A 72,089-nucleotide genomic window follows, 5' to 3' on the forward strand; every position below is an offset into this window, starting at 1 on the left:
GACTTATAATTAGGGTAAATTTCTTTTAGTCGTTAGCTTATATAACGGCAGGGCAACCATCAGTGAGATTCACACATTACCCCAATGTTGGGAGTCAACCCTGGCCTCCGGCGTGACGAGCTATCTCAGTACAACAGTAGGACTATAGTTGGTTATCACATACATTCTTAACAGTAAACAGAGAAACCAGATGCCGGAGATCAAAAGACATTAGGCATTCATTCAAACCATAGGAAGAGAAAACAGGGGAATATTTCAGACTATGCATGATTATTTATTTCAAACTTTATAAATTAAATTTATATGTTTCAGTTAAATATACAGTCATGTTTTTGGTCAGAAAGGACCGATGTTTCAAGACTGTCCTTCAACACGTGCATGAGCTACTAATAATTCCCTGGTAGAAGTACTTACACGTGACCAGCCCACAGTTGTATCCTTGCGCGGGCGGTGTAATATCGTCACACTTACACAGCGGCGAGTCAAACCAGCACAATCCAGTGTTCAAACAGGCTTGATTCGGTCGACGGCAATCAAACGTTGAGATAACTAGAAATCACAATAGGGATCATAAAGCCTGTTCAAGTTTGTGAATTATGAAAAATAAAACCTCAACGCCGGAGAATAACCAGTCTCGATTATCCGCGGAGCAGATTCCATTGTGTGTAAAAATAAAAAAATAAGAGGCTCAAATTGTATGAATGGATCACTGAAAATTAATGATAACACCAGGTGTCTTCGAAGGAAGGACTATTATTTCAAGCAAGCACTGCAAATGTCCAGCTGCATCACAATAACCTGTAAATAATCGAGTCTAGGCAAGACAAACTAGAAGGACATGTTTTGAGCAAATTAACATCTACGATGTATAACGATGACACAACCAGCTAGTTCAAATCACGCAATCGTCAAATAAACACCTATGTTTAATGTGATGGTGGCTAAATACACAATAGGCAAAGAAACCAGTTATATACAATCCTTATGAGCATAAGTAATGAAACCAATAATAGTTAAACCTATTGACTAAATACACAACAGGCAAAGAAGCCAGTTATATACAATCCTTATGAACATAAGGAAAAGATTAATTAATTGTGAGATAGTTACATGAATCAACTTCACAGAAGAAGCCTGTGTGAAATATCAAGAGCTAATTAAGCTCAAACCAAACCATTTTTGTCAATAGGGGTGTAGGTTGTTTCAAATAATCTGTGGTAGGCCAAATGGCAAAGGTCATTTCTGTTTCATTAGGCCATATGGGACGTAGGCCAAATGGGACGTAGGGCAATAGGGGATGCACCAAAAATGAAGCAACAAGATCTTAGTCCGATGTGTTTCGGCGACTGTGTTTTTAGCGATGAGATAACGTCAGTATTAGGTTGTCAAAAGCAATATCTAAGTGTATACAATCTTTAGGCCGGCAGTTGACTCTTACCACAAGCAGGGGGTCCTCGGGGCTTATTCTTGGACGTAATAACCACGAAGCTAAATTATGATGAAATAATTACTTAATAACAGTTCACAAGCTAAACTGTAGAAACAATATTTATCACGATACAGAGTGTTGGTGAATGATAAACAATGCATTTTGAAACCAATGCAATGCAGTGCAATCCAATGACAAGAATCAATAGTGAGTGAGTATGGTTTTACGCCGCATTTAGCAATATTCCAGCAATATCACGACGGGGAACACCAGAAATGGGCTTCACACATTGTACCCATGTCGGGAATCAAACCTTGGTCTTTGACGTGACGAGCGAACGCTTTAGCCAACAGGCTACCCGACCGCCCCCAAGAATCAATAAGTAATAAATAAGCAGGGCTAGTAAAAGATGAGACATAATAAGGACATATGAATCGGATTTTTTATAATAATTAAAAAGAAACCTTTTCATTGCACCATGCATCTTTTGTCTTGGTTATCAGTTTGTCTTAAAGTAAGAGAAAACTGCCTTTTTCCTATCTATTAGCCATACACAATCAGGTAATAAGTCTACAACTAGTTTGTGAAAGACAGAAAAGAGACTCGATTCATTCATCTGTAAATGTCCGATAGCATTCATAACGTTTCTAAGTTTTCAGTTATATTATTTTTTTACATTTTCAGCGGGGTACAAACGTTATGTCTTATTTCAACCTTTCTATCTTTGACAAAACCCCTTATAACATCATATATTTGTCATTTACATTATTCAACATAGATGCGAAAGTGTTTGAATATCTCATGCCTAAATACACAGGACAAATTAATTTGATTTTTATGGCAATTTTTGTCAAATATTACAAAAAATGGAATATGCGCCTTCAAAGTGTTTCAGTATATTATACTTTAATTCAAAAAAGAAAATACTTTAAATTTTACGACTGTATAACAGATCTGTATCAAAATCAATGTCAAGAGTTTTACAGTTGTTGCAACGGAATTGTACAATGGTATCCTTCATTATGTAAAAAGGTTTTGTTGCTTTATTTATCAAATGCCAGGAATGCATGATGTGCATGCATGTTTACTTAAACACTGTTCAATCCCAAGCAAGGGCTGAAGAAATTAAATCATAAAGGTTCTGCTTGCTTCAATGAACAGAAAATATGTCGGGGACTGCCCTCAACGGAAATACACCAAGCTTTATTTCATTCATATGTGTTCAAGATGATTTTTATAAGATTGAAGGTACAAGATCAGTTTTTCGTCATTCAATGCAACATTGTAAAACTGACGCCATTTTGCCCGTGTTGACCTGAATTGACAAACTGCTCACTCCAATGGCGAATGTTCACAGTTCAGGGTGTATGCATTCAGCAATGAAAGCAGTAGCTTTATATAGAAGACACTGTAAGGAGCTTACCTGGAGCCACTGTAGTCAGGAAGAGGAGCCACAGAGCCAACATTTCTGCAGAACAACTGTCATAGATCCAGATATTAGTGAAACACAAAACATACATGCATACAATGCTGTAAATATGAAGCGTATTTACTTTGTCCCTCTACAGTGAGGAAAGGCCTTGACTCCCTCATAAAAGAACCATCACCCTGTATGTTCAATCTTCCGTGTGGCCCCCTGCTGGTATTGTTTGAATGTGTTAGTTATTGCATACGGACAGTACTGCTTTGTTTAAAATGATTAATTCACTTTGTGTTGTATGGTTGAAATGTATGGACTCGAGTTCAAAATTCACCAAGATAAGACGGATGCTTAAAGCGTTCCAGGGTTTCTGCAAAGTAAACAGAGTGATTTTGAACATTGAATATTTATAATAATATAATGATACATGAAATATTAAAATATTTGTTTATGGTTATCACTGTTGTCCGAACACAATCGAGTATGCACAAGGCAAACCAATGACTGAAAGCATGAGAAATGAATCACGCTATCGGGCCACACTGACACGTATCAGCTTAATCACAGAGCCAGACAAACCGATCCATTGTAGTCGAGCAATGTGCTTTGCAACAATGACATCCCGTGAAGACCCGGGTTAGAATTGGTCTTCAGCGACCCATGCTTATCGTAAGAAGCGACTAACGGGAATCGCTCTTCAGGTTCGCTGACTTGGTTGTTGCATGTCATCGTATCCCAATTGCGTAGATCGATACTCATGATATCAATCCCTGGATTGTCTGGTCCAGACTCGATTACTTACGGACCGCCATCATACAGCTGGGATGTTACTGAGTGAGACGATAAACACAAACAAACAAATAAATACAAAATACAACAATATGTAGATTAATGTCGGCCAATATTACCACGCAATCGCATTTTCCTCACACATTAACCTGACTTAATGTGATTAAAATACTCCGGAACATTGTTTGTTTGTTTGTTGTTTAACGCCACACTCGGCTATATTACAGCTATATGATGTAAATAATCAAATCTGGACCAGACAATCCAGTAATTGACATCATGAGTATCGATCAACGCAATTGCGAAACGATGGCATGCATCAACCAAGTCAGCGAGCCTGACCACCCGATCCCCGCCTCTTACGACAAGCATAGTCGCCTTTTACGGCAAGCATTGGTTGCTGAAGACCTATTCTACCCCGGGTCTTCACGGTTCTCCGGAACATTGAATACGTTTACCTTGATTAGTTCTTCGTTATATGCATGTGAGAATCAGACTGTGTCCTTGATGAAGAAGGATCTCTCAGGAGATGAAGTTGACTACTGCTATATATACACGTTACACGCCCCGAAGATGGTATTAACTGACAATTGTTATCCTAACGAAATCATTCGTAAAAATGTCAATCATGTTATCACAATGTCATTGGTCTATCTAACTTTTCCTCACGTGGATTACTATGCATTCAGTAAAATCAGTCATGTGGTAAAAGAATGTGAAGATAACGATTGAAAACAGGCGAGTGGATTTTTATGACTTCAGAACGTCTTGTGCAAGGCATGTTTTACATAAAGGTTTGAGGAGAAGCGACGTGGCATGCACGTGAAAGCCAAGTTAAGCCTCACAGAACACAGAGGGCAACACTTAAAGTCGCTGTACATTAAGTCTTACCTGTAAATATTGTAAAAATGAATTTGAAAAAAAGTTAATATACGTTTTCTCTGAAGTCCTAGGTGCTTGTAAGTATGTTAATGTGTAATATTTTTTACATTGTATACTCTGAAGCAAACATATGCTCGATAATATACAAGTATTAATAACTAAAGTAAGTGAGTATGGTTTTACGCCGCTTTTAGCCAATACCAAGCAATTTCACGGCGGGGACTCCAGATATTGGCTTCACACTTAATTATTGAAAGTTACTAATATATTTGATCACATGAACAACATGGAGTTTTATTGATATAGAATGTGCACAACAAATATTTTTTCAAGCCTGTGCAGGGTCCACAGGAATCTACAGGGGTCATGGTGCTTATCCAGTTCAAAAAGCCAAGTCATTCTTCTATTAAGCTTTCCTTTTCAAACTGGTTTACGTTCCAGTTTAGAATTGGGTTAATGGATCGGTTGGTCAATTTCATTTGGTTGATTGCGTTTTATCATCCAAATACAGCGTGAATCGATGCTCACCATATCAACCACTGGATTGTCTGGTCCAGGCTACCGTCATTTAGCTGGGATATTGTTGAGTGCGATGTCACTCACCAACTAACAAATAAATAACATGTGTGGAAGGTTTTGTGTCAAGAACCAAAATGTATACTTGTAAATTGTTTTTTTTAATAAATTGATATATTCTAAATACCTAAAATCACAATTGCGCCAATCTTCATCCCAAGTGAAGAGGGGAGAAGGGGAGATATGAAAATATGATAGTATAAGGATATTATCACAACTACCTGTGCCTCAGGGTATATTGTGAGTGAGTTGGGTTTAACGCCGCCTGTGACAGTATTCCAGTTATACCGCAGCCTGTCAGCTTAATGTGGGAGGAAAGGCCGAAGTGATGCAGGTCTCAGACGTTCACCACTTCGGTGAAACCCAGGAGCACGGGTATGGTGCTGACAAACCTATAAACATAATCGGGGCGAACCGGGATTCAAACCCACAATCATCGGTTTCTGACGTGCCCAAGGGACGCGACACTGCACAGCGAATCGGGGCGCCTTTGACGACTGGGCCACCCGTGCACCCCTTAGAGTATATAAATGAGTATGTGATTCAATGCTAGAATTATAAAGAAAAGCAACATTTCAGTAATAATGTTATTTGTTTCAGGGGTGAATGGTTGTTATTTTAGAGGAGTAATATTACAATTGAATCATCAGATTGGTGAGAGAGTCAGAATCCAACAAACCAGTGACTGATAGCATGCGCAAAGGAGTTTCTTTGACATATACTAATAGATAAAAGTTAAGGGTCATCCGCTTTTTTCGTATTACTATAGTTAATCTGTCATGGCAGATTAAGTGGAGTAATAGTAATATGAAAGAATCAGGTGATCCTTAACCTTTGCGAGTAGTATACATGTACATTTAGCCAGGTCATACATTCTTACCATCCAATCCTCGTGCTCTTACGACTTGCTTTCAACAAAATCAGTCAGTGCGCAATTTTGTCATGATCACTGGATTTTCTGATCCATAACTTGATTGTCTGGTTTGTTTGAAGTCCGCGGTCGTGTGGCAGGAGTATTGCTGTGCGCGTTAGGCAACAAATAAACCAAGAATCTGTATGGCGCCAAACTCCATACCAGCTCGTGTACCCATGGCGCTTACATTATAACCCCAGTCAATGGATCACTGAGCACTCGATTTTCATTCTCAGCTCCCTGGGGAGTATACCATCTACCTTTTACGCCCAATCGAGTCTATTCGGCGTTGTTGTTACATTTTATTTTTGGTTCCTAGGGAACTGTGCAGACTCCAAGGAACAGTTGTTCTGTGAAATGTCAACGCTACAGCCCGCCGTCATACAGCTGGGATATTGCTGTGTGCGGCGTAAAACAACAAACCAACCAACCAACCTTTAACAGCTTTAATGAAAGACAACTCAGTCAAGCAGAGAAAGTCGGAACCACTTATAAAACGATAAAAAGGAACGTTAAACAACAATCAGTATTTCTGTATTTGATGATTATTGATAATGTTTGAAGATCCGGGGTAAAATAGGTCCAGCAACCCATGCCTACCGTAAAAGGCGACTATGCTTGTCGTAAAAGACGACAAACGGTATCGGGTGCTCAGACTCGCTGACTTGGTTGATGAATGTCATCGTATCCCAATTGCGTAGATTGACGCTGATGAAGTCAAACACTGGATTGGCTGGTCCAGATTATTTACAGACTACCATCATATAGCTAGAATATTAAACAACAAACAAACAAAACATCAAGGAATCAGTTTCCGATATAGTAGTACTTGCACCTGTTCCGAAACGTCGCATTGACATGAGAAAAACACTTGAAATCCATTTGTCTCTCCTGTGAAATATGAAAGGAATAACAGATGTCAGCCTATTTCTTGCTCAAACTTTATTACCTCCATCCTTTCATGTTGCAGCTGCAGAAGGGAGTTATGACTTCTTCTTGAGTTAAATGAACGCGACAAAACACTTTATATCACCTTTCACATGAATGTCAGATTTTAATTGACTGAGATATATTCTAATATCTCCAATGTACCCCGATAACGTGTAATGTACATTTCTTATGTTCCCTACAGTTGCCGAACTGTTGGTATTACATTTGCAACACACCAACCGCAATTTTGTATCTCGAATTTATGATGTAAGTCGCCATTTTTTCGGATATTTACGATATTTTCCGAATGAAATAGATCTAGGGGGAATAACTCTGAGTTTGTTTTCCGTCGCATGTTAATAAATGCCTAACTGTGGTATTCTTACCGATGCTAAACAAAACATGCATGCATAACACATGCCTGCAATGTTAGTAGGTGTGCGGGAATTTAGATTTGTTGTCCACCGGTCTGTCGGGTGACATGGGCGGATGTACGCTTCTGGATCAGGGAACATAGACAAAACTAGAGGGAAATCAACACATGTCCCCCATTGATACAGAGGGACAACTTATATTGTCCGATTCCGACAATTTCATGAACATGTGAGTGAGTCAGAGAATGATTGAGCATAATTTTACGCCGCTTTTTGCAATATTCAAGCAGTATCACGACACCAGAAATAGGCTTCACACATTGTACCCATGTGGGGAATCGAACCCGGGTCTTCGGCGTGGCCAGCGAACGCTTTAACCACTAGGCTAGCCTACCGCCCCATAGACAAAGTAAAGAAAGTAAATATGACGAGCAAAAAACTTAATATATGTGATGGTATTTACACAACTGAAATGTCATATTTTATACTCAGATATTACACAATCAAAATATATCAACTTTCCAGCTTTGGAATAAATATCTGGCATCCCCACATTAACGGAATACGAAGATCATAGAAACATATCAAAGCTTTGGAAAAACATCCCACGGCTGGAAGAAAATCCTACTGTTTTGGAAAAAAACATCCGCTGGAATTAATGAGCCTTGCTGGAGGGTCGGGTTTTCAACATATTTACACAAATGATTACTTGTTTACCTTTAGGGCATAACCATGATACCGCGCATTGAACGTGTTTGAAAACGTATGTAATAAATAGAAATAACCCACGTGACGCTGGCTCGGTTGTATTTTCACAAGATAAAACGTACGACTATAATTACTATTTTAAATTCTAACCCGGGGCACGGGTGGCCCAGTCGTCGAAGGCGCCGCGATTCGCTGTGCAGAGTTGCGTCCCTTAGGCTCGCCAGAAACCTATAATTGTGGGTTCGAATCCCGGGTCGCCCCGATTATGTTTCTAGGTTTGTCAGTAGCATACCCGTGCTCATGGGTTTCACCGAAGTGGTAAACGTCTGAGACCTGCATCACTTCAGGCTTTCCTCCCACATTAAGCTGACACGCCGCGATATAACTGGAATACTTTAAAAAAACAGCGTTAAACTCACTCTAATTCAGATTCTGATCAACCAAAGTATGTTCAAAACAAGAATGTATTTACTAACATTTCATATTACAAACTACATGTACAAGACATACAGGCATACATTTTCAATACCAATAACACAAAGTCGTTGGTTTATTTAATCTGTTCATCAGAGGATTAACTTACATTAAATCCAGGCTACCTAATTTAGCTTTCTGTTCTGAAACTAACGCAAACTAAGGGAGGTTACTCTAACCTAATGACCTGAATAGATATCACTGTGGAACATCGCGTCAGTGGCTCGCCTGAGGATGCCGAGTGATTCTAATTTAAGCTATAGATTCACAGTTAACTTACAGATAGGAGCGTGATGGAGGCGCTACATTGGGTAAATGCCAACTGAACTCGACACTGAAGACATCCAGAATTCTACACTGATAAACAAATAATTAACAAATAAACACGTGAAGCGAAAATGATATATAAATATGAAACGTCAACGCCAGAGAATAAACAATCTCGACTATCCCACGAAACAAATCCCTTTGGGCACAAAAGGCAAAATAGCGGTGAAAGGGATAATGAATGGATTAATGAAATTCAGTGAGGACAATAGGTCTTCGCGAAAAAAGTAAGCATGGCCTCTGCCCTACCGGTAGCAGCCGATTTGCATACAGTATATGTGTGTGTGTGTGTGTGTGTGTGTGTGTGTGTGTGTACTCCTGCCTTACAAAGACCCACGTTATAATATATAATTCTAACATAAAACCTAAAAATGAAAAAATAAAAACATAAATCTTATGTCAGTGCGAGCATAGGTTCAGGTTCGAATGTTACTGTTACGTTATAAGCGTTATACGTGACATTCTCACTTGCAGCTATCTACTGTAGTATACAAAGGCCTGAGACCAATATATATATTTCCATTGTCCATTTCGTATTTTCTTGAAATTTCAGGATACTAACGTGAAATTTAAACATACATGTACACTATATAAATGTATTCCGAGGTTGCTCATTATCTTGAAATTTCAACATATGTATCTTGAAATTTCAAGTTAGCATCTTGACATTTCACCTAAGCATCTTGAAATTTCAACTTAGTACCTTGAAATACTAAGTTGAAATTTCAAGATACTAAGTTGAACTTTCAAGTTATCAAGATGATTATTTTGAAATTTCAACTTAGTATGTATCTTGAAATTTCAACATAACATCTTAAAATTTCAATTTAGTATCTTGAAATTTCAAGAAGAAAAGAAAAGAAAATGGCCCTAAAAGGCTTCCGTAATTTCGAGTGACTTCAACATTTATTTTCGATAGAGGTAAAATTAATACCCAGAAGAATAATATAATTGTTTTGCTGAATTCCAATAAAACTCTCCCATGATTGACCTCTATTTCTGCTAGCTATTACTGCAGAAATTTTTTTAATTCTGCCAGTTATTTCTGCAGGAAAACATTTTCTGAACCAATTTTTGAGTTTAAGAAGAAGTGAACACACTTGGATACACATTATTTGGAAAACAAATTTTGTTGCTCGCTTCCTTCTGTGTTGGTCAACTTCGGACTGCTGGCCATTCCTAAGGTACCCGACACTGCCTTAATATCACGTTATATTGTGGGAGAAGAGCGACAAACAAAGAAAACCTGTAAACAACAATAAACTTTCATCCAGTCAAAACTGTTACAGTATCCAATTCCCACAGCGTCAATATGCACGTATCGCTTGCGATGAGTTGTACTACTTCACGACTAATACGTACGTCCGCCTACACAGTTGAGACAATGATAATTCTGCTTTATTCGTCTCAGACGCTGGACACATCTTTTGCCATATCTTTTATACATCTACCTCCTTACTCACGAGCACTTTCCTTTTATTCAAAATTGTGTGAGAGGCGTGTGCTTCTGATAGATTAGGACATGCTTACCCTTTTCGTGAACACACTGAACAGTGATCCAGTCGTATATTTTCACCACTATTTTGACATTTACGCCCAATGGAATCTGTTTCGGCAGACAATAGAGACTGATTGTTCTCTGACATTGGCGTTTTATATTTTATATAGATATTAATGAAACATAAAAATGCAGATTAAGCCGGGACTATATACAGAATGTTCATTGATATATAATGTCGTCATTACAGTACTCTTATTATAGGGGCGGTCGGGTAGCCTAGTGGTTAAAGCGTTCGCTCGTCACGCCGAAGACCCGTGTTCAATTCCCGACATGGGTACAATGTGTGAAGCCCATTTCTGGTGTCCCCCGCCGTGATATTGCTGGAATATTGCTAAAAGCGGCGTAAAACCATGCTCACTCACTACTCTTATTATAAAACCGAGGAAAACGTGGCCAAATTTAATTTGTTTGAGACGTTCTCTTTATTACGCAAGTGATAATTTTGTTCATAACGGACATATTCGTATTAATGCATATTTTCCATGTTCGTGAACAAATTTGTTTGCCTTTACCAACATCTCACATCGGAAAGATACAACTTATTGCGCGAAGTAGGTGCAGTGAAGTATGTCGATCTCACACTGAGGTCAATCCTACCAGCAATAACTTAAGCCGGGGTTTTCTCCTCCAGTGCATAAATCTGACATGGCCGGTGAACTCCGCGCACTGTGTTAGTACTTCCTTAAAGGTGACAGAAGTGAAGTAGATGTACTACAGCAGGTCAGGAAGACACACGGCCCAGTCAGTATTCACGTCCTGATGTTCTTTTCTTAACGGGGCGGTCGGGTAGCCTAGTGGTTAAAGCGTTCGCTCGTCACGCCGAAGACCCGGGTTTGATTCCCGACATGGATACAATGTGTGAAGCCCATTTCTGGTGTCCCCCGCCTCGATATTGCTGGAATATTGCTAAAAGCGGCGTAAAACCATACTCACTCACTCTTTTCTTATCGTCTATCAATTCAGTACGTTCATGTATATGTTCAATTAGTTACATAATATTCTATCCATAATGTTATATTAACTTATTTCTTTTTTACATTTCTTATGTTTGTCATCACATCATCATCATCATCGTCGTCGTCGTCGTCATAACTATTATTATTACTGGTAGAAGTAGAAGTAGTAATAGTAGTAGTAGTCGTAGAAGTAGTAGTAGCAGTAGAAGGAGACAGTAGTAGTAGCAGTAGGAGTAGTAGCAGAAGTAGAAGAAGTAGTAGTAGCAGTAATAGTAGTAGTGGTAGTAGTAGTAGTAGCAGTAGTAGTAGTAGTAGTAGCAATAGTAGTAGTAGTAGCAGTACTATTAGTATTAGTAGTAGTAGCAGTGGTAGTAGGAGTAGTAGCAGAAGTAGTAGTAGTAGTAGTAGCAGTAAAAGAAGGAGTAGTAGTAGCAGTATAAGCAGCAGTAGTAGTAGCAGCAGTAGAAGCAGCAGTAGTAGCAGTAGTAGTAGGTAGTAGTAGTAGAAGAGCAGTAGAAGTAGAAGTAGTCGTAGTAGCAGTAGTAGTAGTAGCAGTATTAATAGCAGAAGTAGTAGTAGCAATAGTAGTAGTAGTACCAGTAGTAGTAGTAGTAGAGAGTAGCGGTAGTTGTTGTCGTAGTAGGAGCAGTAGTAGTAGTTGCAGTTGTAGTAGCAGTAGTAGTAGTAGTAGCAGTAGTAGTAGTAGTAGTAGTAGTAGTAGTTGGCAGTATCAATAGTAGTAGTAGTAGTAGTAGTGGTAGTAGTAATAACAGAAGTAGTAGTAGCAATAGCAGTAGTAGTAGTAGTGGTAGTAGCAGTAGTAGTACTAGAAGTAGTTGTAGTAGACAGTAGCGGTAGTTGTTGTAGTCGTAGTAGTAGCAGTAGTAGTAGCAGCAGTAGTAGTCGTAGTAGCAGTAGCAGAAGTAGCAATAGCAGTAATAGTAGTAGTAGTAGTAGTAGTAGCAGTAGAAGTAGCAGTAGCGGTAGTAGTAGTAGTAGTAGTAGTAGTAGTAGCAGTAGCAGTAGAAGTAGTAGTAGACAGTAGCGGTAGTAGTTGTAGTCGTAGTAGCAGCAGTAGTGGGCAGTAGCAGTAGTTGTAGTGTGAGTAACCTTCACTGATTGTGTTTGTATGTTTGTAACAGTCTGGAATGTGGACTGCTTTTTGGAACTGTGCGAGTGACACATCCATAAATATTTTACAGCCGTGTTATATTAACACTGTTCATCCGTGTCCAGCTGAGGAACAAACAGATGCCCCCCAGGACATGTAGCTACAAGTCATAAACCGGCACCCAGCAGCATTGTAGGTACCCTTTATACATGCATCTACACAGAGAGGCTCAGAACAAGATTACCGCAGGCCAGTAGGGACGGGGTGTGGTTCGTGCCCGCCTCCTGTGGAGACATCACGCGCAGACAAGGTATTTTTTGCAGCGTTAACACTCACATCTCTGGACTTAATTTTGAATCCCCCTTCTTAAGTCATAAAATCTTATCTGCTGTGGCATAAACACAAATATTTCATAAAAACACCCCGGAGGCACTGCCCATAGTGGGATTAACACGATGTCGTGTATAGAGAGGACTTAAGGTGGTATATGTTAGGCATAACAGTGGGGGGATATGTTTAGCACTCAGTCAGGCACAAAGTTGTACAAATTAGAGCACTGGAACAGTAGGTACAAAATGGGGAATGGGTTTGGTTTAACAATATTTCACATTTCACTTGTCACCCTGGGAAGGCTGACGTGTACTCAAATACGCGGTATGCTTAAATGGCAGTGTTTCTTTCTCATCTGTTTGAAGACGCGAACACCCGGTGCGATCACTGATTTTCAGTGATCCATTCATTTTCAGAGGTGAAACATGTATGAATGGATCACTGAAAATCAGTGATAACACCAGGTGTAAGGGTAAGCATGTCCTGCCCTACCGGTAGCACCCGCCACACACACAACTTGCATACAAAAGTAAGTGTTTGTTGCCTGATGCCGTGTAGCAGTATTAAGCAGATAGACAGAGATATTTATTCCATATATGTGGCCATAAGGCCAATAGTACAATGACATTTTGTTGTAGGAACATTCGTCGTGACTAAAGAAGACTAAAAAGATGAATGTGATATATAATGCTTATAATTACACTACGGACAGAATTTATTGATATGAAGATGAAGAAAAATGCATTCATTAATTCATTCATTTTCTGATACAACGGAAAACAAATATTAAGTGATACTCGTTTCAACATCACCAACCCCATCCTGTTTTCTCTTAAACTTCCCGCGTGACTTCCCGACATCGTGTGAGATGCATCTAAACTTAGCGAGGACTAAAATACTGATTTAAACTTTACTCAAACAAATATTTCAATAGATGAAATAAAGGGTTGCTTTATGAGGCACAGACAGAGTAGAAAATGCCGTTTCTGAAAGTGTGAGGTTTTTAAAGATCTGGGTTAAAGTATGTACATGTATACAACTTTCTGGTCTATATAGATTGTTTTCAATATAGACATAATCGTCGGAATATCAAGATTATTAATACTAGTAACTGGAACTGAAGTTTCAAATACAAACACTACCAGAATAGGAAGACTTGGTTTTATATGTTTTGTATAATATAAATATAAGCGATACAACCTTTTCCGTATTCATAAGAAATCTCTAATGATTGCAGTGTTGATAGTACGACGCTGACTATATAATGAGCATATTTATGAATCACTATGCAATAGTGATGGTATTATCCTCGCGAAAAGGTAAGGGCATCCTGCCCCACCAGTGGCACCGTCACAAACACACGCAAAGGCAAATCAATTGTTCACCTGAAGATCCGGGGTAGAACAGGTCTTCAGCAACCCATGCTTGTCGTAAAAAGGCGATTATGTTTGTCGTAAGAGGTGACTAAAGGGATCGGGTGGTCAGGCTCGCTGACTTGGTTGATGCATGTCATCTGTCCCAATTGCGTGGATTGCTACTCATGATATCAATCACTGGATTGTCTGGTCCAGACTCGATCATTTACAGCCCGGCGGCATATAGCTGGAATATTGCTGAGTGCGGCGTTAAACATTAAACAAACAAACAATTGTTCACCTAACAAATCATGGGAACATATTGTCAAACTAGGGAATTCCATCAGACATGATTAAAGTATGTATACATAAAACAGTCTGGTGTATTGTTCTTAATCTAGACATGATCCTATATTTATCATGTAGCTTATCATATAACTAGAAACCATGTTTCGAAAACAAACAGCATACGCATAAGAAGACAATTGGCTTGTAGATTTTAAAACATAAATCAATGTCAATCATGTACATTGTATTTGATTTAGTGGCTGTGAACTGTTTACCCCAATACAAGGGCATGACATTAATTTCTTGTGAAGATAAGTCTGGACAAACTGTTTTGATTGACACAATGACAGTAGAGATGACTTCATTCATGGACAAGTGCAGCTCTCCTCTATCATCTGTTCAGGTATATATAAACATTGGAGGCACACAGTTGGTGCTACCTGTAACATCAACCTTGGGAGAAACCCTAACAGGTAGGACATACACATTGTTGCGATTGTATATCAAATACATGTACTTCATAATCGATGGATAAGCTAGCACAGTGATGAATAATACGTATGTATTGTTCAGTTTTCGTAATAACAAATCTATTTAAATGGCATAAAAATGTTGTTGTTTTACACTGTTGCAATAGTGGTACATCTATTTGAAAAGTGTCTTTATGTTGTTTTGTACTGTTTAAATAGTGGTTCATCTGTATGGATAATATCATACTGGTGTTGTTTTGTACTGTTGTATATGTGGTACATCTATTTGAATAGTGCCGTAATGTTGTTTTGTACTGTTGAAATAGTGGTTCATCTGTATGGATAATATCATACTGGTGTTGTTTTAAACTGTTGCAATAGTGGTACATCTATTTGAATAGCGTCGTTATGCTGTTTTGTACTGTTGAAATAGTGGTTCATCTGTATGGATAATATCATACTGGTGTTGTTTTGTACTTTTGTATATGTGATACATTTTTGTAATAGTATCGTGATTTTTTTTTACCGTAGCAATACTCTATTTGAACAGTAATGTTGTTGTTTGCACTGCTGCAATAGTGTTCGTCTATTTGAATAGTGTCGTAAATGTGGATTTAAAAAAAAATTCTACTGCAATAGTGGTACATATTTTTTTAATATTCTCGTAATGTTGTTTGGTACTGTTGCAATAAACTATTTGAATAGTAGTGGGTTTTTTTTAACAAAAGTGGTACATCCTTTTTTAATAATATCATAATGTTGTTGTTTTGTACCAATGAGTAGTGGTGCATTTATTTGAATAGTATCGTAATGTTGTTGTTTTGTGCTGTTGCAATAGTATTTCATCTTTTTGAATAGTTTCGTAGTGTTGTTGTTTTGCAGTAGTGGTGTATTTATTTGAATAGTATCGTAATGTTGTTTTTGCTGTTGCAATAGTAGTTCATCTATTTGAATAGTATCGTAATTTTGTTTTTGCTGTTGCAATAGTGGTGCATTTATTTGAATAGTATCGTAATGTTGTTTTGTGCTGTTGCAATAGTGGTGCATTTATTTGAATAGTATCGTAATGTTGTTTTGTGCTGTTGTAATAGTGATATATCTATTTGAATAGTATCGTGATGTTGTTATTTTTGCTGTTGCAATAGTGGTTCATCTATTTGAATAGTATCACAATGTTGTTGTTTTTTGCTGTTGCAATAGTGGTACATCTTTTTGAATAGTTTCGTAGTGTTGTTGTTTTGCAGTACTGGTGCATTTATTTGAATGGTATCGTAATGTTGTTGTTTTGTATTGTTGTAACAGTTCTCGTGTCCCAGTAGTCAGCCACACAGATAACATAACTGGAACATTATGTGAGAAGCGTCTTGTTCGATGCTTAATAAATGATTGCATATACTCATGAGAAGGTTTAAACCGGAGAATATTATTTCTTCAAAATAATAATTGGTACTATAACCGGTAAAAAAACAGTGTCAACATGTCATTACTTACCCTTATTCCAGAGTGGGATACATCTACACAGCTACAAAGATGTCCATTGCAAACTGTGGTCTCAGTGTCCAATAAATCACTGCATACAGCGACACTAATAAATCATCGTAAATTCCCAGCATGGCACTTTCGGGATCATTGCAAGCTGTTTATGATGCCCTGTGCTGCGGATGTTTTAGGGATAATATTTAGCAGGGGTGTTTTATACTTTTGAATTACGTTATATCATACGATTATTGTTCAAACATTGATTTATCGGGGTTTCAAAATGCAAGGCATTAGTTAAGCTTTCAAAACGTTTTTTGGTTGACATATGGTTGACATTTCAAAATTTAACGCGTCACTGACTAAAATGTTGTCTGATGTAATTCCCTGTGTTGACTTGTACCATACATTCCCGTGCTTTTTCTGGTTAACAGTTGACTTGCCGTTGCAAGTGTTTGTGACGAGTACCACTGGTGGTGCAGGACATGCTTAGTGAGTGAGTGAGTGAGTGAGTGACCAGTACTCCAGTTATTTCACGGCGTGTCAGGTTGATGTGGGAGGAAAGCCCAAGTGAGGCAGGCGATTACTACTTTGATGAAACCCATGAGCACGGGTATGGTGCTGACAATGCAGTGGTTATTATATATTTTCAGTAACATATTCTCAGTAACGAACTGCCGTCGGGGTACGATGACACAAAATCAACGGGCTAAAACGTCACCGATTTCCTCTGGCGAAAACGGCTTATCAGCCAAGCCACATCTAATTTAGTCGCCTCTTACAACACACAATAGAGTGCTGGAGGCCAGTTCTAACCTAGGGACATGCTTTCGAAAGAATGGGCATGTTTTAATTATATATAATCAGCGATTCCAATAACAGAAAGAAATATCAGAAAGCAAGGCTAACGTATTCATCCAAGGATATCAGCACGTTTAGTCTCGTGCGTACACAGAGGTCTATGCTTTTAAATATTTTTTTTTATATTTTACGATTTACGGATTTCTTTATATAAATGTCTAATCGGTAGGTAGGAAAAATGTTTGCAACTTATTGAAATATCAATCTCATATTTCAAAGACATTAAAAAACCTCATCGGAATATGTTGCCAAGTGTGCAGTGGCGATGAAATTATTAGTTGTACTATACTGTGTAATATATACACAATTTGCAATACGATAAGCAGCTGGAATAGAAAGCAGTTTTCAGATTTAATTCTTTTTTACTTTCTTAAGGGGAAGCGAATCCGTAAACCAATTGCGAAAAAAATATCGCCTTAATAGCTATTATGTTACTTTCAGACTTCCATCACAAAAATGTGGACAGTTTTAACGGTCGTGGCACTGGGGGTACTTTCGGCAACGTTGCCAGTACCACCAGCTGAACCTCACCGGCTGAACAACAACGCTACACCCGCGCATCTTCAGCCTCGGTTTCGTCACTTGTACAGGAATGGCCTCCGCATCACCGGAGTTGGCGTTGGCCAACATCAGCAACAACTTGAGGTTCCTCATCCCGACTACAACAGGATCCAGGCCGCCTTCCCACTATATCCTGTCACCATGTTCGATGTTCAGCCGTCTTCCAAAAGCGGTAGGGTTGTACTAGACTGCCACTCACTACCTTCCTTCTTTGAGGCATTTCCGCGAAGTATTGCGGCAATATGCGATAATTTCGAGAACGTACCGTGATTATTCCACAATATGGTAATGGTACCGTGAATATTAAGCCAAATACCGCGGTACTATTTCGGAATTAATTGTTTTGTTTTTCTGGACCAGACAACCCAGTGATTGACATCATAAGCATGTTTCTAAACAATTGGATGATATGATACGATTACATGAATCAAGGTGAGTTGAGGTGAAATGGGGTTTAATGTCGCGTCCACGATTATTGCACTTAAGTACACGTGTGTGTGTGGCTGCTTGTATTAGACCGGACTGATTCCGACTTATAGTGCTAGCTCACTGAGATACTATGACGCAGTTTAACATGAATACCCCACACAGTATACTAGCTCCGAGCCGACCAGTCCTTGTTTTAGCCCCTTAATGCCGAGTGCCAGACAGGGAAACAACAAGTACAATCTTTTAACGTATTTTGGTATGATGCGGCCGGAGATCGAATCCCGGACCTTCCGCTCTCCGGGCGGACGCTCAACCACTAGACCACGGAGGCGGTCCATGAATCAAGGAGGTCAGCGAGCATTGGTTGCTGAAGATCCATTCGAAACGCTGATCTTTACGGGTTTTACCGAAGTGAAGCATTTCAGGTGTATGCATGAATCTGTGCATAGTTTATTGCCCAATTTAAATGTCTATTTTTCCCCCATCTCAATCAAGACAGCTATGAGAAATAAATAACAAATTAAGTGTCTGACTGACTCTCCACGGTATGAATACGATTAAGCCAGGGTAACTGTACAAACTTACATCAAGCTTTGTTTTTAGGTCTTCTTTTTGTATTTCTGACCGAAGTTCGTCCCAATTATTTATAATGACAGCTGGATGTGTTAACCTGAACACAATTTGTCCTCATATGAATATTATTGGTAAGGAATTTCAAAATGTATCATGTAATTGAAAGCTTGCACATTGATTATGCGAAGGGAGAAGGCACAATTCTGTTCTTACCCCCAGAATTCAATTCCGTCAAACTATCACAATCTATGCATGTATATTCGTCACTGTACTTCAACTTATGTAATACTGTACTATGTTATTTTCAATGTTCAATTTATACTCAACTTATACTCAATTCTTTTCTTCAGATTTATCCCAAGCACGCACACCACGTGAGTGATCTTTTTCAAATTTTCTTCTCATTGCCTTTTCCAAATTTTCATTTGTTTATTGTCAATGAGTTAATGAGTAAATGTTGTTTAATGCCGTAGTCAGCAGATGCTAGCAACATCACCGCACCCGTAATTAATCGAGATTATCCGAGGCAAACCAATGACTGAAAGCATGAGCATCGATCTTCGCCAGATGAGCACGATGACTCGTAGACAGTAAAGTCACAGAGCCTGACCACTAGGAATCAACCACTGACACCACCACCCCCACCACCTATTCCTAAGGACAATGTATTGTGTGCATATATTTGTGTGATCAATTATCCTAGGTCATATACTCCAATTAAATATTTTAAACAGTAATATGTACGAACAAAAACGTGAAAAGATAGAGCACAACGTTGTTTGAAGAGACATTATCTATGAATCTTTTAATTGATAGTCTGATGCGCCGTTATTCGATGTGCACGAGCACGGGTATGGTGCTGACAAACCTAGAAACATTATTGGGGCGAACCGGGATTCGATCCCACAATCATAGGTTTCTGGAGTGCCAAAGGGACGCAACTCTGCACAGCGAATCGCGGCGCCTCAGACGACCGGGCCACCCGTGCCCCCATGAAATACTTGACATGACATTGACACGACCAATAAATTCGTTATTCAGGCCGGAAGAGGTCGACCTTATTCTCGTCTCGCACCGGAAGTAGAATGTCTCGTGGTCGTACCGGAAGTAGAATCGCTGTTGTGAGAAGCAGTCGTTACGGATTCAGCAGCAGACAGCTGAACAATAGATATAATGGACAAGGTGGCATCCTCGGAGGCCGGGGAGTAACGGACATGTTCGGGAGTAGACGACTGAGCCAGCTGAGGAAACAACGGAGGTTTGGCCTCGGTAGACGTTCCTCGAGTTTCTACCCATCTCGACAGTTCGACTGGGTACGTTGATCTTGTTTCTGTTTGTGTATGTTTACAATCGCTATGAATATATTCATGTGTTATTTGCATTCAATTTTATAAATTAAACGTTATTCCGAGTGTTGATAGGTTGACAATGTTTGGAAGGAATGCTTGTAATGACTCACTAACTCAATATATTATTTTTCTTTGTAACGAAATTAACAATGTCTCTTAATTTCAGTAACAACCTTTATGAGAGACGTACGGAAAATCGTGAATAGATAGAATTCAAAGGAAAAGAACTGTGATTGCTGATTTGGAAATGAAATAAATACGCCTTGCAGTTAGATGTCTGTAGCATATTTGAACCTCAAACAATAAAAGAACATTGCGTACTGTGAAGAGGACTCGGCAAGTGTTCAGTATCTGAATCGCTAGACTGACATCTAGTCTCTAAAATGAACATATATTTTACAAGAAAACAACAGTATTTAAATTATCTCAATAAAATATAATGAAAAGGAGCCCAGAGATTCTTCATTTTCAGATACTTCAGTAATCTAGACTTGCCCACTATAATAGACTTGCATTGGATGTTTTTGATATATTTGTTCAGGGTCTGTATAACAGACAACTGAATCGTTAACACATCAACACAGCGAATGTATATATCTGAAGTTCAGAAAGGATAAATAATCAGTACGTTGTTGTAAGCGTTCCTTGAGTATATAGTTATTGAGGGAGTTATGAGTAAATGCTGTAAACGTCAAACATAGCGTTTCAACCAGGCAAAACGGTGACTCAAAGCATGAACAAGGACAGATATTGACTGGGGTACGATGGCAGTCGGCGGAGACAGAATGTCGTAACATCAGCTCTTACTACGGTGCATCAATCAACAATGACTCTGTCCACATAAAATAAAGCCGCGACCGCCTCTGTGGTCGGTGGTTCGATCCCATGCCGCTTTATACCAACTTCTGAAAAACGCCGCTTTGAACATTGTTTGTTTGTTTGTTTGTTTGTTATTTAACGCCGCGGTATAACGCCAGCCGTATGTCGGCGGTCTGTAAATAATCGAGTCTGAACCAGCCATCCAGTGATTGATATCATGAGCATCGATCCTCGCAAATGGGATATGATGACATGCATCAACCAATTCAGCGAGCCTGACCACCCGATCCCGTTAGTAGCCTTTTACGGGCATGGGTTGCTGAAGAACTATTCTATCCCGGATCTCCACGGGTCAGTAATCCAGTTACATGACAGGCGTATCAGCTTAATGTGGGAGGAAATTGATTGACGGATGTCGTTATATCCCCCGTGTGTAGATGGATGCTTTTGATGGAAGTCAATCACTGAATTGTCTGGTCCAGACTTGATTATGTACAGACCGCCGTCGTATGGCTGGGATAGTGCTGAGTGCAGCAAACAAACAAACAAACAAACAAACATGTTCTCTGTCTGGCACTCAGCATTGAAAAAAAACAGGGACTGGTCGGTTCGGTTTTGGTTTGGTTTGTTTGTTGTTTAACGCCGCACTCAGCAATATTCCAGCTATATGATGGCGGTCTGTAAATAATCGAGTCTGGACCAGACAATCCAGTGATTGATATCACGAGCATCAATCTACGCAATTGGGATCGTTGACATGCATCAACCAAGTCAGCGAGCCTGACCACCCGATCCCGTTAGTCGCCTCTTACGACAAGCATAGTCGCCTTTTACGGCAGTATGGGTTGCTGAAGACCAATTCCACCCCGGATCTTCACGGGACTGGTCGGTTCAGCGTCAGTACACTATGTCGTTGATGTATCGCAGTGGACCAGCAGTATAAAACCGGCATTTGTAAATCGGTAAGACACGCACAAACGCACACACAAAGAGCGAATGAGAGAGAAAGAGAGAGCGTGAGAGGTGCATGCACGTCGTTATATATGTATTTAATAATCTTAAACCGCATTGCATGTTACAAGCATGAAGTTGTGAGAATCCGTTCTGATCAGGAATCCCTGTAGTATGTAGACACCAGTGATAGAAACGCATATCATGAATAAAATGTAGTCTTCTTTTTTTAATAAACAGAATATGATCAGGTATACAAACTGCTTACGAATTGATGGATTATACAGATATCTATGGTCACTTCAAATCAGCAAGATCATCAGAACTGGTCTTCAACAACCCATTCTTGTCTTAGGAGTCGACTATGCTTGTCGTAAGAGGTGATTAACGGGATCGGTTGGTCAATCTCGCATGTCATTGTATCGGTTGGTCAAGCTCGCATGTCATTGTATCCCAATTGCGCAGATCGATTGGTCATGATGGCAATCACTGGATTGACGGATCCAGATTCCACTATTTACAGACCGCCGTCATGCAGCTGGAATATTGCTGAGTGTGGCGTTAAACAACAAACAAACAAAGCAGAATCATCAAATTCCAAGTATACAAACTGCTACAGATGTCGGGATCGTACAGCTGTTTGTTTGTCACATTTGAGACAGAGACGTCCTTGTTGGTAAAATTCAGAATTTATTCCTGATATCCAAAGACGTGATGAAGCAGCACTACATTACACCCGTCAGTTTTAGTGATTCATGTATCTTTGCATCAAATGTTTCTTGGAGACGGATTCTGATCTTGTTAAGCTGCGGAATAATTTGCTAACCTCATTTGATTCAAAATATGTTTGTCATGAATTTCGCTGTTTAACGTGTGTACACTGGTCTGTGCAAGTATGTAGAGTAGAGCGGAGAAGCGTATTTTGTGAATATTTTATGTTCGTTTCTGTTACACTCCTCAGCTAGGATAAGGTAAATATATTTTACATACTCATCTAGATAAGCTGTACATAAACAGTGTCCAGTGGCTGATACTGACAGCTCAGGCAGAAGGTGGAGGAGAGAGCTCAGGGGTGAAGTTCAAAGACGACAGCAGTCCGGCTTTTATATAATAATAAGATTACGCTGCGACCCGAATCTTCACGAGTCCGCTAATATGTGAAAGCGTTACCCTAATAATATCCTTGAAGCCGTGAATCTGACTTAAGTAGGGAGTGCCTAACAATTAAGTGAGTGAGTGAGTTTTGTTTTACGCCGCTTTTAGCAGTATTCCAGCAATATCACGACGGGGGACACCAGAAATGGGCTTCACACATTGTACACTTGAGCCGAACCCGGGTCTTCGGCGTGACGAGCGAACGCTTTAACCACTAGGCTACCCGACCGCCCCCTCGAACAACTAAGATTGTATGTGTGCGTTGAGGAAGCGCGAATATGAACGAATGTTATTTTGCGTATTTAGGGCCCGGATGAATGAACAAATGAAACATGAAATCAATGCGAACTAGAAAGTGTTTTTACTCGTAAAAACATATGTCTCCCCCAACTCCCCTAACCCCCATTCATTCGTTTGCTTCACGTTAAACCCCATCTCTTCATTCCCACCCTCCATTACTAAATAACAGAGACAAAAATAGAACTCCTAGAAATTTCAAACAACTAATGGGCACCACTTCAGGACTTGGTTAATATGTTACAGCTTCATGAAATAATATTGAACAGTTTTTGAGTTATGGTCCGGAAACAAAGCTTACCCCCATTCAGAGTCTATGTTCAGGTTATCTCCATGGAAACGAGAAAAAATAAAAATGTCAAAAATCTCTAAATAGCAAAAGGCACCACTTCAGTGCTGGGTTAATGTGTATACAAAGTTTAGCGAAAAAATATTAAACGGTTTCCGAGTTACGGTCCGGAAACAAAGCTTACCCCCATTCAGAGTCTATGTTCAAGTTATCTCCATGGAAACGAGAAAAAATAAAAATGTCAAAAATCTCTAAATAGCAAAAGGCACCACTTCAGTGCTGGGTTAATGTGTATACAAAGTTTCGCGAAAAAATATTAAACGGTTTCCGAGTTATGGTCCGGAAACAAAGCTTACCCCCATTCAGAGTCTATGTTCAAGTTATCTCCATGGAAACGAGAAAAAATAAAAATGTCAAAAATCTCTAAATAGCAAAAGGCACCACTTCAGTGCTGGGTTAATGTGTATACAAAGTTTCGCGAAAAAATATTAAACGGTTTCTGAGTTATGGTCAGGAAACGGTGGGAACGCCGACGCCGACGCCGACGCCGACGCCGACGCCGACGGGAACCGTGCCAAAAACAATATGTCTCCCTCCATTCTGGGGGAGACATAACTATGCGAGTGTCCCTTGTTCGCATTAATCAAGTACCGGAAACAGCCGGAAACCGCAAAAACCAAAATCTTAGTTAATAAAACTAATCTTTATTCTCCTTGTATATCGTGATGTGTTCTATAACAAGTTTAATATTGGATGAAATGAGAAGAAACATGGTTCCACCACACATTATATCATGCTACCACAGACGAGTGGCCTCTTCCATTTCTACTGCGTGGTGTACTTGAAGGACAATGGACAATCAGCCATCTTCTCTTGATAAAACCTGTCAAACCGCTCGTTCTGGGCCACAGTGAACCAGTTCTTCCAATCACCAACCTGACCTGGAATAAAAGTGTGTGCACAATCAGTTGGGAGGTGAAGACAGACGGGATGACGACAGCTCGTTCTGACCTCAATGAATGGAAATAAGTGGTTCCGTCCAGGGTTAAGGGGCGAGTTAGTTCTCGCTATCTAATTGGCTGATGTCGACTTCTTGTTAGTCATTTCAATGGTCGGTCAAAGTTCGCGAAAGGTCGTTCTGACGTGACCCGTAATGGGATGTCCTCAGATCTTTGTTTAGCGGCAGCGAGATGTTCACTTATGAGGTCATCATTTTGGCCCAGTCATCTAAGGCGCCGCGACTTGCTGTGCAGAGTTGCGTCCCTTGGGCACGCCAGAAAGCTATGATTGTGGGTTCGAATCCTGCTTCACCCTGATTATGTTACAAGGTTTGTCAGCACCATACCCATGCTCGTGGGTTTCAATGAAGTGGTAAACGTCTGAGACCTGCATCACTTCAGGCTTTCCTGCCACATTAAGCTGACACACCGCGATATAACTGGAATACTGTTAAAAGCGGCGTTAAACCCAACTCACTCACTAATAAATATATCAATATAGAAACTTATGTCACAATTAATAATATATTAATATTACAGCATTTCTGGAAACTAAAACTGGATGGTATCGTTCCATATGCAATGAAATTATCTCGAACAACGAGTCATGGATAGATGGATTAACTCCCTCCAGAACAGAAAAAGTATACGGATTGTGTGACAGAGTGAGACAATTTGGTTTGAGATCCCTTTAAACTGTAGTTCAGCCCGAAATGAACGAAAGTCCCAACTGATTCAGGTCTTAGACCCAGAACCAGGAACATTAACCAGCCCGATTCGTGCATTCGAGCCCACGATCAGTGATTTCTGACAGGCTTAAGGGGCGCAACTCTGCATTGCTCACCTTTTCTATATGCAATTTGTCCAGTTACAGTTGACGTTGCCTTTAGCTTCTTCTGCGATTCAAACTGACACTGCTCACACACCTGTGTGATGAACTCATCGCTTCTGTCAACACCAAGAAATTCACACAACCTCTTGGCCTCACCGACTGTGTCCTGTAATGGTGAAACAGTTTAAAGTACAATCCACATACACTGTATACATACTTGATAATTTCACTTATAAACATTAAAATTAAACAAACCTAAACACGAGTAGGTACCTATAATTTATAGCTTTATATATATCAATTCGTGCAAACTAATTATGGACTTTACCCATTGTACATTTGAGGTAACGAATTCGGGCCTTGAGAACGCTTTACCACCAGACTACTTCTCCGCACCTACCTGCATTACCGATGGCATCAACGATTGATCCTGTGGGGAATCAGGCTTAAAAATGGGCCCTAGCAAATTATGCTGATCGTAAGAGGTGTCTTAATGGATTGGGTGGTCAAGATCGGAGACACAGTTAATTGCGTGTCATCGTGCTCCGACGGCGTTGATCGTTTCTCATAATATGAACCACTTTATTGCCTGGCTAAGACATTATTTATAGGTCGCCGTCATATAATACTAATACTGCCGACAACAGCATTAGACAACAAACAAACACACAAATACATCCATCAATAGACAACAATGGTAAAGTGTTCGAAGAGAATTTGAACAAAAACATGTTGATGAGGATATTCTCAATGCTTATAACGTTTCTCATAATATAAACCACTTTATTGCCTGGCTAAGACAACAACAACAGTAAAAGTGTTCGAGGAGAATTTGAACAAGAAAACATGTTGATGAGGATATTCTCATTGCTTATATGCTTATAACGTAAACTATCCCTTCATCATGAAACCCACAAGAAGGTTTATGGTGCTTATCAACGATGGATCATAATCAGGAAGAATCTGGAATTCGAACCTCCGTCCACAATGTTCCTGGCACTGTGAATCCTGATGCGATAGAAAATTAGGGCACCCGACCTTCGTTGACTGTAATACGCGAATCTGCACCCACATGTGACATGACACACATCCTATGAACTTTCTAATGTCTATTCAATCCACAATGTGCGCCTTCTGAAAAGCGATTGTAGTGCTCAGACGATCGTAACTCCAATACTTTAACAAAGACATACCAAAGTGGAACGGAGAACCTACCGTTTATACCGCAGAGTATATTTGTCATTCTATTTGCCAACTAAACTAAATAACCAAACCTGTTTCAGGTCTTCAAAGTTCATGGTAAGAATGGTCATGCCAGCAGTTTTCTTCACCTCCTCCCAGTCCTTGACGTACTCGAACCAGGAACCGTAGTCAACTAGAACAACCCTTTTTGATAGATCCGTTTCTGAATGTTTATTATTCTTTGATGGTTGGTTGGTGTTTAACGCCACACTCAGCATTATTCCAGCTATATGACGGCGGTCTGTAAATAGTCTGGACCAGACAATCCAATGATTGATATCATGAGCATCGATCCACGCAATTGTGATCGATGATATGCATCAACCATGTCAACGAGCTTGACCACCCGATCCCGTCTGTCGACTCTTGCGGCAAGTATAGTCGCCTTTGACGGCAAGCATGGGTTGTTGGAAGGCCTATTCTAGCCCGAATCTTCACGGGTGTATATTATTCTTAATTTGTATATGTAGAAAACGTAAATTTGTAAAATGTTAATGTAAAAGGTGGATTTTGCTTATGTCCAGTCTGAAACGCACTATGTTCCTTGTGAAACATCATAAGTATAAAGCGTCAACGCCAAAGAATAACAATTTTCGATTATGCGACGAAACAGATTCAACTCGACGAAACAGATTCAACTCGGCGAAAAATGAAAAATATCGGTGAACATTATATGAACGGATCACTGAAAATCAGAGATGACACCATGTGTTCGCGAAACACAGGTTAAGCCCACAGAACAAAATAGATCACAGATATAGTTATCGTGGTCAATCAATCTGAAATCTATGTTACAATGTTGAGAAGATTTCCAAGGGCCCATACTTACACCTGCCTTCACAAAAAGGCTCAACATAGTTTTTCCATTCTCCAGAGTATTTCTGGAATGGTAGTTTCTTGATGAAGGAGTAGTAGGACACTGCTACGTCTTTGGGATTGCGGGTCAGATACAGAATCTTGGGCTTGTTGACTTTCACCTCCCTTGGAAGATGCTTGAAGAGCACGTGCGTGTTGAGAAGTCTGGGAGATGGGAGATCATTGTAGTCATCCTCATTTGTGAATTCTAACATATAGGCCATTTTGCTGACGTCATCAGTGTCCAGTCGTCCCGCCAGAAGTAGTCGTACAATTTCCCACAGCCAGTGAGTGCCTGGTGAACAGAATTCCATATTTACACATGACAGGTTTCACTCCAAACCACATTACATTAGAAGAAGAAGAAAAAGAAGAAGACAAAGAAGAAGAAGAAGAAGAATGGTGATCACATTTCCATATTTACACATGACAGGTTTCATTCCAAAACACTTTACATTAAGAAGAAGAAGAAAAAGAAAAAAAAGATTTCTGAAGAAGAAAAATAAGGAAAAAAAGAAGAAAAGAAAAAGAAAGAGAAGAAGAAGGAGAAAAAGAAGAAGAAAAAGAAGAAGACGAAGAAGAAAGAGAAGAAAGAGAAGAAGAAAAAGAAAAGGAAGAAAGATAAAAAGAAGAAGAAAGGAGAAGAAAGGATGAAGAAGACGAAGAAGAAAAAGAAAAAGAAAGAGAAGAAGAAAAAAGAAAAGAAGAAGATGAAGAAGAAAACGCACACCATTCAGATGTGCATACCACTCCATCAACATAATACACTCTATTGACATTACCACACGCATTTAGCATTAGGAATGGGTGTGAACTTCATGTTCTTTCCAAGCAGGAATGGTTGCCTTTTCTTCCAACATGCTAACGTGTCACTGGGTGTCTGGTCCAAACTCGTTTATAGGCCGCCGCCGTACAGCAGGAATACTTCTATACGTTAGGCAACACAGAAAACGTACTTTTTTGCACATTTTGAGTGGCGGGTGCAACCGGTAGGTCAGAACAAGCTTACCCTTTTCACGAACACCTGGTGTCATCACTGATTTCAGTGATTCATTCAAATAGTTTTCACCACTATTCGCCTTTTATGTGCGACTGATTATTCTCGTAGGTTGACATTTTAATATAAATTCCTTTGATTTGACCATCTTATTTTGGTTTGCCTCTATTTGACACGTGAGTGTGCTACGAGAATGATTACCTCAAAATCTGGCGTTTAAATTATGATGCTACAACATGTACTCATTACTGAACAAAGATTTACCTGATTTCGGGTAGGCACAGACAAGGACGTCATCAGATCTGATCTTGACATTGGATAGGTTCCTGAGTGGCACTTTGCTTGGAAAATCAGGGTATTTGAAGCCGTTGAAGTCAAACAGTGTCATCTCGTCACCGCCGTCGTCGTAAACACGTGTAGTCATGGTTATAAGGACGTCACAGAGTTAGACGTAGTTCAGGTACAGCAGGTTTCTTAAGATAACACAAATAAATTATATATGACACCGGATCAAAGATATGTCCCAGAATGGGTCAATGGTTAAAGAAAGTACATGGTACATTTATAAAATATTTGCTCACATATTTTAAGTACTCCTCAAATAAAATTGTGTTGGATATTCCGAAAAATCGGATTTTGTGAACCTTCAGCTTATCCGCCCGAAGTTGTAATTGAATGTCAAATAATAAGTAATATTGCAGCTCTACCAAAACTATCGCTACAATGATTCAACTATCGTAATGATATTGTGATGATTTAATGAACCAAATGTTCACAAGGCTTGCATCACACATATGTTCTTTTTGGTTATTTATCGGAAAACATATAAATCCATTAAACCTTGTCATTATTTAGTCAAAACGAATCATTTTCAACTTTAGAAATAATAACTCTCCACCAACATTCCAATTTATACAATTCATTTCAATTTAATTCTTTATTGTATGAAAGGCCACAGGCCCATATACAACATAACATATTTGAAAATATACAAAGTCAAAGTAACAATTCACTTCGTAACAAAAACGCATGACGTATATACAAAGCCAGTTTAATTTGTGTTAGAAGATCCTTGCAGGACAGTAATGAAGACAATGTTACAGCATTAAAATGAGATAAAGACCACTGCGGAAAGCACTTGTTTCTTAGATGTCGTATATAGGGCAAATAAACATAAAATGGTATTCATCTTCGACAACACTGTCACAGAATGGGCATAACCTTAGGGATTTCTCAATAGATGAAAATCTCCCTGTGTTAATTTTTAGATCATTCACGTCAAGTCTAAAAACGAATAATGATGTATTGTTTGATAGGCATTACTTTGAAGTTGACGAAGTCCCCTCCATAAAATTGTGTCTATCTTGAATAATAATGTAACGAAAATACCTGTACAGTAAGTTTGATAAATAAGATTCTGGTTCAAGCAATGACTTGAACTGGCGATAAGAAGGAGCTCACTGAAATTCATAAGTTGAAAAAGTATACTTTCGTCATTAATAGTAATAGAGTTTACGTTAATAAGCTTTGGTCAAACTGTCACGCTTTAAATCTGTGAATATATTTTCATGCAAAACCGTGTAAATGCTCCAGAAAATAATAAACAAATTATAAAAAAGCATCCACAAACCTGAACCAAGAGACTGGAGATTGGGCGTCCGCTGTTGGAAAACGAAGGATTCATAAATGATCGTGTTCATATTTAATCTGCGAACATTTTAATAACGTGTGTGTTTTTTTATCTAGCTAAAACAATCGTACACGTCTAGCTGTTAAGCCTTTTGTGTATAGAGTTTCTACAAATAAGTGACAAATGCTTACAACCCCTGATTGAAAGTATGGTCAATCAAATATCCGTACGACGTTACAGTTTATATTTTGCGTGTGGACCTCTGAAATCACATGGCTAATTTTACTCAAAATTAGCATTGTAGGGTATCTCTGAAACTTGCTCTAACAATGGATTATCGATTCATATCCGGTATTTGGTTTATGCACACGAAGTCGAGTCTCCAATGATTGTACACGGGTTAGTTAATCACTTAACACAAAATTGTGGCATTTCTGATTTTTATTATATTATTATATCACAGTCATGCACGCAAATACATAGATATATATGCGTTTGACTATGAGAAAGACATGACAAGACAAGACAAGACAATTTTATTCAGTATAGAGGCCCAAAATACAGACATTTCATTTCTTAGCGCTATTTTACATACACACACACACACACACACACACACACACACACACACAGACATATTTATATATATATATACTGCTTTTGTTTTCAAAAGATATTGATAACAGTTCACCAATATTGCATCTATCAAATCAGCTGAACAGGTGTCAGTGAATAGATATATCAATAAACGTCGGAGTACGGAAACACTCATTAAGCCAGTGGTAACACATTGCATCCGACACACGTTTTAGACAAGCATGGATTATTGGACAAAAAAATCTCATGTAAAATACAGAATAGGCCATTTTGAATTATTAACTTGTTTATATCTGAGATTTTAATGCTGTTAGTTCAGTGGATTCTTAGTTTACTAGTGGCGGTGGGGTAGCCTAGTGGTTGAAGCGTTCGCTCGTCACGCCGAAGACAGGGGATCGATTCCACACTGGCTAAATTCTGTGAAGCCTATTTCTGGTGTCCCCCGCCGTGTTTTTGCTAGAATATTGCGAAAAGCGGCGTAAAACCAGACTGACTCACTCACTCGATTACTATTTACAAAAACGAAACCATTTGGTAACAATACATACGTCAATTCAGTCGTACCGTAAACCATACGATTTGCTTAATGCTACTTGTATCGGAGACAATCATAAGAAAAAGTACATTTGTTTAAAAAAATGATTATCAATGAAATATACTATTCATTTTGATAAGGCTATATACATATTATAGTTCACATATTTAAAATTACAGTTCTCAATGATCTTAATTTAATGTATTTTGCTTCACGTCACTTTCACGACGGACGATGCGTACTAGAATCTAAACCAGACAAAACAGTGGCCGATAGCATGAGCAACGCCGTCGAGATCGTGACACGTAATCCACATAGCCTGACTATTAGATCCGCATTTTAGTCTGTGATTACGAAAGTATAAGTGAGTGAGTGAGTAGTTTGGGTTTCACGCTGCTTTGAACAGTATTCCATTTACATCACTTAATGTCAGCTTAATAAGGAAGTGATGCAGGTCTTAGACACTTACCACTTTAGTGAAACCCAGTGCTGACAAACATAGAAACATAATTGGGGCGATTATTCCTAGCTACCCAAGGGACGCAACTCTGTAAGGGACGCAACTGTACGGCGAATTGCGGCGCCTCAGGCGACCCGTGCTTGCATGTTGAGTGTTAGGTACTGGGGACCTATTCTGACTATTCTTCATTTTCTCGCATTCTGATTAACCTATCAATTCAGATTTCGTTAGTTGTCGATACATTCCCTTTATAAATACATTCAGTCTACGCTTGGATGGCAAATATATACAGTATACTGACTCCGAGCCGACCAGTCCTTGCTTTAGCCCCTTAACGCCGAGCAGACAGGGAAACAACAAGTACCATCTTTTAACGTCTTTTGGTATGACGCGGTCGGGGATCGAACCCCGGACCTTCCGCTCTCCGGGCGGACGCTCTACCACTAGACCACGTCCCATAAATAATACAAATATCGAGTGACATTTATATAATGGTAACGACTACCACCACAACGCGTTTGCGTAATGTGATAGTCACGTGAAAGAGTGAAACTTGTGAACCCATGTCCTGACCGATATGAAATGGGATTGCAGACAGTCGATTGTCTAGTAATTTTAATTTTTGTACTTTTACGTTCACGGTTACGTCCCGATGCCAGCAAAGACCTAGCGTCCATCGCTGTTTAGTTGTTATTGATGTATTTCCCCAAAGTTTGACGTCATCACACATGACGGTATGTACTTTCTTATTACGAGAGTTTGTTTTGGAAATCCTATCGCTTTAACAGACTTTCGTTTCTGCAAAAAGGATAACGTACACTTTTTGGTAAGTGCTGGCGTCATGACGCTGTTCAATTTGCCTCCCCCGGGATCTAATGTATCCATGGTAACATTGCTCTGTCGTCACTGTCAGTCAAGATGGCGCATCAATCATCGATTGGTGAAATAGTTTCTTTAAACTCTGGGAAGAAATATGGAACGACGATGTCAACCATCCCTCATCCCAAACATATCCAAACCCTGTGTCTGTGCCACAGTAGCACAGTAGCACCATTTGTCCGAGGCGGACGTCTTTGCCCATGGAATTAGGCCTGTCCTTGAATGAGTGATTGGGGTTTAACGCCGCCTGTCCTTGACCACAGGAATGAGCAATCCGTGAAAGGTTTAATAATGTACGCCTGTTGCTCAGCTTAGGCATTTAGCAACATACAGCAGTCAAACAAAACGTCCGCTGTATTGCTCCATTCGTGACCTACTCGTGTTATTCCGGGGCAAGCCGAATAGCGACTCGTGCCCCTCTCGTGCATTCGTGACCAACTCGTGTTATTCCGGGACAAGCCGAATAGCGAATCGTGCCCCTCTCGTGGCCATTTTTGCGACCGGGTTCCGTCTAAGCGCAAAAGGGCACACCTAAAACAATTGTCAACTCGATGCGTAATCGTTCACATATATTTCCCCATATATTAATAATATTTCAGGTGCACTTTAAAGCACATCTGGACAAGCGGAATTATACAATTGAGCACATTTAACTGTGTTTGGGGTACATTTTTAGATGCAAGATATATGTAAAATCAAAAATTATGTCTGAGGAATTCTTTGACGAAGAATTTGAAATCATTCGCGCATTCTGATTGGTTTGTCGTATTTGCGCACATAACATTAATCGATAGGGGGACGATGCCCTTTGCGGGTTACGGAAAGAGGCGAGTGGTGACGAATGTGTATTGGTCTTCCTCCGCCATGGTCGTCCCACGGCGACGCCATATCACGCCCAAGGCCGTCAATTTCGGTGTCATGTACCGCAACCAACTCGATAACCACGCTCACAGCCTCCGGACACTTACCCAAAACGCGCCCGGGTATCCGGTGGCAGATACCTTGACGGATACCAGATCCATGGTATCCGACATGGACACCTCACCGGAAAGTATGCCACCTAGAATCCGGGTATCTGGATATCCGGCACTGGATACCTCATTCTGAGTTTCAAAAAAATGTCACAATTTGGGGGTGCATTTTGTTCAATTAAATGTGAAACACCTAAAAATATATTGGAAACTAACCAAGAAAATTGAACATTGATGAAGGTATCCGGAAGGTATCCGGATGCAATTTTTCGAGATGTCTTATTTCTGGTAAATAATGTTAGCCTTAGCATATCAGATAGCTGTAGTAATATTATGTGTCATAGTTGTAAATATCCCCTTAATGTTGAGATCTATGGGCATGTACTTTTGGAGAAGACAATTTTTCAATTTCATCTATAATTCTTTTTAGATGTTAAGCTGTTTAATGAACAAATATTAGTTCTAATACATGTATGATGATATCCTTAAATTTCATATTCAGATTCTAGATTGTTCTGAGTGAAAGTATAAACTCATCGACTGTGTGCTCACTTGGGCCTTTGGTCATGGTGAGATTATAATAAGATTATTTGTAACTGTAAAAGTACTTGTTATATCTAGACATACCAGCTTCATCTAAGTTTGAAACACAAAATGCCTCACTCTGAGGGTGATGTACCAGATTTCATGACACTTCAGAGAGCTCTTCTACAGTTACTGTGAACATTGTTACTGAAAGACATTGAAAGTTAATTTGACCTTCAATATCAGTTGCGACTATTTCAAAAACAATTGTAAAGTGATTCATATCATTTATATCACTTATGAAGGCCCTAGGCATAATTATATGCAACAATGAAAATATGGATCGTACTACTCATTGAAATTAGGTGTCTGTGATTTGTTACCACTGCTCATACATGAGTATTCAAATAATATAACATATAACACTGCATGCATAATACTTCACAAATATCTCCAGAAATAGGCATTTTAGTGATAATGGAAAAAAATACTTTATGAATGACCTTCAATATTGCCCTGATCTTACACTTCAACCCTTCATGAGTTGTCACTTTTGACCTTGACAGTGAATTTGACCTTCAAAATCAGTGACAAATATTTCAAAAACATTTCAAAGAGCTATCCAGCACATAAACCAAATATGATGTTCTTTGGTGGAATTCAATGTAATATTGACAAACATATGACAATGATATACAACTATATGTATAAGAGTTATTGAGACTTCTGCAGGAAAAGGCACTTTAGTGAAAAAGTAAGTGTATGACCTTTTGCCAACTTCTATCCCTGCCCAAAGGAAGAGTTTGGCCATTAACAAACATTTTGTCTGGCTATGACATTGACCTTTGACATAACAGATCAATGTGTTATTCCAAAGATGTCCAAGCAATGCATGGTTTCATACGATAACTGTGGCTATCAAACTGAGGCAAAATCTTGGAAAATCCCCATTTACACAGCTGGCTAATGTAACATAAATAACAAACAAATTATCAATTTCTTTTATTTATATGCCTATATCACACATTGAACAGTGTTCACATGATGGTTACTGATGCAGTATGCAATTTCCTCCAATTCTTCAATACTCATAACAGAGCGGGATAACTGTTCGCTTGAAAGTATCAGCATGATCAGCAGACCATGCTCACTAGTTCAGAGTTACTTGCCCTCAAACCTCCTTTTCCTTCTATATTGCCATGGAAAAACAGGAACCAGGATGAGGGGAGGCCAGATGGGCTCTATCCCTGTTGCATTGTGTTAGTAGAATTGTGAACATTCCATTTGGTGTTTGGGTCCACATTTATAGACAAGTAATCCCCAACATCATTCCTTTCAAGTGATTACCACATGGCCAAAGACAACAATTTCTTCAACGTCCTTGAAGGGTCCCAATCCGACTTGGCATTGGTTGGTCTTCTCACATTAGCCAGACCAGCCTTTGTAAGTGTGTCCCAGTCTCACTTGGCATACAACTTCTCGGTTGGCCCCCATTGAAATAACAGGACTCTCCTCATCGCTGTCTGCCAATCACTTCTGGAATCTGGTGGGGTCCTTCCAGACTGTCAACCTGGAGTACTCATCCGGGTATCTCAAGCTGGACTTCAGTTTCTGCAGAATTATGTATAAAGATTGTAGCAATAAAAAAGAATTGTTGCAACATGTACTTACAGATAAAAGGCAGCAAATTCACTTAATTTATCATATTTGAGTCTTGTTATATACCGAACATTTGAGACATATATTGTTCCATGCTGATGAGTTGAAACAATCATTAACTGACATCTCTTAAAAATGTTCCTATGCTTGCCATACAAGCCAAAGTAATAGATGAGGCAGCAAGTGGACTCATTGATCGCTCATAATCGTACCCCAATAACATGGGATATTGTCCATAACAGTCATCATCGGTGCGTCTGGATCGAGTTCATAACATTAATCACTGGTGTGTCTAGTTGAGATTTCAGATTTGATTATTTATAATCCTTGTCATTTAGCCGAACTATTGCTGGATGTGGTGTTAAATGAGTGAGTTGGGTTTAACGCCTCTTTGAACGGTATTCCAGTTATATCACGGCATGTAAGCTTGATGTGGGAAGAAAGCCCGAAGTGATGCAGGTCTTACATGTTTACCACTTTGATGAAACCCACAAGCAAGTGTATGATGCTACCCTCGATTCAAACCCATGACCATCAGTTTCTGTCAAGCCCAAGAGATGCAACTATGCACAGCAAGTTGTGGTGCCTTTGATAATTGGGCCATCCATGCCAACAGGTGATAAAGAACAAGCAAACTGAAGAAATATTTGCAGAATAGCTTCATGAACATGATGAACCAAACAGAATAATTTCAAATATTTACAACTCACTGCTACTCTTCTCCCTCATTGCTTCTCTTTTTCCATTGATGCTGTGCAGATGACTGACTCATTTATTCATCCAGACATTCTGCAAACATAAGTAGCATTCACATTACAGAAATGTCCAAACTGTACATTGAATTCAATTGAAAAGACCCCAGATGAGATTCCAACTTAGAACTGCCCTTATCAAAATATTTCATCCCAAACATTCAGAGATAATACATAACCCCATATTTAACAACTGCCAAACAATTATTTGACAACAAAGCCAGGCTCATTCAACATACACTTTACACAGGGTATCACTTGTTGCAAAAACAATCCTCGCCATGGTCAGAGTCATTCCATGAAATATTGAATTCATAAGTTATGAAGCTTATACAAAACAAGGATATAACAGTGTAATTATTAAAATATCTTAAGCATCAAAGAAAATAAAGTCTTTGTTGGCCATTATTGTAAATTATAGTCTGTATCAGCATCCTACAAAAGTACGGTAATAATCGTACTTATTAACAATTTCAATTTTCTTCATTATCTATAAAAAGTGGATCTAATTTGGATCATATTGTTTAGACCAAAATCCATTACGCCCCTGGGGCGGTCGGGTAGCCTAGTGGTTAAAGCGTTCGCTCGCCACGCCGAAGACCCGGGTTCGATTCCCAACATGGGTACAAAGTGTGAAGCCCATTTCTGGTGTCCCCCGCCGTGATATTGCTGGAATATTGCTAAAAGCGGCGTATAACCATACTCACTCACTCACCATTACGCCCCTTATGCAAATCCTTGTCGTCATAACAAACAGTTGACCATAATACTGAAAAGGGACCCTTGACGTTTACAGTAAAGTATGTAGAGCGGGAAAATATCTAAATCAATCCGTTCCATAAGATCTCTGCACAGAATCATGGAACAAAAGGTCACGAAGCCCTGCTACTTACCTGGCATCCGCATTTGCTGCCAGTCGCCTTTCCAAATACTGTTGACTTCCGCGTAGTGGATGGCTCAGAGGAATTTTGGCTGGCATTTCCGTGGTGGAAGTGAATGAGAACAATGTATCGATACACGAGGTAAGCTTATCGTAATCAAGCATCACAGTGTATATCGATACACGAGGTTTGTTTACATCCATGTTCTAAAATGGCGCCCTGGACTGTAGGGGAATTATGGGTAAAATGGCTTGTTCCACGACATAAGCTGGTTCCCGGCTCTCTATGCGCGTCATTAACTTGCCCCAAGTTACATTAGAGACGAGGCCCAGCTTATACACTGAACACCATCGGTCATTTCGTCAAAATTGGCCAAATATTGAGATTGCAGCTGAGGTCATGCTGGCAGCTGAATTTGACACATTCAGGTAAGGAATATGTGAATATTACAATGATCACGTATTAAAGCCATTAACCACATGTAAGCCACTCACATGTGACACATTAACTTTTATAGCCAACATGTAAGTAAATGGGTGATATCATTTTTATAGGACAAGTAGCCACAGGAACTCGTTATTGGTCAGTAAATAAAAATATATACCCCTATATGTATTTATGCGGCTGTTAGCTTTGTTTGATGTTTAACGCCGCACTCAGCAATATCGCAGCTATATGCCAGGAATCAAACCTGGGTCTTCAGCATGAAGAGTGAACGCTTCAACAACTAGACTACTCCACCCCGAAAAATCCCCCCATGATAAAGTTGTCATCATGGTTATTGTTCAACTAGTTCAAGTGAAAATGTTCATACCCTTAAAATGTCTTATCTTCCACTTCACGGTGATCACTGATGCAAAACTTCCCTGTCATTAAATTTGTTCTTGATTCTTCAGATCTGGAAAAATAAGTTGAGGCTATTAATCATTCTCACAGAGTAAAGGGAGTATATGAAATAAGACAGTGAGTCACATTAGCATACAAAATATCCAGTTAAAGTAAACATATTTCTACATGATATACTTAAGAAAATACTATCATATGATAGACAGGCTACTTGCACAGGAACTCGTTATTGGTCAGTAAATAAAAATATATATATACCCTATATGTAAGTAGAGAAAAGGAGCGTCACTCGCAATCGAGTTGCACCCGACTCGCCTAAAACAATCTGACCCGACTCGCCTAAAAAAATACATATAATATTTTGGTATGCGTTTGACAAATATAACTAGGTTATGCCTAATGATCACAATTACTAGTATATTCATACACAAGTATGGAAATAATATAAAAACAACAACGTATCATCCATAGAATTTGTCTTCTGTCATATTTACATCTGCACTTCATGTTGAGTCAAGAGCCCAGTCGCTTACGCTATAAAAGCATAACTATGTATTTCTGATAGTTACATATTCTAAAATACAAAAAACGACCGTAGTTCGCTCAAAAGTTTTTTAGGCGAGTCGGGTCAAAATCTTTTTAGGCGAGTTGGGTGTATCCCTCGCCATCTTGCCGGTTTGTTTACATTCGATATCCACGGCGATTTTTTTAATCATAAGCTTATTGACAAGCACATTTCTGGCCGTAGATTGATCGATAATACATTTCTACACATGTACAAGTCATCTACATTCGAACAATGTCTCTTACTTACCGAAATATCGACAGTTTATTTCGCGACCTGGGAAAATGTTACCAACCCCGAGCGGAAGTAAATTTCAAACGCGGGCACAATCGAGCGAGCCACCTGATTGGCTGAAAATACCCAGCCCTCTAATTAAAGAAATTAATGCGAAATTTGAAGACAGTCATCTGGTGTGACAGCAGAATCTAAAAATTGACATCAGATAATTTCTTCAAATGGTAAATATTTATTATGAATATGTTTTTCATTTTATAATATACTTGTCATCTAAAGCTAATCTATTATTAGCTGGTGAATTTTAAGCTATACATCACTATATTAATATAATAGGCACATTTTCATGTATATTGCCTGATGACATTATGAATACTGGTCATGCAGATTGAAAATGATTAAAGTGAACATTTCAAGTTGATATTTATCATGAATGCAAAAGTAATAAATCTATTTGAGAATAATAAGTAAATTACAACATTACATGATAATATGAATATCACAAACACACCCAAATCTCATGATGTGCCATTATAATATATGAAATTCTGAATTTTTACCCATGGCAGCTATATTGCGATGCTACAATAATTCAATTTTCGGCGTTAAACATCAAACAAAGCTAACAGCCGCATGCTTACTCATGTGGGGATTCCAGGTTGAAGTTGGTCCCCATCAACATGATCAACCTATGCTAGTTGTAAGAGATAACTTAATGTGTCGGGTGATCAGGCTCGCTGACTTGGTTGATCCATGTCATCGTATCCCAATTGTGTGGATCAATGTTCATGATGCCAATCACTGGATAGTCTGGTCCAGACTTGATTATATACAGACCGCCGCCATATAGCTGGAATATGGCTGAGTGCAGAGTTAAACACACAAAAACCAACATGATTCTACGACCTGCTCTTGTGGATACCATTTTGAGGATCCTACACATAACTTCTTTTCACGTCGTAACTATTGCAATATGTTCTACTTCATGTGTTTTAAACATATTTTTGTCATAGTGAACTGGATTTGCAAACAAGCCGATAGCTTATCTAAATGATGCTCAAATACAAAATAAGTATTAATAAAATACTAATTCTATACTATTGTAAACTATCAGTTGATCAATAATGTAAACATCTGATTATAAGTAGATAATGAAGGAGAAGTCCATATTGATTAAATCTACCACATTCTGAGATAAATGCACGTATTGATTGATTTATTTCAATGTTTTTTGGTACATAATTTTCAACAATACCATATAAATCTTTCTTATATCATATCCATGCTGTATAATGATACCTATTATTTCTAATAATAGCATAATTTGGACACACAAATAAGTAATGAATGGTATTTTTATAACAGGTGCCACACGTGCGGAACAGGTCATTTGGCAAGAATCAGTTTGATGTGAATTTAAATCACTACAAGCTGATCTGAGTCATGAAAGAATATGAATTTGTTTCTGTGGAAATGCTAAAACATCTCCCGATATTAACCATGCTATTACAGAATCTGTCCACTTGTTTTTGTTGGTAAAATATTTTTGAACAATTACATCCATCTAATGATTGTTTGCATGTGTAATATGCCAGTATGTACAAGCATGTACATACGCGTATAAAAATTATGTATGTTTGGCTATGTACCAGTATATGCATGTGTGTTGTTTTGTGCGACTTGTATATTAGCATCATGATAGTTTCAACAGACAGTTTATGTATATCAAATGTTAAATGTCTTTGTAGGGAGAATTGCATATTAAAACTGTCATTATTTTATAAGTGATAAGTAGAACTTTTTAAGTAGAAAAAACTATGATCTGGCAAGATACATTTCCTTGGTCCACAGAAACATGTTACCTAGTAAAAACGCTGTATAAAATATGGGTGTAAACTTATGTCCCTCACAAATTCACGATATCCTAAGAAAAGTTATGATATGTAATTTCAGCTAGCCACACATGGTAAAACTAATTTTGATATATATGGCAGAACCAATATGTTATTTGCCCCGAATCATTTTTTCCGAATGTGAAGATCGGTTAAAATTTGCTTACGAACAGGATTGGCATTGGTCTTTAGCAAATAGTTCGAAAATGTTCCATTATACACTTTTCAAAAATTCATTAAGTCTAGAGTTGTATTTGTCTGGTATCACTATCAACAAAATTCGTGTTGCACTAGCCCAGTTTCGCTGTAGCTCCCACACTCTCCACATTGAGACTGGTAGACACGTTAATACTCCACGAGAGCAGAGATTGTGCAATAGTTGCAACCAGAGATATGTCGAGAATGAATATCATTTTTTATTAATTTGTAACGCTTATGATGAACTTCGTCTTCAGTATTTACCACAGAAGTATTTTGTACATCCTACTCTTGCTAAATTCAATATGCTTATGGCGGTAAACAATGAAACTGTTATTAGAAATGTTGCAACTTTTATATACCATGCTATGAATGTTAGACTCCAAACACTAATCCTATAAATGTTAATGATGGACCAAATATTGTACCATGGGCCGCTTGCCTACACATGTACATGAATAAAGAATTGAACACGTAGTAAACTGACTTGATGAATAGCATAGCAGTCAGTGTGGTTGGAAACTAACTAAGCTTACTTACTTATATTGGAGATTTTACGTGCGCTTTCCAACTGCAGCGTATTTCGCACACGGGCCTGGCCAAGCCATTTAATGTGTTTCCGAAAAGGGGAAAAAGTTGTTTGGCAATCCAGTAGGGGTGTTTTAGTGGTTGCTTATATAGAATTTTGGAAATTTTGAGATTTGGAAACAAATGCCAAGAGGGTTTGGGGGGCGAACTATGGGACCTGAGTATGCAGTTTGTTAGTTTGATTATTTGGTTTGGTTTTGGTAGTTTATTGGGGTTTAAAAAGCGATTTATTAGTCCTGTTTTGATTAAGTACACGCCTAAGGCTTTGATTTTTTCTATTTTATTTTGTGGGTTTAGGATTGCTTCTAGAGTAAGAGCCTTATTTAGATTAGGGTGGTTTGTACTGTAGTTCGGTGTGTTAGGTAGTGGGTGCAGTGTATGAGTGCGTGTTCTGGGGTTTCTTGTTGTTTGCAATGTGGGCAGGTTCCTGTTGCGTGTTTTCTTATTATTTTGAGGTGGTTATTTAGGTTGGTATGTCCTGTTTGGAGTTTAGTAATTACTCTGTCGATTTTTGGGGACGGATGTAGAATTTATGCTTTGGTTAGGTTTTTTTTTAGAACCTTTTTAATTTGGCTATTTGAGTTTTGATATAGGTTATGCCATTTTTTGGTGATTTTTTGTTTGTTGACACTTTTAATTTCTGATTTGGAGATGGGTAGGTTTAAGCTTTTTCTGGGATTTTATCGGCGTTTTCATTGCCGTATATTCCTACGTGGGCGGGGATCCAAATGAATACTATTTGTTTGCCTGCCTTAGTTAAATCGATTGAGCTTTTTAGTATTTGATTTATTAATGTAGGGCGGTTTTTGGTGTTTATAATTTGGAGGGCTTGTAGTCCACTGAGCGAGTCGGTAGGTATTAGGATTTTTTATTGTTTTTTAGATTGTTGATTATGAAGGGCTGAGGCCATGCCCATTGGTTCGACCACTAACTAAGCCGTCACTACTCCATTAAGTAATTAACAAACAATTGCAAGTGATAATACCCACCCGACACTAATTGCCCTGTTAATCCCTAATCCACCATGAGTTGACATTGAGTTCATCTTGCTAATGAGCTGTTGTGAGCGTAACGAGATGATAAACATCAAAGGTGGGTCAGGCTTTGATCATGTGTTCTGCAGAAGAGATGATGTCACTTGTTTAATGTTTATTTAGGATTAGCTACATCCCCTGATGCTACCAAGGCCATCCCTGAGATCATCAGACAGTTTGTCTGGATACAACCTGATGTCGCAACTGTACTGATTGGATTTTTCCTTATAGCAAACTATGTGTGTGACAAGGACTTTGACCACTCTGTGCAGATGCATAACAATGCACATAATGAACTTGGGGTATGATTCAATTATGTCACGCAAGTCAAAGATGGGTTCCACTGTATTTAGAAACAGACGATAGATCCAATACTGTGTAACTTTATAACAATCAAATGAGTATTCAAATAGGAATATACATATATTTACAATTGCCCTTGAAAAGTTCCAAAACCGAATAGAACTACTTTAATTATGACTTGACACTTGACCAATATATTTGGTAGTTGTTCCCGTTATTTTTAATCTTCATTAAAGATAGGATAAATGATAAAAATATGATAAAGATTTTACTCATGAATATTGCCAGTAGCCGAATTAAGGTCCCTTAAATGTGATATACATAGTTTTTAGTTGATGGTTCAGATGGTTCTTTTCAGTTGATTTTTTGTATCAGTGTCTATTTTGGCCTACCAATTAATGGTAGATATTAAATATCAATAATAAGTGAGAAATTTGTTTCCAATGTGGCTCCCATTGCAACTAACGCAAGGAGCGATTCAAATTAAGCCTGATACAGCTGCTACATTGAAATGTATTTGCTCCTCTAATCAGTAATTCAATCAGTTGTATAGTGACTTGATATCTGGCGAAAATATCTGTTGTATGAAATCCTAATGTTACTTACTTTTGTATTTGGGATGATATTTTTATTTGGTAGCCTAGTGGGTAATGCGTTCTCCGAAGCCCCAGGTTCTATTCCCCACCTGGGTACTGTGTGAAAAGCCCATTTCTGGTGTCACCGCAGATATATTGCTGGAATATTGCTAAAAGCTGTGTGAAACTATACTAACCTGCTCACTCATTATATAGTATTTTGAGATCGCTTACATGACTTGTGTGATTGAAAGTTTTGATAATTATGAAGAGTTCTGTTTTTATGTATAAGAACCTATTTTATGCAATTTTGTATTGCCTTGTTTACCCCTCCTTATATTTTGATGTAATGCAAACATTTGAGAAAAATTCAGGTTAGCCTTATGGCACTACAGGAATTGTTTTCAGATCAGTTACAATTTTGTATTTTCTGTAAAATTGACTGTTTGCTATGGCTTTTTTACATTCGTTAACCTGGTTTAATATCAGTTGCTTGATTAATTGTCATTACCTTATTGATTGAGAAACCATCTTTTTACCCTTTGTCAATGTATATGTGTTTGTTATATTTTTAATAACAAGCTTTTAAAGATGTTATAAATTGTTTCAGGTACCTGGATTTCACAATGACACCAGATCAGACAAGTCATACAAAGGACTCTCCGGATGATGAATAATCCTCCCCAGAACAACTAACAGGTTCACCTCAGAAAGTGATGATTCTGAATGAATAATAAGAATCAGTGTGATTCTGTAGGTTGTTTTATTACGACACTAATCAAGTCTAAAGGAATTAATACCACAGCAGTGTGACTATGTTTATGTGGTGTACACTGACGCTGACTATACAAACATAATTGACTTTGGATATTCTTCTACCTTGAAATCCTTCTGAGATTTGACTAATTTGTTTATTTAGAAAATGGCATTGAAGCATCTGTTTCTGTTTTTGAAAGTTCTTGCAAACACCTCTGGTTACTGAACCAATGAAATGTCATAAAATCAATAAATATGATTTTTCATCTTAACAAATTCTTTCATTTGCTTCTTTAAGAAATATGAAATTGATCATTCATAACATAGGTGCTAACATATATCAAATATTCTAATGCCCTGAATGTTTTCCTACAATTAATACAGCTCACTGAACAAAGTTTTTAGTTGCATGTCAGTAGAAAAATTACATTGATATTTTTATGTATCGGTACTTTATTAGGTGTTTTCTGTGGATGCCATTAGTCTTATGCACCTGGGTCAATTATATTCTGTTTCAAACTTCAATGAAACTCGTCTGTCAAGATGTAACATTTACTGATACAGTTCCAAACTAATCTTTTAATCTCACCAGGAACAAAGCCCCAAGTGAGCACATAGACAATGACTTTCATTTTTTTGTCAGAGTGAGTATGGTGTTATGCCACTTTATGAGCAAAAGTCCAACAATATCATGATGGATGACACCAAGCAATGGGCTTCACACATTGTACCGATGTGGTGAATCGAACGCTTCAACCACTAGGCTAGAACACACTGGGAATATGAAGATGAAATGTAAGGATACCATCATACCAGGACTGAATGCTTTTCATTTAATACGCTGAACATCTAAAATGAAATGTATATGAACTTGAAAAATGTTTTCACCAAAAGTACATGCCCATAAATCTCAACTTTAAGGGGATATTTACAACTAAAATAACACAGAATATTACTACAGCTATCTGTTATGCCCAGGCTAACATTATTTACTAGGAGAAAGACATCTCGAAAAACTGCATCCTGATACCTGCCGGATACCTTCCGGATACCTTCAGCAATGTTCAATTTTCATGGTGAGATTCCAATATATTTTTAGGTGTTTCACACTTAATTGAACAAAATGCACCCCCCAAATTGTGACATGTTTTTGGGAACTCAAAATGAGGTATCCGGTTGGGTATCCGGTGCCGGATCCATGAACACCCAGATTGAGGTATCCGGTGCTGGATACCCGGATTCCAGGTGGCATACTTTCCGGTGAGGTGTCCATGCCGGATACCACGGACCTGGTATCCGGCAAGGTATCTGCCACCGAATACACGGACGCGTTTTGGGTAAGTGTCCGGAGGTATCCGGAAGGTATCCGGATACCGGAAACTGCATTTTTTTGCTGTGGCTATTTCATCGCTTGCGGTTGTTGCAGTCTGCTAACATTCAAAATAGCATTTCTTACGACGGAAAACACCTCATCTCACAAAAAACCAGCAACACAGAACTTCGGCTATGTTCACCGAACAATGAGTTAGCTCGGTCCCACAATGCACTTGTGGAATGTTTCGAGACACGTGATTCAACTAAAGCTAATTAACATAAAAACTTTAATCTAAGTACTTTTTAATGCTGCATGGGGTTATGGATAATAACACTGAGCAGATAATAATTAGTGACTCAGTTAACCATAAACTCACCTTTTCAGTCTTGTAATATTATGTTTCAATCGTACTTTGTTACTTTACGTAAGGGTGCAGGCAATTAGGTGGAACAGCCAGGCAGTAAGCCCTGTTCGAGGATTTTCAAATTTCTCACCACATGTTTTATTTTAAACCCAATAAAACACAAGGTTCTGAGGCATCTCAGTGAGCGTCCTTGTGCTTTGAATATAATAGTTCAGGGCAAAAATACACTTTATAAAACTACACATGGGGGTAAAGCAAACTTTATTTCTGTAATTTTAGAACCGCAGCCACTTACGGTATTATGTTCCCTATTGTTGGGAACGGACGTTGCCACATCAGTCGATTAATGGCGAACGTGGTACACATGAAACGGAATATTTGCGTCAACTATTTCATCAAGGTTTCAACTGCTTGCTTAACAAAATTGGTTGGTATTCACCGATCAGTCCATAAGTATGATGGTATACCATATGTTCTTACAAATAGCTACCAATGGATAGCTGCCAAGTGAGCACTTTGGATGAATTTGCATCAGAAATCCATAATAAATAAATATCATGACAATTAGTAGTGGCGGTCGCTAAGTCTGAGACATGTTATGCTAGTTCCAGTCAACACGAGGGTATTTAGTAAACCATATAACACTCAGGATGATCTTGGCCTTTTTTTGGCTTAGTCCAGCGGTCTTCCTGGTTTATTTACAATTTATCACTCGGAGCCCCTCAACGGGAACAGCATGCACCCATTAGACGCCCAGAACATCCTTGTCGCTTGTGTGTTGCCGCCGTGAACAGATGTACTTGTAGTCTACCTACTCTGCAGTTTGTTACGTTGTGTTGTGGCAGCCACAAAATGAAGACGAGCTGAGCCGAAATGCTCTTTCACTGAAGAAGAAAAACATCAGCACACATTTACTTACAAGAAGCTGACGAGAACATGTTGACAACGTGTTATTGATTGAGGCTACTAATAATGTAATACAACTGATGTGAAGTTTAATTAGATTATTAAACATAACTGGTTAATAAACAAACAAATCGAAGTGCTAAATGCTCAAACAAGCTTCTTTAGGAAAGCTAGTCCAATACGATAATATGTGTTTGTTTGTTTCCGTTTAACGTCACACTCAGTAATATTCCAGCTAAATGAGAGTGGCCTCTAAATTATCGAGCCTGACAGACAATCCAGCCACTGAAATCATTGAACAACGCAATCTGGATGCGATGTTCCTGTTTATTTCGGCTGATTCACTAGTATTGACATTATCACATTTAAAAATTATTTCGTTTAATAAGTGATTGAGATTTGATGAATGATAACGCACGTTCAATTTAACATGAATCTACGGCCAATGGCGTGAAACAGACCTCGATTGTATAGCCTAGTGGTTAATGCGACCACTCGACACGCTGAAGACCACTGTTCGATTCTCAACACGGGTATAGTGTGTCAATTTCATGTGGCGTAAAATCTCCCTACCCCATTCATGAAAGATGCTTGAAAGAGAGGACCTACCCAAGTATGTTGCGTGTCCGCTCCTCCCCCGTTGACCTGACTGGCTATCTGATGCATACGCTGCCCCAGAGAGTGCCACTGACTGTGAAGTCTCTCGTGTAGTAAGGTATTGGAGGCTAAGGTGCCAGATGAACCGACGACCAAACCCTCAAACTGTCTACTTTCTACATCTTGTACGCCAGCCATCACAGAGGGTGTGGCATTATTCACTTCAAGGGGCTTGGCGGTTCTTACTTCAAAGGGTGTGGCATTATTCACTTCAAGCGGTTTGGCCGTTCTTACTTCAAAGGGTGTGGCATTATTCACTTCAAGGGGGTTGGCCGTTCTTACTTCAAAGGTTGTGGCAGTGCTTACGTCAAATGGAGTAATATTACTTGCTTCAAACGCTGTGGCGCTGCTTATTTTAAGCGGCATGGCAGTGTCTGTTGTAGATAAAGCCATATTTATATTCCCACCTTGAGTAGCATCTGGAAACGATTTTCTTAATGTTGTTTGAGAGAAAATATTTCTTGATGCGGAGTCAATGGTTTTGCTTGTAGACTGTCTTTCAAAATTGCCGTCTTTTCTAAAAGTACTTCTTGGCAAATCGGATTCCCACAAAGAATGTTTTTTCAATGGTCCATTCCCACGCGAGGCAGGCTTTAGTCCTTGTGTTTTAACATCAGACATGCCTTGCTGCAGTGTACCTACGAAGCCCGAAGCAATGCCAACTGATACATCTTCAACTGTACTTTGTCCTCCATTTGAGTCATGGACGTTTTTGTTACTATTATTGGACCTCGTGTGTGTTCTATCGTTGGTACTTTTAACAGAAGCTATAAGAGGATGAGTAGACATGTCTGTCATCTCTGTCAGGGAATGTTTGTTGGTTATCATGGAGTCGTTGGTTGTCGTAGACAGCGTAGATGCACCAGAGGGACGTGTTTCTCCAGCTATGGGTTTGTCAGCGGTTGCTGAAGTCTGATGAAATTGGCCTACCAGTAGAGATAGCACACCAGTTGTTGGTTTAGGTGGCACCAACAAACGCTTTAGAGTGAGTGGTGAAGGTTGACTTGTTTGTGAGCTGCGCTGTCTCCCTAACCCACTAGAATGTTCATGTACGTGGCTGTGTCCAGGCCATTGTCCATGGAAATGATGATGGCGAAACAGAACCAAGCCTTGTTTCGGAGGCCCCGATTCTAGCATGGGCCTGTTGAAAGGGTACACGTTTCCTATGGAATCCGCCATGGGGTTTGTGGAAAAATCAAAATGTGTTGTACCCATTGCAATATTCCCTGTCGAGCCGGGAAACCGACCACCATCAACAACTGTTCTCCTCCAAGGAACACCCGACATCCCGCTAACGTCATGACTACTGCTCCCCTGTTTAAAGCTGCCACCAGGTCTCCATGACGCTGAGCCAGCACCGACGTGAACTGAAGCATTTTCGTCAACATGTCCACCATCACTGACTTGTGTACTCCATGTAACACCAGCTGTCCTTCGATTGGATTTACTACTCGTCCTGTAACCCGATGGAGTTTTTGAAGCTTGTTCAGGGCTGACTTGGACTAAGGCATCTTTGTAAACACGTTCACCGTCATGTTTACTCCATGTAACACCAGGTATCATCACGATGCCCTTACTATTCTTGCCAGAAGGGTTTTGTGAATCTTGACCAAGGCTGTCTTGGACTGAGGCGTATGTGTGAATACGTCCACTATCTGCTGACGGGTTGAGGTTCCTTCCTGTTGGGTCACAATAAGGGTCGAATATGTGTGCGCGCTCCCTACTATGAGGCCACGGTATACCTGGATCCTGCAGGCCATCTGGCGGGATAGGCATCTCTGGTCTCTGTGGGACCGCGTCTTAACAAAGGAACAGATACATCAGACCTTATTTCAGATTAGTAGCTACTCGAAATATAGTTAGATGTGATAGTTCGCGATTGAATAGGGGCGGTGGGGTAGCCTAGTGGTTAAAGCGTTAGCTCGTCACACCGAAGACCAGGGTTCGATCCCCGACATGGGTACAATGTGTGAAGCCCATTTCTGGTGTCCCCTGCCGTGATATTGCTGGTATATTGCTAAAAGCGGCGTAAAACCATACTCACTCACTCACTAGTGAGTGAATATCGTTCCATGCCGCTTTCAGCAATATCACGACGGAGGATAACAGAAATGAGCTTCACCCATTGTACCCATTCGGTCTTCGACGCGTCGATCGAACGCTTTGTCACTAGACAACCCCACCGCTTTACATTTAATGAGTGAGTGAGTGAGTATGGTTTTACGCCGCTTTTAGCAATATTCCAGCAATATCATGGCGGGGGACACCGGAAATGGGCTTCACACATTGTACCCATGTAGGGAATCGAACCCGGGTCTTTGGCGTGACGAGCGAACGCTTTAACAACTAGGCTACCCGACCGCCCCTTACATTCAATGACATAAACACAGTTTAATACATGTGTAATACCTTTTCTTAAATGACACGTACATTAGGAAGGACAAGTAGTGCTAAAATTCATTCATTTGTTTATTGTAAACACTTCAGCGTGGGTGTTCAAAAGTACATTCCTTTGCTAACAAGGTCATTTGAATTTGGTGGATAAAAAATATGTATTGCTAAAATAATTATGATCACTTTACCTTGCCTTACGAGTATTGGCTCGGCGTGGGGAACGATAACACTTGTTTGCACCGCCGTCATCAACGTCATGATCACCACCAGCATTGCGGACGCTTGTCTGGAAGAAGGGTACCTACAAACTGATCATCACAGATCTGTTCGTTTGTTGTTTAATGCCACACCCAGCAATATTCCAACTTTAGCGGGGTCTGTACATGCTATTGATGCCAATGACCGGAATGTCTGGTTCAGACTCAATTATTTAAAGAATATTGCAAAGTGAGGCGTTAAAATAACGAACACAGAAACAACCATGGTCTATATCGGCTCTATTTGGCTCGAATGAATTCATTGCCATGGTACATATCGCTCCTTGAAGTGATTTCATAAACGGAGATGTTTTATAACAAAGCACGGAATGACACTGATGATTGATTGGGTGAGTGGGCGTTAGCGCCGTTGTATATATTACCCTTTTGAAACCCATGAGGTATGTGTTGATGTGCATCTATTTATACTACATCTACTCATATACTTATATAGAGGATTCGAACCCACATCAAGCAAACCCAGGCAAACGAGTGACACAAACTCTGTATGACAAATGAGTGAGTATTGTGTTACGCCGCAATTGTATTGCATTGTTTTTTTAGCAATATTCTAGCAATATCAAGGCGGGGGACACCAGAAATGGGCTTCACACATTATACCCATGTGGGGAATCGAACCCGGGTCTTCGGCGTGACGAGCGAACGCTTTAACCACAATATATAAATTAGCTAGTCTACCCCACCGCCCCTATATGTCAAGACAATGCGTGAAAGCTTATTGTGCTCGCTTATAACGTCACGTGGTCCATGTGTGAGTGAGTGAATATGGTTTTACCCGCTCTTAGCAATATTCCAGCAATATCACGGCGGGGGACACCAGAAATGGATTTCACACATGGTACCCACGTGGGGAAGCATCGGCGTGACAAGCGAACGCTTTAACCACTATATATAAATTAGCTAGGCCGCCCCACCGCCCCTTGTCCATCTCTGAAGCGATATCAACTCCAAATATTCCCTTCGCTCAAAACATATTACAAAACCAACATATATGAACATTCCCCTTCCATAAGAAAAAACTTACATTTTTACTGTAAAGACAAACAGTCGCAGCTCGTGTTGACTTGACGGAACCGCGCCACGAGCCCTCTAATGCCTTCCCTCATCTGAAACTTTTATATATTGGTATAAGCTCGACGTCACGGTAGAGTACATGATTTCCGACTCGTCATGCAAAAACACGGATGCGCATGACACATCACAAATTAACTTGCGTTTTGTGGCTGGACTGGTTGTTTGATAATACGCTGGGGTTCTTTCATCAGGAACATTTCAGGAGACACATGAGCACTGCTGATACTTCCTGGTTGGCGATGTATAGAGGGATGCGTAAAGAGGAAGACACCGGAAGAGGAAGCCGGTATTCATGACGTCACACGAGCCTACACTGCGAAGAATTGTAGTCATGTTATGAGTGAGTAACTGAGTGAGTGGGTTTGGTTTTACGCCGCCTTTAGCAATATTCCAGCAATATCACAGCAGGGGACACTAGAAAAACTTTACATATTGTACCCAAGGGGAATCGAACCCGGGGTTTTGGCGTGACGAACGAACACTTAAACCACTAGGCTAGCCCACCACCCCTCTCATTACTTTTTTTATCGCATAACTGTTACAAGGTGCCGCCATCATCAAAATAACAACATAAACTGGTACTTCACGGGAGCGAGTTTAGAATTTAATTAATTAATAGCCGTTTACAACTTTTAAAACCTCATTTGATCGAACTATGGAATGTATAAAGGTATGATTTATAGTGTTTCAACGACATATACTAGTGTTTCACCGAAGTGGTTTTCAGGGGGCCATATTGTGATGAGAACTAAACAAGACTTTTATATAAGGGTATTAAAAAGTATGACGGTAAAAAGACTCGATGACTTTGTTGATGCATGTCATCTCATCCCAATTGCATAGATCAATGATGTCAATCACTGTATTGCCTGGTCCAGACTACAGATTATTTCCAGATGCCCGTCATATCGCAGGAATATTGTTGAGTGCAGCAGACAGAAGACATCGCGTATGTTACAACTTGTTTATCCGACTTGGACAGGATCTAATCTCTAGATTGTCCGGGTTAAGCTTGTCGAACGTGCTCCCCCAACCAACTACTTTCCGCCGGCGGCGCTGCTTATCTTCACCTGGTGTATGACCTGTGTGTTATGCACAGGACTAAATGTATGTGCCACCACGATAACTATAAGTACATTTAACATCACTATAAGTCAGATTGCAGGAGCTACTACTGACAGTGGTTGTGAAGCAGGCAAAATAAGGTTTCACTTGGAACAAATTGCAACAGAATTTATTTCACCACAATGCATTTCCACAAGATCCCCAAAACAACATACTAAACGTTCCAAGAAATCCTAGTTTGGAAAATGTGTCTAATTTGCATGATCCAAAATGGCCACCAGTCATATTTCACATGAGTTTCAGTGGTTCAGTGGTTTGATGGAAAAAAGCATGTGTTGTATTGCGAAATAGCCATATTATGTTTCTAAAAAGATATTCAGAACTACTAAACGTTTTCGACTTTTGACTGTCTGCAAAATATCAAGATGGCCGCCAATTTAAAGATGGCCGACAAGTTTCCTAAATGTGTGTTTATTCTGTAAAATCTTTTAATTCTAAAACAGTGTGCTAGGACTTATATGCATATAACTTGCATATAAATTGTACAGTCTCATTAAAATCAGATCTTAGTTGTCGCTACCGCTAAACAAAGATCTGAGGACATCCGACAAGAGGTCACTTCAGAACCACCTTTCATCCGACCAATCAGAGCGTCGCTTACCAGATCATGAAAGTCACAGTCAGAATGTGATTTCTAATCATGCAACCACGAAAACATTACCACGGGGTATTCCGAACGATAGCTACGGGCTTAGCGACTGAATCCATACAATCTAGGCCATCTATTAGCCATTCCAGAATGTTCTTTTGTTCATGTTTCATTTTTAATCCACAATTTGTCAAAATATGTTTTTGCAGCGTGGTCGTCAATTTGAAATTAGTGCCGTAAAGCACAAGAAAGCTGCTTTCTGATTTGCTAATGTCTACCTTTTGTCAGTCATTCCATTGTTGGTCAAAGTTCGCGCAAGGTCGGTCTGTCGTGACCCGTAATGGGGTGTTCTCAGATCTTTGTTTAGTGGGACGAGAACTAAGATCTGATTTTAATGAGATTGGAGAAATTGTAATACAAAGCTTATCTGTATGAGAACTCGGTCACGTACATTAATGGACTTGCGGTGACGTGCTTTTAGGGCCTTGGGTAACGAACATAGTGCACATGGGTACTGTTGACTTTAGTCGAGATGAGATGAAATGAAGTGAAATGGGATTTAACGTCGCGTCCAAGATTATAGCACTTATATAGCGACGTGCATGTACGTGTGTGTGTGTTTGTGTGGCTGCTTGTACAAGTCCGGACTGATGCCGATTTATAGTGCTAGCTCACTGAGAGACCATGCCGCAGTTTAGATTGGGGCTGAAAAGGCTGGTAGATTGTACCAGGGTTCAGGTATCTCTTAACTTCGTACACGCGTTTCTTTTTTTTTCAAGAGTATACAATTGTTTTCACTATTTTGCCTGGAATCTTGTTTCGGCAGATAATCGAGCCTTTATTCATTTGTTACTTTTGCATCATGCATATCCATCGCCTGTAAACGTCTTTGATATGCAAATAATACCTTAACCATACCCCGACAGCACTACAAACTACCTCGTTCATTTGGAAATTAAACCAACGTGGGATATACTGTTTGTTTTCTTGTTGTTTTACGCCGCACTCAGCAATATTCTAGCTATCTGACGTCAGTCTGTAAATAATCGAGACTGAACCAAACAATCCAGTGATTGACATCATGAGCATCGATCCACGCCACTGGAATACGATTACATGCATCAACCAAGCCAGCGAGCCTGACAATCCGATCCCGTTAGTTGCTTCTTACAAGCAGAGTCGCCTTTCTCGGCAAGAATGGGTTGCTGAAGACCTTTGCTACCCCGGATCTTCACGGGTGTGAGATATACTGAACTGACTCTGGAGGTTGTCTTACAACTGTCGGCCGCCTCCGTGGTCTAGTAATAGAGCGTCCATCCGGAGAGCGGAAGGTCCGGGGTTCGATCCCCGGACGCGTCATACCAAAAGCATTAAACGATGGCACTTGTTGTTACTCTGTCTGGCGCTCCGCATTAAGGGGCTAAAACAAGGACTGGTCGGCTCGGAGTCAGTATACTGTGTCTGAGTGGGGTATTCATGTTAAACTGCGGCATGGTATCTCAGTGAGCTAGCACTATAAATCGGCATCAGTCCGGACTAGTACAAGCATACACACGCACGTGCATGCACGTCGCTATATAAGTGCAATAATCTTGGACGCGACGTTAAACCCAATTTCCCCTCACCTCACCTCATCTTGCAACTGTCATCAGTCCTGCGGTGTCAGAAGACAAGGTGATGCGGAAGTGGCAACAGCACACGTGGACACAATACATCACAGATAACTGCGTGTCTACTCTGACATGTGGGTCACTGGGACCATAGCGTGCGCGGGCCGACAGAAGCGACAAGACAAGTTACATTCCCATGTTGGCGCAGTACAGCGGCCGCCGGCTCGACTCAATGAGTAAACTAGGAGAAGTCAAGTCTTTATTTCGTATGAAGGGGGCGGTCGGGTAGCCTTGTGGTTAAGGCCTGAGCTCGTTACGCTGAAGACCCGGGTTCGAATCCCGACATGGGTACAATGTGTGAAACCCATTTCTGGTGACCCCCGCCGTGATATTGCTGGAATATTGCTAAAAGCGGTGTAAAACCGTACTCACTCACTCACTCGTATGAAGGCCATTGTTCCATATACATAATATATACGTAAATATACAATAGAATACGTTTATAACGAACACGCTTATAACGAACTGACGGATGTAACAAACTGTTTTTAATGTTCCGGTAATTTGCTGTATATATGCTTATAACCATTTCGGTTTTAACGAATTTAAATTAGCAGTTCCTTTAAATTCGTGACAACAGTAATATACACCAAATGTTAACACATCATGGCAAACCTGCTTTATTATAATATGCGACACGAATTTACATAGTTTCTTCAGCAATATTTCACAATTTCCAGATAATAGCATTTGAAACTTATTCAGGGTTGGATATTGACAATACATTTCGGGAAATAATATTCTCTGATGTCACCATACACATTAACACAAAATGACATTCATCTTCTGGACCAAGTTTACATACAGGACCTGTGCAGTGATAGTTCTATTCCCGACAATCGAACCTTCGGTTTTAATAATCCGGCTCTGAGTCTAATGATCATGTTACGATAGATATTTTCAGGCTCTAATAAAGTTTTGAACTCTCTGTACAGTCTGTACCTGCCCGGAGGGAGCACTGGTGGCCCAGTCGTCTTAGGCGCCGCGATTCGCCGTGCAGAGTTGCGTCCCTTGGGCACGCCAGAAACCTAATGGGTTTCGAATCCCGGTTCGCTCCGATTATGTTTCTAGGTTTGTCAGCACCATATCCGTGCTCGTGGGTTTCAACGTCTGAGTCCTGCATCACTTCGGGCTTTCCTCCCACATTAAGCTGACACGCCGCGATATAAATAATACTGTAATATAAAGATTATATGTTGCAGTTATTAAAACATGTATGGATAACAACCTCTCTATTGTTTGTAACGACGTTTCAGTGCTACCTTTTGCCCCTTCTTCAAGCGAATACTGAGTATGCGTATAGTGTATGTGTGTGTGTGTATTACGTGTATGTGCGTGTGTGCGTGCGTGCTTGCGTGTGCATGCGTGCGTGCGTGTGTGTGTGTATGTGTGTGTTACGTGTGTGTCCCGTGTGTGTGTATGTGTGTGTTACGTGTGTGTGTGTTACGTGTGTGTGTGTGTGTGTGTTACGTGTGTGTATGTTATGTGTGTGTGTTACGTGTGTGTATGTTACGTGTGTGTGTATGTGTGTGTTACGTATGTGTGAGTGTGTGTGTGTTACGTGTGTGTGTGTGTCTGTGTGTTCCAAAGTGCGTCACTAATATGTGTTTTTCGAATTTTGTTTTTGATTACACACAAAACACAACATAACATTTAAATGACACTTCAAAGGGTACACAAAACGCAATGTCACAAAGCAGTTATTAATTATGAGACAGAGAAGATCCGGGGTAGAATAGGTCTTCAGCAACCCCTGCTTGCCGTAAAAAGCGACTATGCTTGTCGAAAGAGGCGACTAACAGGATCGGGTGGTCAGGCTCGCTGACTTGTTTGATGCATGTCATCGTATCCCAATTGTTCTCTTGAAGTCAGTCACTGCATTGTCTGGTCTAGACTCCATTATTTACATACCGCCGTCATATAGCTGGTATATTCCTGAGTGCGGTGTTAAAAAGCAAACAAACAAACAATTTAATTATGAGTAAATGGGTACTTACAGACCCCTGTAGTCTTTAGGGAACGCTGAACTGGTGTAAAAGGAAGAATGTTTTTGTGGATTTCACGACCACTCTGAGACGTCGCGACAACCGGTTTCCTTATCAATAAAAGTTTGTCTAAAAACGCAATGACGTTGCCTTTTCTGTTTTAGTACAGTATATTAATCATCCATTTTAAATTCATTTTAAGGAAGATGTGAGAAATCTGTGACATGGTTGAAACCCGATGGATGTGAGACATGGATGTCTTGTTTCACACGTCATAGGTCTAAAATGAGTGTTTAATTTAACTACTTTTGTTCCCGAGGCAATGCTCCAACTTTTAATGGTTTTACGTCAGAGTTGATTGATGCTGAAAATGCGTGCAGGGCGGAACCGTCAACTCATTAATATGTATTAAAGTTAGCGAATTGAAAACCCTGTTGATCATCTGTGTAGTTGTGTGTTATGATTTTGTTGGATTGGCACTTACACTGCCTGACGTTCGACATTAAACAAGGACTGGTCGACTCGGAGTAAGTGGGGTGTCCATGTCTAACTGAGCCATGGTATCTCAGTGGGCTAGCCAATAAAACCGGGCTTAGTATGGACTAGCTAGCTTTATTGGATCCATCTTTGCAACGTACATGGGAAGTGTTGTTTATTGTCGAGGTGCGAGGTGGCCCAGTAGTCGGAGGGCCGTACTATCCCTCAGTCGTTGCAAGTCACTCACTCACTCACTCGTAAAACCTGAGGTACAAATATTTGTAGTTTCGTCCCTCGTCCCCACTACCCCTTCACACACACACACACACACACACACACACACACACACACACACACACACACACACACACACACATTTATGTTATTTGTGTCTGCAGATTATACTTACATATGTTACAGTCAGTGTCTATAATCAGGCCCAATATATATATTGACTGATTCACTCAGGCAAGGTATATTGCATCTTAAATTTTCATTCATTTATTATTGCCTGAAAAATAGGACTGGATTTTAGACTGACTGACTGACATGAATTAGACTGTATAATTTAATCTCCTCAATTTAATTTGGATCTATTTTGATCTTATGAAGATCAAAGTAACTTATGTAAGAAATTAAATATGTTTTCACAATGAAATTGATTGATTCTCCAAACATGAAAGAATACCAGAGTCTTTTTTTTATGTTACTTATCTTTATTGTTATAATATTCAGTTCAGAAACAGATGACTGCTAAAAAGTCATGTATGTGTAATCAAATACTATAGTACACATGCACAAGTATGCCAAGATATTATATCAAATAATAAGAGTCATTGTGCAATGCAGATATCTGTTGGTTTCAAGAGAAAAATGAATAACATTAATAATTTGTTTATGTTGGAATTTGAAACATCAGTTTAGAACAAGTAAACATAAAAAGCAAGGCCTAATGAAGTAAAGAATGAGCTTTATCTGTGTTACAATCATATGATTATTGTCAATCCAAACTGGATGTAGACACTGCAATGTTAATACAAGCAACATTATAGAGATTGAAAATTAGTATGAATATATTGTTTTATTTTATAAAAATTGTAGTTGGTACAAATACTCTTGAATATGTATTTTAAGTAATATATAGGGTCCTCTGTGTCTGCAAAATATGTTTTCTACTTTGTAAAATTTAAAAAAGGCCAAAATAATATACATCTTTCATTGAGCATACTGATATATAATCATGGTAGTATTTGGCAACAAACAGCCACCATTCATACATAAAATCCTTTTATACAACATGCATCAATTAACCCTTAAATGTCATTACAGTTTTAAGTGATTTCCATTTCTTTTATTTTGAACATTGTATTTTGATATCTAGTTGATGACATAATTTTACAGTACCTGTTACTCTTACAATTTCTTGAGAACATTTCTCATTGCTCTCAGTTATATATCTGACAAATGCTTACATGTGTTGCTGTCAATATTCACAACATTGAGGCTACGGGCGACTTTACGTTGCATAAGACCTTCACATTTCGCGTACCGCATCGCCTTACCGCTGTACATACTGAAATGCATGCATATGATGTAGTCTGCTCGGCGATACTACAACATAGATATAGGAACGTATACAAAATCTACTTGATTTTTAAAAGTGTGATATTCATACATCAAGGGCAACACTTTCAGTACCGATCGCAAAACGTCAACAAAGCGACCTGGAATGAACGATCAGCTGATCTCATCACCTCGCTTTGAACGCCTATCTAGTGGTTAACAATACAATATAATCAGTCGTGGTCATCGCTGATGTATCATTTAATAAAGGAACATTTATTTCTGGGCATGACAATAGATAAACCATTGTTTAGGCGAAAGGTATGCTGTCCGCACACAAGCGTGCCCGTTGCCGATAGAGGTGAAGGTTATACTAGTTAACTGTCTATAGGCGTCATAGTAACATGTAGTGCTCATATTGCGCCGTTAGATTAAGGTTTGGACGGTCCGGGTCAGTGCACCTAGCGGGTTAGTGAAGGGAAGATAAATTGAAAATGATCGCCCATTAAGTATGCTAACACGTATGCATCCAGAAATAGGTATTATTTAGGTACTGACGTGACAGCTTTGTGGTAAGCAGATCAAAACTAATACTTATAGAAATACAAAAGGTATTTGTACACAACACTGGGCCTACTTCACGTGACAGCCTCGTGACACAATCAGAGAATACCAAAGACTTCAACACACAACACAAGACCTACTTCACGTGATACCCTCGTGACACAAGCAGAGCATACCAAAGACCTCAGTACACAACACAAGACCTGCTTCACGTGATACCCTCGTGACACAAGCAGAGAATACACAAAGACCTCAGTACACAACACAAGACCTGCTTCACGTGATACCCTCGTGACACAAGCAGAGAATACACAAAGACCTCAGTACACAATACAAGACCTGCTTCACGTGATACCCTCGTGACACAAGCAGAGAATTCCAAAGACCTCAGTACACAACACAATACCTACTTCACGTGCCAGCCTCGTGACACAAGCAGAGAATACACAGGACTTCAGTACACAACACAAGACCTACTTCACGTGACAGCCTCGTGGCACAAGCAGAGAATACACAAAGACTTCACTACACAACACTAGACCTACTTCACGTGACAGCCTCGTGACACAAGCAGAGAATACACAGGACTTCAGTACACAACACAATACCTACTTCACGTGACAGCCTCGTGACACAAACAGGGAATACACAGGACTGCTGCATCCTGCTACCATGCAAGCTGTCCGACCTTCCTTGTCCCTGGCGTTGATATCAATGATGTCCTGTGAGAGGACCTGCTTCACGATCTCCATATTCCCACTGACACTGGCCCAGTGAAGGATGGTGTCACCATTATCACCAACTAGACACAAATCTGCTCCTTTGTTCACAAGCAAGTCAAACACTTTTTCATGCCCCATGTATCCTGCAATCATCACCGCTGTCCTCCCGCGCCGTCCTCTCCCATTGATATCCACGACATCCTTTGAAAGGACATGCTTCACCATTTCCACATGTCCTCCAGAAGATGCAACATGAAGGATGTTTTCTCCAGCAGCATCCACTCGTGATATATCACCTCCTTTACTCACAAGTAAGTCGAACACTTCAGTGTGTCCCTGAAATGCAGCCCTCATTACAGGTGTCCAACCGTACCGGCCCCTTGTGTTGACGTCCACAATGTCCTTTGAGAGGAGATGCTCCACCATCTCCACATGTCCTCCATAGCAGGCAACATGAAGGATGTTGTCCCCAACATCATCAACCTGTGACACATCACCTCCTTTACTCACAAGCAGGTCAAACACTTCTCTCTGTCCCTGGTGCGCAGCCCACATCACGGGTATCCACCTGTACCGCCCTTTTTTGTTAATGCGTACCGGACTCTCAGACAAGATGCGTGTCACTCGCTCCATGTCTCCCTTCGTACATGCATCATGGAGGTCAATATCTTTTCGGGTTTTGGGTCGGGCGGAATTTCGTGTCACTGAAACAGAGAGACTTACTCTCAACACATGCCGGTATTTATGTTAAGGAAAAACTCCGAGGTCTTTACTGAGAAGCTGTCATTCTTAGTCAAGAACGAGGAGTAGGTATTTATCCAATTTACAAGCCGAACGTAAAATGAAACAACATTTTGCTGTCGTACATGTAGTTGAAAAAGGATTTTCTCAACAACAGTGTGTTTTATCGGCGTCTCTTCAGCGTCGCTGTTTACTCACAGGTCTACAAGTAGGAATTTGTTGTTTGAATTCGACACAACATAAGTTAGCTTGGTGATGTGTGTTATGGAGTTTGTTTTCAAGGGCAAAACGAGATGTACAAAGTGCCTGGGATTGATTTATTGATTTGTTGTTTAACGCCGCACTCAGCAATATTCCAGCTATATGACGGCGGTCTGCAAATAATCGATTCTGGACCAGACAATCCAGTGATTGACATCTTAAGCATCGATCCACGCAATTGGGATCGATGACATGCATCAACCAAGACAGCGAGCCTGACCACCGATCCCGTTAGTCGCCTTTTACGACAAGCATATTCACCTTTTACGGCAAGCATGGGTTGCTGAAGACCTATTCTACCCCTGAATCTTCACGGGTAAAGTGCCAGGGACTCAGGGATATTCTGTACACAGACCCAGGGACTCGGGGATATTCTGTACACAGACCCAGGGACTCGGGGATATTCTGTACACAGATCCAGGGACTCAGGGGTATTCTGTACAAAGAACCAGGCACTCGGGGATATTCTGTACACAGACCCAGGGACTCAGGGATATTCTGTACACAGACCCAGGGACTCAGGGATGTTCTGTACACAGACCCAGGGACTCGGGGATATTCTGTACACAGACCCAGGGACTAGGGGATATTCTGTACACAGACCCAGGGACTCAGGGGTGTTCTGTACACAGACCCAGGGACTCGGGGATGTTCTGTACACAGACCCAGGGACTCAGGGATATTCTGTACACAGACCCAGGGACTCGGGGATATTCTGTACACAGACCCAGGGACTCGGGGATATTCTGTACACAGACCCAGGGACTCGGGGATGTTCTGTACACAGACCCAGGGACTCGGGGATATTCTGTACACAGACCCAGGGACTCGGGGGTATTCTGTACACAGACCCAGGGACTCAGGGATGTTCTGTACACAGACCCAGGTACTCGGGGATATTCTGTACACAGACCCAGGGACTCGGGGGTATTCTGTACACAGACCCAGGTACTCGGGGATATTCTGTACACAGACCCAGGGACTCAGGGATGTTCTGTACACAGACCCAGGGACTCAGGGATATTCTGTACACAGACCCAGGGACTCAGGGATATTCTGTACACAGACCCAGGGACTCGGGAATATTCTTCATTTCCCAACCACACGACGGTACGAAGTAACACATCTTAATCTTCATCAATCCTCTGTTCTCACCTCTGACACGTGGATGAAGCCGCCGTCGAGATTCCATTCCCCCTGCTGGATATTTAAGGTCATCCGATGTTGAACGAGATAAAGTATCTAAACACTCAACTCTGTTTTACACGATATCGACATTCTCGATAAATTCCTACAAAAACAGAGACAAAACCCGCACTTTTATTGGTATTCGTATATATATGATATTATATGAAAATGCTCCAGATTTAGACGAATGCTGTTATTATTTATTTATTAACAAATAAAGAGTGACAATAAACATTTTTCATAATCATAAGAAATCGATTGTGCGATTCCGACAACTAGTATATCATAAGCATGTAACGGGTGTCAACGGTCGGGCAGGGTACGCTCATCTTTAGCCAACACCTGGTATCATCCCTATTTGATAGTGATTCATAAACACATGCTCATGAAATACTGTAAAACGTGAAATTAATGCGTCTCCAAAAGAATGCGACCGCTGGCCCCTAGCCAAAAATGCGACTCCATATCTATGCGACACCCACTCCTCTCAAGCATCAGTGGATTTATATCTTAAGAAAATGTCCTCTGTCAGGTTTACAGGACAATCCTCACCTTCATCCAACCTTACATTAATCTAATCACACACCAAATAGCACCACTTTTTAGCGCTGAGTAGAGTATTTCAGCTAAAACAATAACAGTATTCGGAATTGTACATTCCAAACTGTTTTTGGCAGATATTTCTTATGAATATGGAAAGGGTTTTGTCGCTTTTATATATGAATCACAATCACAAAAGTTGAGCATATCCTGTCCCACATGCGACACCGTCATAAACACGTGCAAAGGCACGTTCAATTGTTCATTTTACAAAATACTGGAACGTTATGGTGGAAGTCATTATTTTTGTTACGGTGCGTCAAATTTGAATATTTCACTGGGAACGGTGCCGTCCGGATAAACGAGGCTTTACTTGTTTTTTTGGTTGTTGTTTAACGCCGCTCTCAGCAATATTCCAGTTATATGACGGCGGTCTGTAAATAATCGAGTCTGGACCAGTCAATCTAGTGATTGACATCCTTAGCATCGATCCATGGGATACGATGACATGCATCAACCAAGTCAGCGAGCCTGACCAACCGATCCCGTTAGTCGCCTCTTAAGACAAGCATAGTCGCCTTTCAGGGCAAGCATGGGTTATGAAGACCTATTCTACCCCGGATCTCCACAGTTGGAATGAGTAAATTGTGTTTATTTAACGCCGCAATTGCATTTATATCACAGTGTGTCAGTTTAATGTTGGAGTAAAACCCAAAACGTGATATAAGTCTCAGACACTTATACATCTTCGGTGAAACCCACGGGTGTGGTAGAAACAGAATTTCGGCAAACGGGGATTCGAACCAACGATCAGCGTCTTTAACGTCACCTTGACCTTTGCGTCTTATGAATAACTGTTCCCATCGCGTACGTGACTGACTGGGCTGGGTGTAACGCCGTGTTGATGGTTTGGTTTGTTGTTTAACGCCGCACTCAGCAATATTCCAGCTATATGACGGCGGTCTGTAAATAAGCGAGTCTGGACCAGACAATCCAGTGATTGATATCATGAGCATCGATCCAATTGGGATCGATGACATGCATCAACCAAGTCAGCGAGCCTGACCACCCGATCCCGTTAGTCGCCTTTACCCACAAGCATAGTCGCCTTTTACAGCAAGCATGGGTTGCTGAAGACCTATTTTACCCCGGAATCTTCACGGGTCACGCCGCGTTGAACGGAATGTCGGTTATTTTACGGCGTTTTAGATGCATGTGAGAGAAATTTTCAAGGTGATAAACGGCGGAAGACGCCATCACCACGAGTATAGTGCTGACAAAACAAGAATAAAAATAATGGAGAATCTGTTATTCGACCAAACTCGAAGGCCCCGTTTCGAGTCACAACTTGAATTCAATATGTGGGGCCCATTTTGGGTTATATTACTGGAGTATTGCTAAAATCGGCGTCAAACCATACATACTGACTGACTGACTGACTGACTGACTCACTCACTCACTGACTCACTCACTCACTCACCCACCCACTCACTCACTCACTCACTCACTCACCCAGGTTATCACACGTTAAGATTCAAACGCCCCTCACTATATACTTAACTTTAGTACTCCTATTGTCACATGTCATTCGACAAATAATCGACAGTAAAATACATTTGAACGTATATGGCTTACTTACTGTTATATCATCACAAGACTTAATGCAAACGTCCTATCAGCTGTTGTCCAAATGTCCATGGACTTTGTCCGATCACATTATTATAACATAGATTAACACTGTCGAGGACAAAGACCTCCTCTACACACTATCACAATCAGAAACGCCCCCTTGTGATATACCTGACACCTAAGCGGCGTGTCAAGTTAATCCTGTATATGAAGGTGTTAGTCATTGCCTCCCACTGATAAAACCGTATATATTTCATAAAGTATTATACATGTAAGTGACAGACGCATTTGATGCTATTAGACTGATTTGTTGCTGAGCCACGTAATTGTTGCTGACGTATGTATAATATCATATAGAATACTAAACGAGCTCCCGTGTAATACAAATTTTATGAAACTCGTGAATAGTTCTATCTGAAGGCGAGTCAGATACCAGAACTTTTCACGAGTTTCATAAAATTGGTATTACACGGGAATGAGTTTAGTGTTTTATTTAATACTTGCCGTTCATATATATGTATAGTATTGCGCGAATCCACAGCTTACTCCATTTGTGTTCAACAGAATCATACTTCAAACACGTCAAAGTTGACACGCATTAGTTTTTACAATTGAGTATCCGGGATATCAGAGGTCTTCATGATCAGCAACCAATGCTTGCCGTAAAGGGCGACTATGCCCGAAGAGGCGACGAACGGGATCGGGTGGTCAGGCTCGCTGACTTGGTTGATGCATTTCATCGATCCCAATTGCGTGGATCGATGCTCATGATGTCAATCACTCGATTGTCTGGTCCAGACTCGATTATTTACAGACCGCCGTCATATAGCTGGAATATTGCCGAGTGCGGCGTTACACAACAAACAAACAAACAAACAAACAAACCAACCAACTTAGGAGTCCGCTCCACAAAGCTATCGTAGCGCTAAGGTTATCGTAACTCATAGACTTACGACTGTCATTGCGCTACCATCGACTTGTGGAACGTGGACCTGCACCACAAAAATTTACAATCACGTCACATAATTTGTGGAACTTTGTTGCATGATCCACCGCAAAACAATGCAGGTTTAGCGTGTAAAGTTTGGAAATCACATGCAGCATATCTGATAATAATAAAGACGCTCTGTGGTAACACTTGACTGATTAGATTCGTCATTAATTGGATCATATCGGACACATCTCTGCTTAGTTACTATTCTCTTCTCTACGCACGCACACGCACACGCACACGCACACACACACGCACACGCAATGGGAGGTTGACAGAATATACGGATTTTCGATTTGACGAGGGGCCAGTCACATGACGACACATTTTGACGAAAGAATGCACACCAATACTGAGACTACTGTACATAGACCAACAGTGAAAGTCATTTTAAATTGATTTACAAGTCTTTGTTGTGATATGAAGTGATCGGCAAATTTAACATTTGTTTTGCAATTAATTTCTACCCGTTCATCGCCAGCTTCAGGATCTCCCACATCGCGTGTGTCGGCCATTTTGACATCCTGTACTTAAAGCGAGTGAGTGAGTGAGTGAGTTTGTTGTTTAACGCCGCACTCAGCAATATTCCAGCTATATGACGGCGGTCTGTAAACAATCGAGTCTGGACCAGACACTCCAGTGATGAATATCTTGAGCATCGATCCACGCAATTGGGATCGGTGACATGCATCAACCAAGCCAGCGAGCCTGACCACTCGATCCCGTTAGTCGCCTCTTAACACAAGCATAGTCGCCTTTTGAGGCAAGCATGGGTTGCTGAAGACCTATTCTACCCCGGGTCTTCAAGGGGCTCTAGATGTAGTATCACTGCCTCTGCTACTGACCACTCCGGTAATGTTTAACAGAAAAAAGGCGGTGGCACAGGGTAACCTTAAGCTTGTGCTTAAAGCGTTTGCACGTAACGTCGAAGACCCGGGTTCAAATCACAATGTGTGAAGCCCATTGCTGGTGTCCCCCGCCGTGAATATTACTAAAAGCGTCTTAAAACCACACACCATACTGACAAAAACTAATCAAATTGCTCTAATGATCATATTATTCAAAACTATTTGATGTAGTGAGTGAGTGATTTGGGTTTAACGCCGCGTTTAACAGTATTCCATTTATGTTACATCGTGCCAGCTTAATGTGGGAGGAAAGCCCGAAGTGATGCAGGTCGCAGATATTTATCACTTCCGTGAAATCCACGAGCACGGGTATAGTGCTGACAAACCTAGAAACATAATCGGAGCGAACCGGGATTCGAACCCACAATCATAGGTTATGGCGTGCCCAATGGACGCAAACTATTTGTTGTAACCAAATGTATTTGTCATCTATCGTTTGAGGATAAATTTTGTCGCGATGCGTCTCGTTGTTGTATGGCAAACATATGTCAGTGCAAGCACGAGGTCACATAACCAAATTACACAGAAAAGTCCATTCTCAGTAATCTATAAGCATTTAATCAATTAGATGCGCACGTACAATCCTTAAGCTTGTCCATTCCGATCCCGTTATACGCCTCTTACAAATAGCATAGTCGTCTTTTACGACAAACATGGGTTGCTGAAGACCTATTCTACCCTGGATCGTCATTGTTAATATCACATAGCTTCTTCTGTGTCGCCGTTAATCGTGAAAATGTTAATTGGTATAGGGAAATACGTTCCGCACTGCCACGAGGTGTTTAACTAACAATTCAGTTAATGCACAGTCAAAGACAATGGATACATAGTTTAATTAGTCTTACATTTCCCTGGATCCCTAGAGATATCTCCGAGGATGACTGAAATAACATAACAATACTTTGCAGACCTTTGTGACGTCATCTGTTTCATGATGTCACAATCAAATGGCATCCCAAAACGTTCTGCCACTGTTTGTTTGTTGTTTAACACCGCACTCAGCAATATTCCATCTATATGACGGCCGTCTGGACCGAGTCTGGACCAGACAATCCAGTGATTGACATCATGAGCATCGATCCACGCAATTGGGATCGATGACATGCATCAACCAAGTCAGCTAGCCTGACCACCCAATCCCGTTCGTCGCATCTTATGACAAACATGGGTTGCTGGGGATCTTTTCTAACCCGGACCTTCACTGGGATGGGATAGGGGGGGGGGGGGGGGGGGGGGGAATGGGTCCTAGATTCGCCTTGATGTTCCTGGTTTCATCACCCTGCCCGTGGTCTTGGGTTTCACCAAAGATGTCAACTCCTAAGACCTGGATCACTGCCTCCCACATCAAGGGGATACACCGAGATATAACTGAGATACTGTTCACAGTGACGATGAACTAAACTTACATATCTGTCATGCAATATGTCACAAGTAAATACAGCAATCTTAATTTTTAAAGAAACCGTGTCAGTTGCACAGCTGGCTGGAATAACAACGACTTGCCCTAGGCTCCAGATTATGAGGCGCGGTCCCTCATTAATGATTGTGGTACGTCATGGCTCTCTGTTTGCACCTAATCATGCAAAAAACATCAGGTTTTATACATCACTTTTAAATTATCAACAGGAAAGACTGTGACAATGTTGGAATTGATAGACCAGGAACGCTTTGTTTATCTCGTCCTTTACATGGCTAAACAATGCAATTCATATTTATTTAATGAGCCTCCAAATGCGACAGTGATACAGCAGTTTCTACACTAGAGAAAAACATTTTGATAAATGTTGATGATTTGAATGTAGCGGAACTCGCTGCCATATTCGAGCGTACATGGTGAACTCAAAGTCAGGTGCAGCATTCGGCTGAGCTGCATGTAATGCACTCATTTATGTGTGGTGGTGAAAGGAATTGATATATACGAAGTTGCAAATGTGTCCTTTATTGTGAAAACTGTTGCAATTAATTGGACATGTACATCATACACATACTGACTATCATCTGTTATGGATTTCTCTAAATAGTAACAATAGCAATAGTTTGTTTGTTGTTTTACGTCGCACTCAGCAATATTCCAGCTTCATGACGGCGGTCTGTGAATGAACGAGTTTGGACCAGAGTCACCATTTACGGGTCCAATAGTGAGTAGGTGAGTTGGGTTTAACGCCGCTTTTAACATTATTCCAGTTATATCACGGCGTGTCAGCTTAATGTGGGAGGAAAGCCCGAAGTGATGCAGGTCTCAGACGTTTACCACTTCGGTGAAACCCACGAGCACGGGTATGGTGCTAACAAACCTAGAAACGTAATCGGGGCGAACCGGGATTCGAACCCACAATCATAGGTTTCTGACGTGTCCAGGGGACGCAACTCTGCACAGCGAATCGCGGCGCCTTAGACGTCTGGGCAACCCGTGCCCCCTGGTCTATTAGCAATAGGAACAGTAATAACAATAGCAATAGTAACGGTATTAGCAAAAGTAAATATAAGCAACAAAACCCTTTCCATAATTACAAGAAATAACAGTCCATTGTACGATTCGGACTTTGCCATAAGTATAAAAGCAAGTGAGTGAGTGAGTGAGTGTTGCAATCAGCAATTGTCAATCTATAAAAATAATCTAGTCTTGACCAGACAATCCAGTGACTGACAGCATGTCAATGACCAAAGATCCACGCGATCTGGCCATGGTGTGTCGCCAATCTAGTTAATCGACAACATGCCACCCGTGAAGATCAAGAGTAGAATAGGTCTTCAGCAACCCATGCTTGCCGTAAAAGCCCACTATACGTGTCGTAAGAGGTGACTAACGGGATCTGGTGCTCAGGCTCGCTGACTTGGTTGATACATGTCATCGTATCCCAACTGCGTGGATCGATGCTCATGATGCCAGTCACGGGATTGTCTGATCAAGACTAAGTTATTTCCAGACAGCCGTCATATAGCTGGCACATTGCTTAGTACGCCGTCAAACAACAAACAAACAAACAAACAAATAAACAAATCGGCAACATGCACAGGTTCCGGGGGTCAATTCTATCAGGAATCCAACGGAAACATTACTATTGGATGAAAGTGAAGAAGTGAACATGTGTAGAAGGACTGATGTACCGAAAACGAAAGCAACCATCCTATGAGTCATGTTTCACGTGAACAATTAAAAAAGAAATGACAGCTGAAAAAATTCGATGGCGGAAGTCCTCACAACGTATTGCACAATCTCTTGTCCCTTTCGCTGGGCAGTCAACCGTGACATGACCAGCAAAATATTTTTACAGGATGAAGGCGCATGATGCCAAATAATTTATGATAAGATAATGCATTGAAAAAAGGTCTCGTCGGTTCAACGTGTATATAAGACCCGCGTGCCTTTTCCAGGACACCAGAACACTGACATCTTTCTCTTCGGACTGACTGCTGACTTTCTGGTGAGTCTTTTTGCATTCCTTTGGAAATAACTTTAACAAGGGTGTATTGCTAGATGGTAATACTAGACAATTTGTCAAAGAAACACCATTTGTGCTGTTCAAACTTTAATGAAGCTTTTCATATATGTTGACTTCCAAGTGCTAAAAGCAAATGTAATGTTTGGGTTTAGGGTTTTGTAAATGAACTTACCTTTACAAGAAAGCCACCTTAAGAAGGTGTGGTTTCATCTAGATGTCTGCTTTTGAACTTCTGTATTCGGTTGCGGTCTTAACAAAGGATAGCTTGTATTATGATCTGTCATGTGTAGATGCTATCAAAGTTGTATGTCGTCTTCTCAAAACATTTGAAAACAGCTAAAGATAATTCATCTCTTTCAGAATCTGAACTATGGCATCCATCTTGTCTGTTGCCCTGATATGCGCATGCGTGCTGGTGTGTTCCGGTTCTGTGTACGACCAGTATCCGTACCGCGGTCAGAAATCGGATGTGTATCCCGGAGGGACGTTACCTGGATACCCCCACCAAGGTCAGTACTACCACGACGTACCCAGTTCAACACCATTCTGGTGAAACTGTATATATGAGAGAAAGGTAGAGTTCTTTCTTTGTTGTCTAACGCCGCTCCCAGCATTATTCCAGCTATATGACGGCGGTCTGGACCAGACAATCCAGTGATTGACACCATGAGCATCGATCTACGACAATTGGCAACAAATATTTTCTGAATTCGACGTAACTCAAACCAGCACCCACTACATTCTACTTTCCCACGATCCTCTCTCTCTCTCTCTCTCTCTCTCTCTCTCTCTCTCTCTCTCTCTCTCTCTTTCTCTCTCGCTCTCTCTGTGAAGATCTAGGCTAGAATAGGTCTTCAGTCGTCATATAGCTGGAATATTGCTGAGTGCGGTGTTAAACAACAAGCAAACAAACAGTGGCAGAACGATTTTGGATGCCATTTGATTGTGACATCATGAAACAGATGACGTCACAAAGGTCTTCAAAGTATTGTTATGTAATTTCAGTCATCCTCGGAGATATCTCCCAAGAGATATCTCCTGTGGAAGATCCTGTTTAGGATGGCAAATACACTTATTATCAGCCATCGTTCGCCATGCCTTTACATTGCCATCTTACCACTAGTGCATAGTCAATGATGTTTTGATGGCTGAATGTATACGAACTGAAATATATACACCTGTCTGTATACTGTATATGATTTCTTCCAGATAAGTATGGAGGATATTACAGAAGTGAGTAATAAATATTCCAAGTTCTTCTTCATATCATATCATAATAGTGTGGAGTTTGTGTGAATACTAGTACACAATGCCATTTAAAAAATGGTCAAATGTAACAAAAGTTATGTTTGGGATAACACTTTCTAAGTAAAGTTTTTTGGTTGAGTCCCATCCCTGGCTTGCCTGCCAGTTGCCGGACTTTCGTTTTTGTGGAAGCTGACATTGTTTGCTGGTGATTAGGTGCCTCACTCTGGCAGTGTGGGTTCGAAACCTGGATGGGACTCAACCCACAAAAGTACTAGAATCTGTACTTTACAGAAAAAGTGTCATCCCAAATATAACATTTGTTATATAATGGAATTTGGTCTTAAAAATCATGTATCTTTTCGTAAATTTAGATACAATGTATATTTATAGTGCAATCCTTTATATCACAAACGTTATCTCTTGCAAACGGGATTACATGAAAGTAAGTAATCAGTGCCACATGTAACTTTTATAAAATAAACTTTCTATAATATTATATGGATACAATCATGTCAATAGTGTCGATGTAATATTTACGCCTCTTCCCAATGAATTATATAATATCACAACACACACGTGTTTTAACTAAGGCATCCTGTCATTGTCTTCATGATGTATCTGACATAATTATGACATCTTGTTTTACCTTGACCAGGGTACCGACGATCTGTACCATCCTATGATGATGGTAGCTACCCAAGACACTATCCATACTACCCGGCAGGATACCCGTACTACCCAAAATACCCCACACAGAAGAACTATTAACCATAAGGTATTGAAAATATTAATAACAGTATTATAATGCATTGCAGATTCCATTTAAATTGACCTTGCACTGTCGAGTGTTCCTCGGTCAATATTACATAAGTCAACATGTTCATCATGGGTTCATATATTTAGAACCGATGTTTATTAACATTCGTTATTATTATCTAACAATTTTACAATACAATTAGCTGAATACAAATGTAGAACAGTTTGACAGAAGTCAGTATAC

General features: G+C 40.1%; 2 protein-coding genes and 1 pseudogene across 3 annotated transcripts; all 3 read right to left on the reverse strand.

The window, feature by feature from the left end:
• Positions 1–24,391: 24,391 nt before the first annotated feature.
• LOC139455375 (sulfotransferase 1A2-like) lies at positions 24,392–39,183 on the reverse strand. Of its 2 annotated transcripts, XM_071236931.1 has the most exons (8): positions 39,127–39,183; positions 38,281–38,364; positions 30,208–30,238; positions 28,842–29,050; positions 27,555–27,875; positions 26,758–26,858; positions 25,496–25,649; positions 24,392–24,594 (listed from the first exon to the last, which is right to left on the reverse strand). In XM_071236931.1, exons 4-8 carry the CDS (start codon positions 28,999–29,001, stop codon positions 24,479–24,481), a joined length of 852 nt encoding a protein of 283 aa, XP_071093032.1. In that variant the 5' UTR covers positions 29,002–29,050; positions 30,208–30,238; positions 38,281–38,364; positions 39,127–39,183; the 3' UTR covers positions 24,392–24,478. The 2 variants fall into 2 exon arrangements, with proteins under 2 accessions (XP_071093032.1, XP_071093033.1); XM_071236932.1 differs by lacking the exon at positions 30,208–30,238.
• Positions 38,359–51,642, reverse strand: LOC139454823 (uncharacterized; annotated as a pseudogene).
• Positions 51,643–60,026: 8,384 nt separating this feature from the next.
• LOC139455376 (serine/threonine-protein phosphatase 6 regulatory ankyrin repeat subunit C-like) lies at positions 60,027–62,334 on the reverse strand. The gene is made up of 2 exons (XM_071236934.1): positions 62,298–62,334; positions 60,027–60,844 (listed from the first exon to the last, which is right to left on the reverse strand). The coding sequence occupies exons 1-2, from the start codon at positions 62,332–62,334 to the stop codon at positions 60,027–60,029; spliced, it is 855 nt and encodes a 284-aa protein (XP_071093035.1).
• Positions 62,335–72,089: the final 9,755 nt, after the last annotated feature.

Source organism: Haliotis cracherodii, unplaced genomic scaffold, assembly GCF_022045235.1.
Source record: "Haliotis cracherodii isolate W230 unplaced genomic scaffold, xgHalCrac1.p SCAF_11, whole genome shotgun sequence".
Taxonomy (NCBI): Eukaryota; Metazoa; Mollusca; class Gastropoda; order Lepetellida; family Haliotidae; genus Haliotis; species Haliotis cracherodii.

Bases quoted from the DNA above. Each gene is read 5' to 3' on its own strand.
- LOC139455376 (XM_071236934.1), bottom strand. From the start codon at position 62,334: ATGGAATCTCGACGGCGGCTTCATCCACGTGTCAGAG. The intron at 60,845-62,297 runs GTGAGAACAGAG...TCTCTGTTTCAG, and splicing joins GCTTCATCCACGTGTCAGAG to TGACACGAAATTCCGCCCGA.
- LOC139455375 (XM_071236932.1), bottom strand. From the start codon at position 29,001: ATGACTACACGTGTTTACGACGACGGCGGTGACGAGATGACACTGTTT. The intron at 26,859-27,554 runs GTAAGTATGGGC...GGGTTGTTCTAG, and splicing joins GCCTTTTTGTGAAGGCAGGT to TTGACTACGGTTCCTGGTTC. The intron at 24,595-25,495 runs GTGAGCAATGCA...CTTTTATTCCAG, and splicing joins ACAAATTGCATATAGAAAAG to GTCAGGTTGGTGATTGGAAG.